At 27.5% G+C, this 72,089-nt stretch overlaps 1 protein-coding gene across 1 annotated transcript; it reads left to right on the top strand.

Annotated features, from left to right (window-relative positions):
* Positions 1-25,633: 25,633 nt before the first annotated feature.
* Positions 25,634-54,579, top strand: LOC129975943 (cytoplasmic dynein 1 light intermediate chain 1-like). Its single transcript, XM_056089242.1, has 2 exons — positions 25,634-25,738; positions 51,834-54,579. The coding sequence occupies exon 2, from the start codon at positions 51,848-51,850 to the stop codon at positions 53,882-53,884; it is 2,037 nt and encodes a 678-aa protein (XP_055945217.1). The 5' UTR covers positions 25,634-25,738; positions 51,834-51,847; the 3' UTR covers positions 53,885-54,579.
* Positions 54,580-72,089: the final 17,510 nt, after the last annotated feature.

Here is a 72,089-nt window from a genome sequence, read left to right as displayed (position 1 = left end):
ATCTGAAAATTGAAACAAATTTGAAATTATCCATATAAATTTCGTTCGATATGAAATGGTTTAGTACTCATTATGAATTCCAATTTGCCTATTGATAACTCTGACGCACTCTCTTATTTTATAGCATTATTATTAAATTAAATGTTTCTGTCTTTCAAAATAGATTATTCTAATTTTCTTTGTAATTATACATACTATTATGCTGTTTAGGGCTCGCCTGTGAAACTGGTGATTTTCAAGTTGAAAGACTATGTTCAAAAATGTTCTGTCATGCATATAATTTCGAAACAACAAAAATCTAACTTATAGCGCCAAACTTTCTTCCGCTGGTGTGGTGCAGAAATTTTACGCACAGATTCCGTCACCTGATCGGTCCAAAAAACAAGTTTCATCCCCAGATTGCCTATGTGTTGTTCGAGGGGAATTATTAAACAAATTTTATAAAATATATTTCATTTTATAAAATTTTACTTGCATATTTTATAAAAATGTACAAATTTAATAAAAAAATATTTTTTTGCTTCTATATAAAATTGACTGAAGAAACAGCAAAGATGCAATAACATATTACTTAAATGCCAAAAGTGTTTTGAAAATTAGATGAAATATAGTGGTTTTTTTTGGTGATAGAGATATCAATCAAAAAATTTTCCAATTTTAAAATCTGTTAAACGATTTGTTCAAAATTTTCCAGAGAACCTAATAAATATATTATGTAATTTCTGAATAATAAAATTTTATATTTTTATCTACTTTTTAAATACTGAACTTCGATACATAATATCATGGAATTTTAATTTTAATCATATCTTGTAGCAATAAAATGATTATAAAACCTCTTTAAAGGAACTTATCTTTTTTATAGTTTAGGAACGACAAAAGTACTGAGAAGTTATTATTCTAAATTTAGTCAAATAATATGAACTTGATCTTTTTATTTATAAAATGCTTCGATAGGAAAAATATTATTTAAAAATGTAAAATGGCAACACAAATTTATCATGAGAAATATAGAAATGAAATGGATTCTCCACAAGATGAACTTTTGACATAACCAATTACGCTAAACCTAAATGATATTTCAATAAATATGAGATAAACATGGTTTAAATATTCAGTAAAACTCCTTTTAATTTTTAAATATTATTTTTTAAAAAAATGATAATAAGGAATATGTTAAAAAATATTTTAATTTACACTTTGCAAACGAGTTAGACAAAGCGCTGAAGTTCGGTTTCCAGAAACAATCCTTTTAAATCAATTTCATTTCTTATAAAAAAAAATAATGCATGATAAATTTTCCCTTGCGTGGCTCTAAAATGAGCCGCTGCAGTGTCTCGGATGGAAAGTTCGGAGATATTAAATTATTCGGAAAAGCTTTTGCATGAAGAACTGAAGAATTCCGGATTCTGAATCCGAAAGAAGCTCCAAAAGTAGCCTCGAGCTAGACTTATTCTCACCGGTTGTATGTATGAACGAACTTATCATAAACAAAATTACTGATTGCCGGCTGACTCAGCCCAAAGGACGAGAAACATCAAAAATAAACTTTTCTACGCAAGCAAAACCATATTCACGAAATATAGCACATCATTTTTCTTTTGCTCATAATGCTATTTGTCCAATGTTATTCTAAGAACATCTCTTTTCTATGATTTCTTTAGGAATTCTCGATGGGCTTAAGTGGATGAAATCTTAACTCAGTCTGACTGTTGTTGCATGGTGTTTTGTTCTATTTTTCCGTAAAGCTGATATTTCACCTTTTATTTATACGAGATCAATAGACTAAAATAATTGTCACAATGCGATTTAAAAATAAGTTTTTCCTATTTAATCAATAAAGGATTTATCAAAATTTTAAAAAAATCTTGTTAATTTGTACCTACGTAAAACTATTCAAAGATTGTTGCTGTATAAAAATAGAAACAATTAAATTCCACCTACGAATACTTCTTCCAATGAAATTAGGCACTTTATATTTCTAAAAAAATATGAGATTAATTAATTTAAATTCTTTAATTAGAGGGCAGACGATAATTTTCTTCAGATGTGAAATTCTGAAAAACATTTTTTTTTGTAAATATTCAATAATTTATCATCATTTCTTATTTATTTGCATTTTTCATGTGTATAATCGGAACTCTGATCTTTTATATATTTTGTTGCTATATAAAATTGTTGCTGTATAAAAGAATATAAAGATTTTGATATATCAAAGAATCAAATTCCATCTACGAATATTTCTCTGAGTGAAATTAAGCCTTAAACTTTAAAAAAATATGAGATTAATTAATTTAAATTCTTTAATTAGAGGGCAGACGATAATTTTCTTCAGATGTGAAATTCTGAAAAACATTTTTTTTTTGTAAATATTCAATAATTTATCATCATTTCTTATTTATTTGCATTTTTCATGTGTATAATCGGAACTCTGATCTTTTATATATTTTGTTGCTATATAAAAGTGTTGCTGTATAAAAGAATATAAAGATTTTGATATATCAAAGAATCAAATTCCATCTACGAATATTTCTCTGAGTGAAATTAAGCCTTAAACTTTAAAAAAATATGAGATTAATTAATTTAAATTCTTTAATTAGAGGGCAGACGATAATTTTCTTCAGATGTGAAATTCTGAAAAACATTTTTTTTTGTAAATATTCAATAATTTATCATCATTTCTTATTTATTTGCATTTTTCATGTGTATAATCGGAACTCTGATCTTTTATATATTTTGTTGCTATATAAAATTGTTGCTGTATAAAAGAATATAAAGATTTTGATATATCAAAGAATCAAATTCCATCTACGAATATTTCTCTGAGTGAAATTAAGCCTTAAACTTTAAAAAAATATGAGATTAATTAATTTAAATTCTTTAATTAGAGGGCAGACGATAATTTTCTTCAGATGTGAAATTCTGAAAAACATTTTTTTTTTTTTTTGTAAATATTCAATAACTTTTCGTCACTTCTCATTAATTTGCATTTTCCATGTGTATAATCTGAACTCGGATCTTTTATATATTTTGTTGCTATATAAAAGAATATAAAGATTTTTGATCAATCAAAGAATTAAATTCCACCTACGAATATTCCTTCGAATAAAATTTAGTATTTGGTTTTTTTAAAAAGAAAGAATAATAAATTAAATTTTTTTTCACCAGATAGCAGACGACAATTTTCTTCAGTTGTGAAATTTGGAAAATGATTTCATTTGTAAATATTCAATTATTTATCTTCATTTCTTATTTACTCGCATTTTCCTTGTGTGTAATCGGAACTTTGATCTTTTATATATTTTGTTGCTATATAAAAGAATATAAAGATTTTTGATCAACAAAGAATTAAATTCCACCTACGGATATTCATTCAAATGAAATGTAGTACCTGTTTTGTTTTTTTAAAAATGAAAGAATAATAAATTAAATTATTTTTACTAGATGGCTTTCGATAATTTTCTTCAGTTGTGAAATTTGGAAAATGATTTCTTTTGTAAATATTCAATAGTATATCTTCATTTCTTATTTACTTGCCTTTTTCTTGTGTATAATCTGAACTCCGATATTTTATATATTTCGTTGCTATATAAAAGAATGTAAAGATTATTGATATATTAAAGAATTAAATTCCATCTACGTATATTTTCCCTCCGGAGTGAAATTAAATTATTAACTTTAAAAAAAATGGAAAATTAATAACTTCAAATTCTTTCACTAGATGACAGACGATAATTTCCTTCAGATATAAAATTCTGAATGTGATTTTTTTTTTGTAAATATTCAATAATTATCTTCATTTCTTATATATTTGCATTTTTCTTGTGTATAGTTATTTGATATTTCTTGTTTATGATCTTTTATATATTTTGTTGCTATTTAAATCGTTTTTATATAAAAGTATAGATTGTTAATATATTGAGGAATTAAATTCAACCTACGAATATTTCTTAGAGTGAAATTAAGTACTTCAGTTCTAAAAAAATGGAAGATTTATAAATTAAGATTCTTTAGCTAGATTACAGACGATAATTTTCTTCCGATGTGAAATCCTAAAAATGATTTTTTTTTTATAAATTATCAATAATGTAACTTCATTTCTTATTTATTTTCATTTTTCGTATGTGTACTCTGAATTCTGATCTTTTATAATTTTTTCTTTTTTTTAAGTTAAAATATCGTTTGATTTAACAACGAAAAATAAATGTTTAATTTTCTAGTGTATTTTTTAATACTATATTTGGTAATATTCATTAAGATATAGTTTTTATTCTTGAATGATTTATTTCTAACTAGCCGCCTTTGGCGACCAGCCGGTTCGCCAATCTTAATGTTCGTTAAAATTTTAATAATTAAATATTTTATGCAATTTCTACTTTAATAGCTTCTTCATCAAAATATTTTAAAACTTCAAATTTTGATTATCATATAATTCATTCATAATATTATAAAGGCCTTCAGTCATAACGTAATATGTATCTCTCTCATTTTCTGTTAGCACCCGTAGAATTTATGCTTTAAATTAAAGTGGAAAGAATTTATCTTCAATTAATATAATAATATTTTTTTACTGAAACAAAGCATTTTTTTATAATCTGATTACTGAAAATAGAGTCACTCAGCGTTTAAACTTTATGGGCACTAAAGAATATCTTTTTTAATTTATGTAATATCTCAAGAGTTGGTCAACAAAATTTTCTTAGATTCATTATGAGCAGATCAATTAATTAACAATATTTAAATTTAAATGCATCAAACACTAAGAAAATAAAACGAATCGTTTAAAATAAACGGTTGAAAACAGGTTTTAAAAAAACTACTTAAAAAACGATGTACTTAAAACTATAAGCATATACAAAAAATATATAACTAACATAAATACAATTTACTTACAAAAGCATGCAACTAACCCAAAAATAATTAAAATCATCCATTGATAACGTTGTCATGGCAACAATCAGAACAGAATGCGCATGCGTGAATTTTCTTCGCCGGTTACGTAACGCAAATACGTGACTTTTTCTACGCCAGTTGGGGTAACGCTATGCGGATTAGAAATTTTTAATTTCCTTTATTCTGTTTTATTTTAATTCAAAAGTACTTCAGAATGAATCTGAATGATTGATTCATTAACAATGTTTAATTTTAAATGCATCAAACATTAAGAAAATAAACAGAACCGATTGAAATAATCCGCCGAAAATTTTTAACCCTAGCCTCATTACTGTTGGGAGAAAAAAAAACTGAAGCCTTTCTCGTTTGGCGCTGGGGATAATGGAAGATTTTTTTGGCGGAAAAGTTGGCGGTGGGAAAAATGAAAGATTTTTTTGGCGGGAAAGTTAGTTTTTAATTAATAATTAAAATTCTAATTAAAAATTCGAAAAAAGAAACCCCAGGTGCACATTCCCTACCTCCAAGGTATACATGTACCAAATTTGGTAGCTGTATGTCAAACGGTCTGGCCTGTAGAGCGCCAACACACACACACACACACACACACACACACACACACACACACACACACACACACACACACACACACACACACACACACACACACACACACATTGAGCTTTATTATAAGTATAGATAACACTTGCATGATAGTGATGTTCTGACTTGTTTTGATTAAGATTAAATTCTTGCAATCTTATTCAAGAACTCTGCTTATTAACAATCTGTAACTATAAAATTCTAATTCTAAAGGAAAATTATTTTAGCAATGTTTCATTTCAATGTATATTTAAAGAATAAATCTAATGATTTACATTCTTTTAAATAGAATATTTTTAAATCAAAATGTGAAAGCCTTTTGGATTATGATTATATCTTTGAAAACAAGTGTTGGAATATAAATGATTGCATTCTTCATTTCTGTGAACTTAAATTTTGGTTTTCAAGATATTATTTCCGATTTCCAAATCGCTTCCATTTCGGAATAAATTCAATGCTAAGTATCATTGAAATTTTATTTCGTGAAAAACGCAAAAAATATTTCAATCTCAGTTTTAATCTCTATATTTAAATAGAATAATAGAATAATATTTTTAGACGATATGCTATGAATATATAATTCTGATAAATTTATTTTTTCTTAAAATAAATAAAAGCAAAATTTGTATAGAATTTTGTGCTAAAAATAGACATAGTGATTTGAAAGAATTTGTGAACTCATCTTTTATAGAAATGTATTTTCTGATTCGTAAAATGAATTGTAAAATATAAAAAGTTTCTATGATAAAATCTAAATTTGATGCATTTCCAAAATATTTTATTTGATTTATATTCTGCTTTTTTTACTCTATTTTACTCATTTTCTGATGTATTAAGCTTTGTGTTTTTGTAAAGTTGATATGTGTTGCAATGTAAATGCAATATCTTCATATTGTCAAAATAGAAATAATGTGAAGGTGAGTATAAAGTTTCCATTTTTATCTTGAGCAAATAAGTTGCTAAGATGCTATATATAGAAAAGTACTTATAATCTATTTTGACAGAAAACAATAAATAAATAAAATTGAAAAATAAGATTCGAACTTCGAATTTGAACCCATATAATTGCCTTGCCACGTAGGTTTGCAATAAAAGAATAAACAAACCAAAAAATATAAAAAAGAACAGCTACTCGAAATTATGTTTGCATTCTGATGCTTTTAAGCCTGATTTGATATATTTTTACGTCTGATTTGATTATATCATTCAATATTTTATGTGAGAAGTATTTTATATAAGACTATCTAAAATGCATAAATCTAAAGAAATATATTAATAAAAACTATAACGATAATTCTGCTTTCTAATTTATGGCCAGTTTTTATATCATAATGTAAAATAAATTAAGAAAGCTAATAAAATATTATATTAAACGTAATTACCATGGATTACGTTACAACAAGAAAATTCATGCTTATAATTAATGTTAAAAATATTTTTGAAAAAATCATTAACATTGAAGAAAAAATTATTCGGAAATAAAATTTGTGTCATAGAAAAAGCCAATTTGTAAATATTTTATATTGATACAAAAACAATTTTTGTGTCACACTGTGTTTCAAATTATAGATTAAAAAATCTAAATATAATATAGCAATAAGTTAAATGAACGAAATGGGGTTCAGAATTTATCATCTGTAGTATAGATTAGACTTAAACTTTAGATACCATCCTCCAAAGGAATGGCCGTTTTTCAGTTTGTTTATTCGTGTAATTATGACCATTATTATTCTATAAAAGAATGATCTAGATAATCAAAATTTGGTATGTAGCTTTTTGACCTAAGTTGTTTATATATCTAAAATTTTTTATGATGAATTGATCAAAAGAAAGCGCCTTAAATGCAAACTCACCCCCCCCCCCAATAAACTGAAAAATACGAAAAATACAATATTCGTTTGCTATACTCTGAAGTCGAAGAAAGAAGACTGAAAATATTTGTTCTTGCCATTTTTGCCAGTGATTTTCGGGGCATGGCTACATACCTCTCAACTCTTCTAATCTTATAGATGCATATTTAAAAAAAAATAATACCAAAAATTAAGGGAATTTGGTTCTAGTTTATTCATCAATATATAGTCATATAAAATTAATTGTTTGAAATTAGTTTATTAATAATTTTTTTGCCTTACAATACTTTTAAAAAATATCGTCAACTAATATGTTCGTAAGGCTGCATAAAAGAAAAAAAAAATGTAAAAGCAAGAACTGAAAAAAAAATTTTTTCATAATTTTAGTAAATTTAATTATTATAAATTTAATAATTTTAGTAAATTAAATTTAATTATTTTATGAAGGCGATAACTATAATTCAAGCCCTAATTCCGATAATCTTGATAATATCTTTACTTTCATTATTCTGCCTTGTTTTTATCATCAGTAGCAAAGAACTGTTAATGATTTTTACTTTTTACTATAAGAAGAATGCAAAGAGAACATATTGTATCAGAAAAGAAAATTCAACTTCCCAATTTCGAAATCTTGAAATTCTCAATCTTGAAAATTCCTAATCTTAAAAAAAAAATTATTTTTGTCTTCTGTTCTGCTCGTTTGTCTGGGAATATGGTAGCTCAAAAGCATTTTGACCTAAATAGATGAATTTTTATGGGTTTTGTACTAAATTTGTAAATATTGTCAAATTTTCAATGAAATCCACTAAAAAGAAATTTGTTGTTCGAATAAAAGACAACACATTAACCATAAAATGTTAAGAGCTAGATAAATAAAATTTGGCACACAATTTTTAGCCACATTTCAAATTTTGAATCAAATCCATTAAAAGGCTGACCATAAAAAAAGCGACCAAAATGAATAATTTTCTTTTTGCCCCCTTATTACGAAGAACTAAACGCTCATGTGCAAGTTTCTCAAAATAAAAATATGAGCACTTGTGACGTTCATAGCTTCACTCCACCCCATGCATTTTATGAAGGAAAAAAGAAAATAAAAGTTTTATTATAGAGTAAACAAGAAGCTTTCAGGAAAACCACAGCCACTAGTTTTACCACACATCTTTTAAATTACAAAAATATTAATTAAAAAACCCTTATGAAATTAAGATTTCCATCATGCTTTTTGCTTATTCTCATGATTTTATTTAATCATGTATTTTCATTTTCGTCATTTTATTTTATTTTTTTAAATCTTTTTTGTATGTTTCTTGGAATTAACCCGCACTTTCAATTATTACACCTAAACAGCTGCCCGGGCTCTTTCAAGTAATTGCCAACAGATCACAAATGGATGTCATGAGCTTTTTTTTTTGAAATGATAATCTGTAAATGATGTTTGGTTACCGATTGCATAATGTTATAATAAGTGGAACAATTGGATAATTTTCCTTGGTAGTCTAATTGGTCATTTAAATCAGAGTAATAAGATATTTATTACAAGTTATGATTAAGTTAGTAATAGGAGTTGATGTTTTTCCATTTAGTCTAATTGGTCATTTAAATCAGAGTAATAAGATATTTATTACAAGTTGTGATTAAGTTAGTAATAGGAGTTGATGTTTTTCCATAATAATATGAATTTATTATGAAGTTTGTTAGAGGTCAACGCAGCTTGTTAAAGTGTAATTCAATCAAATAAAATGAAAATAAAAATAAATATATTTCATAAAGACGGTTATCTTCTGGAAGTCATATTTCTTTGAACATTAGAAAAAGAAATAGGAGTGATTTGTTATCTGTTATTTGATGGCAAAGATTTCGAAACTTTGGAGAAGTGATTAAACTTTTGATATCTGAGTATGCCTCACAAATTTCAAAATTTATACAATTATATATTTCATGAAATAAACCCATTACCATTGCACAATGTATATTTGATTACTAATGATCACTTAATATTAAATTTCTTATTTGAAACCAACCCCTCTTATTCGAATCTTTCATAATGAGAATTATGGTTCATGAACCTCAACAACGGAGAACACTTTTAACATTTATCATTATTTCGATCAAAAGTTTTATTAATGATGAAAGTGATGGAACTGTCCGCGATATATTTTGATTAAGACGCTCTCCAATGGAAACGTAATTTGGTAAAGGTTCCAGACCTCCACAGAATGCTCCAATATTCCGAAGCTACGGTTGACTTTTCCGTAACTTGATGAAAAATCTATTGTATTTATCATCCCTTGTTCCTAAAAACATTTTCGCTTCTGCCTAGCGTAGTCATATTTCTCCCAATTCAATTAGACTCAAAGTCTTAAAGAAATTAGAACATACATTTATTGATTATTCACTCAATTTGTATTTTTGATTAATTGCTTCAGTGTGAAGTTCATGATTATTGTTTTTTTTAAAAAAAATAAGAGATTAGCATTGTTATTAGTTTGTAACTATTTTCTTCAAATTGAATTAAATTCAAAGTCGTAAAGAAATTAATAGAAACCTTTACAGATTATTCAAAAAATTTGTATTTTTGATGAATTGCTTCAGCCAAAAGCTGAAGATTATTGTATTTTTCTTAAATAAGTGATTAGCCTTGTTATTAATTTGGCAGTTATTTTCTGCCAATTCATTTAACTCGAAATCTTAAAGAAATTAGAAGAAACCTTCATTGATTATTCACCCAATTTGTATTTTTGATTAATAGCTTCAGCGTGAAGTTCATGATTATTGTTTTTCTTAAATAAGTGATAAGCCTTGTTATTAATTTGGCAGTTATTTTCTTCCAATTCAATTAAATTCAAAGTCTTAAAGAAATTAGAAGAAACCTTTATTGATTATTCACCCAATTTGTATTTTTGATTAATTGCTTCAGCGTGAAATTCCTGATTATTGGTTTTTTAAAAATAAGTGATTAGCATTGTTATTAGTTTGGTAGTTATTTTCTTCCAATTCAATAAAATTCAAAGTCTTATAGAAATTAGAAGAAACCTTTATTCATTCTTCGCCAGAGTTTTATTTTTGATCAATTGCTCCAATTTAAAGTTCATGATTAGTGTTTTTTAAAATTAAGTGATTTTCCCTGTTATTATGTTTGTAGTTATTTTCTTCGAATTCAATTAAATTCAAAATCTTAAAGAAATTAGTAGAAACCTTTATTGATTATTCACCAAATTTATATGTTTGATTAATTGCTTCAGCGTGAAGTTCATGATTATTGCTTTTTTTATAAATAAGTGATTAGATCTGTTATTGTTTCGGGGTTCATATTAATCATTTTGTTATTTGATTAGAAAATTTATATAAATCTAAAACTAAAAAAAAAACGCAGGAAAGTTCATCCTTAGCTCTGAATTAAGGTATTAAATAATATAAGTATAAAAAATATGGAAATCGGAAAGTTGCAAGTTATGAGGGGAGAACATTATTTTCATCGCTTCATTTCAAGTCATTGTTTGTTTTAATTAATTTAAATCCTTAATTAGCTTAAACCAATTTGAAACAATGACGTAACTATCAGATTACGCATGCGTCGATATTTAGAAAAACAATGGGTTTTTTTAGTCTCAAAATTGGTTGAGCTCCTGAACGTTTTCTCGAAGCAAGATTTTTTTTTTCTTTTCCTTTTTTTATGTGCGAAAATCCGGTTTAAACTGGTTTGGAATAATCACGTGACTATTTTATTATCGTCAACTTTTAGAAAAGCGACGGTTCTTTTTCATCTCGTAAACTTCTCTAGCGCTTGAACACTAGCTAGAAAAATGGAAATGTAAGTTTTAAAAAAATGAAATTATTATTATCATTATAACACACACACACGCACACACACACACACACACACACACACACACACACACTAGAATCTAATTTCATTAATTTCCCATTTTTAGCTTAATTTAGCCCAAACGAACTTCATACTAAAATGATCTCTTATTTCCTAATCAAATTCAACCTTTTTTTATTTAATGAATGCAGTGGAAGCTCTGTAAAATTGATCACCTCGACATTTCCAACACTCAGGGTGAGGGGATAAAAATTATCGAGTTAAAACATTCGTTTATAAGATCCCTTCCAAAATCGAACATGTAAAGAAATCCTTATGAAAATCTCACAGTATATAATCACTGGGATAAATCTTTCATTAACTTTTCCTCATTTCCACTCCTGTGTGTTCTATGTTGATGTGCTCGTCTCTTCTGCTTATATATAAATGATGCCTCCCGGGATGGAATAAAACGAAGTTAAAAATTCAAAATGTCTTCTCTGTATTCGGCCACAAAATTGCCTTCAAAAAATTATGCTTAGATTTAAGAATCGACAGGATTGAAGTTTTTTGAAAACTGAGTATTGACCGCTGTATATGGCAAATGTGTAGACCGACTCTGCTTTTAAAAAAGTATGTTTATATATATTTCTAACTAATTTCAACTAATTTTTTTCGGTTTTAACACGATTAAATACTATTGATAAGTTTTGAAAATTAATGAAATTAAACAAATACAGGAATGTAAAATTCGGCCTTAAAATGATGTTTAAAACTGAATTTCAAAACTAAGAAACAGCGCAGGAACATTATAATCAAACAAAGATCCAAATCAAATCTAATAATTTCAGAAATTCCTTATTTTAACTTTTAGTGGCTCTTTCAGCTTTACATGGGAAGCTTCATGTCATTGTATTGAACAGACGGTGTTTTATCTACTCTGAAAGGAGTGAGTATGCTTTCTTACTAAAATATTTACCACTCAATGTACCATTTGCTGCTGCTTCGTGACATAAAACTGGGCCGTTATATCTGTTACTGCCATAAACAAAGGTTTATGGCTTCATAATGTTGCTTTAGTGAGAAAAATAATCGGTTTATCAACTAATATCGTGTATCAAAAACTTAAAATCCAATAGTAGGATACTACATATATACTAGTGGTTGGTTTCACTATGCTAAAACATGAAAAATGAATAAAATTTCCGTATGAATGCTCCCAGTAGCACACTTATATTGTACATTATTGTACAACATTCTGTGTTACCTGGGGCATGTGGAAAATATGTGTGCATATGTTACATCATTTTTAGATCATAAAGCAACATCTTTCCTTTATACAGTTATGTAATGACCAAGAATATGAAAGTTGTTTCATCTTTCATTAATTCAACACCGAAAACAGTAAATATACAATATTGGATAAATTAAAATTCCACGGTATGCTCACTACTTAGAGTGAAATATATATTTTCTGACTTTTTTTGTCATGATCTTAATGAATATAAACTTTTGAAAATGTTTAATAGCATAAGTTTCCAAACATGAAAATAATTAACATCTTAGATTGCAAAACTGAGCAAATATCAATGTTTCGAATAATAATCCGAATTTCTTGGAAAAACAAGGGTGTGTGAACGTCTCAACAAAACATTTTCGCATACTCTTTAATAAAGATATTTCGCACCTGTCCTCACAGTTCAGTTTTTTTCATCCATTTTAATTTCGGAATTTTTTCGGAAGCAGTTGCTAATACTTGAATAAAATGATATATCCATTCATTATATACTCGAATACTTATAAAATTGAACAATATAGTGATCATGAAAATGAATATAAAGAATATGAGTAAAATATATGAATGAAAAGAATATGCTTGGCTGCATTTAAATATGTTTTTCGGGACTAGAGAATTTTTAATAATATAAATGTATGATAACATCAATTAATATCCCATTAAACTGTGTCAACTATGCTCTTAAATGGTTTGAAAATCTCTAATAAATATATTTCATTAAAGAACAATGTTTTTTAGAGCATTTTTCTGAACATAAATTTTATTTGAAAACAAATTTTCACTTAAAATATCAAGAAATAATACGACAACGAAGAAGAATATGTATGTAGACATGTTTACTGGGGTTTTATTGATCAAACTGCGTGACATATAGCTGCTAAATTTGGCACATATATATTTTAGAAGGCAGAAAATCGCACTTTAAAGAATATAAAGATTATAAAGTAATTGAATATAGCAAGATTATAAAGTAAGTAATTATAATTAAATTATAAAGTAATTGTAATACAATAAAATATAAATAGTATTTAAATTATAATTAGAATACAGTATATTCTAATTATAGTTTGATTCTAATTAAACCATGATTAAATATAAAAGTAATTAAATATTAAATCACTTTTTGGTATGATAACTTTAATAGCAGGTTAACAATTTCATGAAAAAATCTGAAAATGATTTTGCATTCATGAAGTTTTTTCAGAGATGCGATTAAGGTATTTCGTTTTTTATCAGCACATTTAAATGAAATATATTAAAATACAGTTAATATTTTATTATTACGAAAGAAAATATATTTTAACCCTTTCTAAGGCCGCGGGAAGTATGCTTCCCCCCAAATTTATCAATCTTTGTATGAATTTATGTAGGTTGTCATAAGTTCTGACAAATATTTTTAGAAAGACAGAAACTTAGATGCTTCAGTTCTTTATCTCACACAAAATGATGCGTCTTGATTTGTTATTTAATTATTACTTAACCAAATTAATTAATTAAGCGCCGGCGTCCTGGCATAGGGGTAGCGCTGTGATCTGGGCGTCCTGGGTTCGAGTCCCGGTTCGGGCATGGTTGTTCTTCCTCTGTTGTATCTGTGAGATGTGTGAATGTGCCCCCCTGTAAAAAGGGGCTGTGCAAGCGAATGTGATGCGTGAGTAGCTAAGACGTACTCTTGGCCCTAGTTGGCGCTACTTAAAAATAAGAGACGCACCCCTTCGTCAGCGAGCTTGTCCATGGCAAGTGCTATTAGAAACAACAACAAAAATTAATTAAACAAATTAAATTTATCTAATAAGCTAAATGAATTCCTTTTCTTATTCTAATTTTAAGTCTAAAAATATTTTAACATAATATGACTAGAAAAAAATGGCCCTTTAAAGGGTTAAAATGATAGATGAGCAATACATTTAGGTTTTTAACACACTATGACGTCTTTGGACTCAATCATATTACGAATGTTCATTTTCACTATAAACAGAAAAAATGTAAGACTAATAAGCATCTCAAGATTAAATTTTTGAAACTACTTTATTAAGAGAATAATAAGTGAGAAAAAGATCATGCATAAAATATTTATTTGGAATTAAGGACAAATAATACTCTCAGAAAACCCGTAGGTCGCCTAAGGTGACTAGCAACTAATTAAGAAATATAGTTTAGATATTATTATTTAAATATTGTATAATTTAAAATGATGTAAAGTTGCTTTCTTTGCATAAAAGAATTTTTCAATTTACATTACTCTCACTGTGATAATAAAACCCACAAATTAAACATAAAATGTGAATTTATAAATTTTTAAAAATTGTTTAAACTTTTATTGAAGCGAACTAATGTTAAAAAAAGTTAATGTTTATATTAAAAAAATAATAGATTTAAATTTTATAAAGGTAATTACTGAAACATTCCTCAGTTTTGTTATGCATAGAATAAAATGGTATAATAAGATTCCGTTGATAAATCAGTATGTAATAAAAATTTAATAGTTTATTACAAGTTTTTTTAAAAATTTTATTATCATGTGAGAACATGATGTTGTTTTGGTTAGGAGGTTTTGAAGCTCGAAATCGCGTAAGCTATGAATAAAGCATAAATGGCAATTTTCATCGTTATCTTTTAATTTCATATATTTTTTTCACCTACTTTTACCAATATTATTATGTATGTTTCTTTGAAAGCACAAGCGTTTTTTAAAAGGTTGACCTGCTTTTACCAGTATTGCTTTATTACTACGTATGCTTCTTTGTCAAAAGATGCGTTTTTAAAAGGTTGACTCAGAACATCATAGCTGTTATTTCCTCTCATAATCGGTCGAGCTCCAAAACTTTGTTTGCCATCTAGAAAAATTGAAAATGAAAGTTTAAAAAAATTATATATATATATATAGAGAGAGGGGGGGGGATAGAGACAGATAGAGAAGTCTCGTGATTATTTTAAACCGGTTTAAACTGGTTAATGACTTAAATTAATTAAGACAGATAATGACTTAAAAATAATAATGTTCTCACATGATAATTTCAAATTTGCGATCGTAGATTTCATTTTAATTTTTATAATTTTCATTTATTTAAATTTATATTTTCTAATTGGCATATTTTAGATTTTTAGGCCTGTATTTTCTCCAGGATTGAAACCATCTCAGGGATTAAAATTAAGAAAATCATTGTATACAATAATTTTTTTTAAAAATTTTTGTTTGCAATGCAAAAAAACTCACAAGTGTGGAATAGAGAGCTTTAAAACTATTTATTTATTATTCCAAAATGTTTCATTGTTATTGTATGAGTGTGCGCGGTTACAGGATTGAATAAGCAGTTTGAATAACAGTTAGTCCAACATACTTTTTCTATCTGATGAAAAAAATAATAATAATCGTTTGCATATTTAAATTTTAAAAATGTATGATTTCTTCATAAAAAAGATATCGTGCTGCCATCTGTCTTATTAATCTGAAAATAAAGTAAATTCAAATTGCGAAATCGTCAAATATAGAGGAAAAACAAATAAATAATGTTTTACTATTAGTACCAGACATATGAGAAGCAGGAATGTCTCGCATAAATTAAAATCAGCAATTTCTGTACCAAAAATTAAATGAAATCTGAATGTAAAAACTAAAAAGCTTCTATTCTCCTCTAATATTATTTTGTAGATTTGTTTTATGCTTATTAAAAATTTTCAATTTATAAACATTTTTTCTTTATAAATTTTCAATTTATAAAGCAAAAAAACAATTTTTAATTTATAAAACATAATTTTATTTAATGCATAGATATGAGAGATATAAGATTCTTTTCTTTGAAAATGAAGAAACAGATTTAAGACACTACATAGCGACAAATTAATATGAAATCGAATCAGATAATGAAGAATAGAGTTTAGTAAAAGTAAGTAATACTAATAATAACTCTACACTTACACAGAGATGTATAAAAAATAAATACAGAAAGTAATAAAAAAAATATGTAATCGGAAAAATATATATTGATATCAAGTGTTAAATATCGTAAAAGTTTCACAATCTGATGTCTCAAATTGATAGAAATGTCACAAAATAAACATGTTTTAATTCTACTTCGTCTAGGAAACGCGACAATGTTCACAGATTTAAAAATGTATGAGGCAGAAATTTGACTTAATTCCAATTGATGAAAATTTTTCGGCCATTTCGGTATTAAAAGAATTAACATTTTTTTTTTCGTTTTTTTTTTTTTTTTTTCTAACAAGAAATATTTCGAAATATTTTCTTCAAATAAATTTTATTTTTATTTTTTTAAGCATGAGTTATTGAATTTAATTATTCTGAAAGTGCCTTTCAATAAATGCTTCCTTATTTTATTTAATTATAATATCTGCTACATAAAGATTCAAATCAATGTAATGTAACCAATGTTATTTTTTTCTGGTTAAGGAAGGTGACGTGGAACTTTGAAATTTCCAATGGCAAAGTGTGGATATAGGCCTCAATTGAACCTTGACTATATCAAATAAATGTCACTAAATGTAGGAATATAGCTAGTTTTAAGCTAATACAATCTCACAATTCTTTTATTATAAAGTACAATTATAAAATCCTAACTATGTCTGAAGGAATAATATACGTATATCATTAAATAGCGCATCAAATTTAAAAAAAGAAATAATTGTATTCCGTTTAATAAACAACAAACATGAAATAGTGTACAGGGTGTCTCAAAACCCTTGACCGCGGCTTTTATTCCTTAAATAGTGATTACAGACATGTAACTGTAAATTACAAAATTGCATAAAAAAAAGTGCAAAGTATGAAATAGATTAAAATTTTCAGGGATTAAATTTCAAAAAATACAAAATTTAAATTTTTATACTTACCCCAAACAAAAAAAAATTCTCAGTGAGTAAAATATGCCCCATCCTCTAATAAGATCATGCACAAAATTTCACAATTTATCACTAAAAGTCTCAAAGATATAAGGCTACATAAATGCTGACTTAAACCACTTTTCGATGCCTGAATATGACTTCCCAAAAAGGAAAAATCATGTCGGGTGTTCGTGTTTCAGGGATCGTACACAATTTTACAAAGAAAGTAATGACTGAATAAATAAATAATAATTTTGCTACTTATTGGTTCAAAAGTATTAAAAATTTGTAGAAATAATAACTTAAAGGAAATATTACATAACTTAAAGGAAAGATTACATAAAGGGAAGATTTCATAAGGAAAGATTACATAAGTTTTTTTACAAAGTCATCGACTGTGCTATTTTAAGTTATATTCTGCAATTCATTATATAAAATTTTAAAGTATTTTTCAGGAAGCATATATTTTAAAATTTGTATTTAAAACTATAGATATGGAGCATATTTTATTTCTTTATCATGCATTCCTGCTTCGCGTCATCTGCACTGAAACGATAAAGATTTGCATTTTAATTTTTGATTGAACCTTCATCAATTTTTTTTTAATTTATCTTTGAGAGTTTTCATGATAAAATTCTGAAATTTCGTACATGACCTTATTAGAGGATGGGGCACATTTTACTCACTGGGAATTTTTTTTGTACGGGCTTTGTAAATAATTTTAAATATTGTATTTTTTAAAGTTTAATTCCTGAAAATTTTAATCGTTTTCGTAACATTTTGCACTTTTTTTTACAGAACTTTGTAATTTACAATATATGTCTATGATCAATATTCAAGGAATAAAAGCCTCAGTCAAGGTGAAGGTTTTTGATACACCCTGTTATATATATATATATATATATATATATATATATATATATATATATATATATATATATATATATATATATATATATATATATATATATATATATATATATATATATATATATATATATATATATATATATATATATATATATATATGAGCATAATTTCAGGGGATTTGAATCATTATTAGACAATGTCTGTATTTCCTCACAGAAAAAATGCCTTTCTTTGAATCCCTGCCTGAGGGTGACCCTTGAAAAAGTCTTCAGGCCGGATTCTTTTTTTATATTTTTTATAATTTTTTTGGTTTAATTTTTATTTGATTTTTTTTTCCTATTAACTTGATTCTAATACTTTTGTATATATATATATATATATATATATATATAGAAAAAGACAGACATATATTTCAAAACTATTTAGTATTAAATACTAAATTATATAATTATATGAATTTCAATATTTTATTTAGAAATGGATTTACGTCGATATGAAAGCAAACGATAAATTATACTTTTTAAATTTCGATAATTTAATCATGCTTCTGTTTCCTGTTCTAAGTTCAAACTTCCTGTATTTGAAAAGACGATAAGGGTTGAAACAATTAAATCAACGAAGCGCAAAACTAATATGGAATAAAAGCCACGACCAAGGTTTTTGAGACAACCTGTATAATGGATTAAATAAATAGTTTTCTTATTCTTGTATTTTTTTATCATCGTATTAGAACTTGATTTGCTATTTTCAACATAAATAAGAATAAATTATTTTGTACTGCACTTTCCTAATCATGATACAGGTGGTTATCAAAATAATGGAAACACCTGTGAATAAAAGTGTCATTTCAGAATGCGCTTCGTAAGCATTAAAATATAATAACAGCCACCAGTTTTTTTTATAAATAGCAATGTATATATTCTGGTAGTATGTGTTAGCTTTTTTAAGTTCTGTCATTCTTGGATTTGTCTCAAACGCGTAAAATGTCAGATCCCTCACATTTTCAAAGAGGCCAAATTGTAGGAGCTTGTATAACTGGAGCAAGTGTGACCGAAACATCCCAATTTTTAGGCGTTTCTAGAGGTACGGTGTCTAAAGTCATGACAGGATACACACGGCGCGGCAAGACAAGATTGGCAAAGCAAAATAGTTTGTAGAAAGAGAAGCTCAGTGGAAGAGACCGACGAGTATTGAAGCGGATTGTAATGTATAAAAAGCGAACAACTGCAGCAAAAGTGACTTTAGAATTCAATACCCATCTGGATCCCCCAGTGTCAGTGATTACAGTTAGAAGGCACCTTCATAAACAGAACATTTATGGCAGAGCAGCAATTCACAAGCCACTTGTCACAGATGTTCATGGTAAACGTCGTGTACAGTGGTGCCACACTCACAAAACCTGGACGATTGACAAGGGGAAGAAAATAATATGGTCTGACGAATCGTGTTTCACATTTTCCCCTGCAACGGGACAGTGCACGTTTGGAGAACATCTGCACAAGTGTATGATCGTGATTGTCTCCTTCCAACTGTCAAACATGGAGGTGGATCTATCATGATATGGGCAGCCATGTCGTGGTTTTCTGCTGGACCAATCGTAACCCCGAAAAGAAGGATCACTGGGGAGAAGTATAAAGAAATTTTAGCTGATTAGGTCCATCCTATGATGCAAACTTTGTTTCCGGCAAAAGATGAAATTTTCCAGGATAATAATGCACCTATCCATGCAACGAGAATTGTCCAATCATGGTTTGATGAACACGAGGATGAAGTGAAACATCTGCCTTGTCTCGAACAAGTCAGACGACCTCAGTATAATCAAACCGTTATGGTCTATTTTAGAGCGTTCAATACGGAATCGATATCCTCCACCAGTAGCTCTTCCAGAACTTTCACAATATCTCTAAGAAGAATGGTACAATATTCCTCTAAACACTGTTCAACACTTGTATGAATCGATTCCTAGGCGAATACAAGCTGCAGTACATGCCAAAGACTGCCCTACACCATACTAATAAAGGATTCTTTATAAACCTAAAGCGTTTTCATTTTTTGATAATCACTTGAAGATTACGTGCACTTGCAATGATTTCAACAAATGAAACTATTTTTCAAAATTAATACGAAGAGCTGGATAAAATGTAGTGACTTTTTTGAAAAAAAAAAAAAAATGGTAGATAAAAAAACATTTAAACTCCTAAGTGCGCATATTTTTCTTTATTTTTCAGCCGGAATTTATTCAGAAATATAGGATTAATTATTAAAAATAAATATACTAAAGATAAAAGAATGTATAAATATGTTCTTGTGAAGGCATTTTAGCATTCTATAGGACATACAGTTTGATCTAGAATTATCAAACTTTTTACAGATAAATTTAAAAGGGTTGAAGAATGCACTTGTGCCTTCTTTTTACTGCTTGTGACTTTTTCAAAATTTTCTATAAAAATTTAATTAAAAAGTGAACCAAATTTTGTGGTTTATCCATCTTAAGATCGAAAATTATTATTACACATAACTAATTTTTACATTAAAGTATTTAATTTTCTTAATTTAATATTTTTTGCACTTTTTTTCTTGAATTTTGGTCATTTTTATGATTTTTGATTTATTTTTTTATAATATATTCCATTTTTGTGATGAAATTCTTGCTATTTTTCTTGCCTCTTCGTGTACCTAATGGCTTGATCATCATCCATTGTTGAAACTTTTGAAACACAGCATATTTATTATCTGTTCAGTTCACGCGAAGAATATAAAAATGAAATTTATTGACATTTTTATAAAAGATAATAAACATTTTGAAAATGATTACCAAGATGCCAACCTTTATTGGCACAATGATGGTATGGGATTGGATTTCATTAAGAATATTCGTGTGCACGATCAATAGGAAAGACGTACATTGTTTATTACAATTTCATGCTTGCAATTATTCCTTTACTGCGGGGGGTCGTGCCTTCGGTGCTTCTTTCTTTCGCCACAGAATATCCCCGAACTTGGAATCTCTAGGATTCCCTGTCGTTTGAAAGGATATACGTGGAAGTATTTATTAAGATAAAAAAAATACACAAAAAAAGATAAAATATCAATATACACATAAAAAGACATAAAATATCATCAATACACATAAAAAGACATAAAATATCATCAATAACCTTAAAAAGTAACTATATACAATATTATAATGATGAAGGAGATGTTCGGTGGGGGGTATGAAGAGATGAAATCTATTGAAGTTAATATATTCCGGAGAAGAGCTTGGTTGAGAAATGAAGCGAAAATTTATACTGGGCTTGGGTCTGGAGAAATCAATTCCTCGTTTTCTTGTAGGAACCGCACAAGATTTCTAATTTTAACCTTGGACATCTTGTTTCTTATAACGTTGGTCCACCAGATATTTTATAGGTAGTGGGTGGGTTTTTGGAGATAAAAAGATGCCTTCGTTACTGGAGGGCTTCAGGTTCGAGACCCGATTCCACCGAAGAACCGTCGTGTAAGCAAGTCTGTGCACGTTAAATTCGTCGGAACCAAACGTCCTCCCACTGCTGCGATGTGGAAGCTCGGAGAGGAGAGGATGCCAGTTCACGTGCCATCCTCGTCATCTGAACACTGCTCAAAATGGCGAAGTCCGTCCCAAAATAGCTCTAGTGTTGCTTTAAAATGGGACGTTAATATAACTAAATTAAACCTATATTGCGGAGGAAGTATAAATCGAGTTATGAATAGAAGAAAAAACACAACGAATCCTCTCGGTACACCAATTAGTCACCAAAGACGGCAAGTAAATAAAATAAAAATTACAGCAGCAGGATTGATCTCAAATTTTTCTCGCTTATTGTCTAATAAAGGTGTTAGCTTTCCCCCATTGCATAATATTCTTGTGCAAGGCCAAGATTATCTTGTATGGCATTGATGAAAAATAATTATGAAATATTGATCTTTGGATGAACGTAAAAGTTTTACTGGGTTTATTGTGTTATTTTGGGCGATTATCTTTTGGAGATTAATCTCTGACATGCATTTAATGTGGAATCGAATTTGCATTTTGCATAAGTTCCTCGGGTCGATTTAAACTAAATTTTAGCACAAAACTACAATTTTAATCCTAGTTGACGTGCCAAACTTTATTCATTTAAATCATTGCAATTTTCAGTTATTGCGTTTACATGTATTCGAAAGTGCATGCGGACAGACAGACGGTCAACTCCTTCGCAGACTTGACTCAAAATTTGTTTTGAGAAGCTATTTTTAGATGTCAGACGCGGGAACAAAATTTTATTAAGTTAGCTTTTTATGCTTAGCACTTATTATACCTACTTATTCTAGGACAACCAGACAGACAGACTTCAGAATCTATTTCGTTCGAAATATTGCAGAAATCTACAACTCCGATTTAAAGTCTACATATAAATTTCCATATGTCTAGCTCAAACAGTTTTTGTGTTATTATGCCAAAGATAGACATACGGATTGTGATTTTCGGAATCAGTGAAGTTTGAAATATGGATATTCTTCAAAATCTAGATTCCGAAGATTTTGATAATTACATTACTTTTTCATTTTAAACTTCGTATATGTAGAAATGCATAAAAAAAGAACATTAATAATAGGTTCAAGCCTTAGTTTTGATTAATATTAATTAGTTAAAATGCTTATCTATTTTATGTCAAAATTGTATTACATAAATTATTTCGTTAACTATTCAATTATTCAATTAATTTATGAAATATCAATGTTGCAAGTGGCTTAAATTACATTCACAGAGCAATATGTATTTAAAAACAAAATCATATTCATCACTTCAATTGCGGCTGTCTGAGATACATAATGCAATGAATTTTTACAGACAATTAAATTCTTAGAAACTGTTAACTTCTTGAGAAGTTTGTAGACTCATTGATAAAGTTTAGAGAAGGAATTTCTAAAGTTCATTGAAACTATTTACTCAAACGAAATAATTTCCATAAATGGAACATGAAGAATTGATGATTCATAGATGTTAATTGGATCTTTCAACATCCTTTATTTCAAAATGATTCAATTATGAGCAAATATACAAGAACTTCTGACTTAATTTAATTTCATTATATAGCATTACTTCATTTCAGTTTAATTATAAATTATTGCAAACGATTTCCGTGTCATTTTAAGTTAATTCTTTTTTTAAAGTTATAAAGAGGTGCTATAAAATGTTTTTGGTTTAATTATATATCATTTTAATAAGAGAAGAAAAATCAGTGTTCTTGTTGTTATAATTTTCTTTTTATTTTCGTTTTAATTTCTATTTTGGGGGAAAATGATTTCAGATTTTAATTTGAAAAGATTACATTTAAAATCGCTGTGGCGCTTTACATTTTATTTTATGATAAATATTTTTCCATTTCCACTTTTGTTCCATTCCTTTCAAATATTATGCTTCAAAAATTATAATTTTAATTATATGGCGTTAATCTAATAAGGCATTAAAGCAATATTAATTTATTACACTTAAACCACTTCTGTTCATTGTATAAATGAATTTGCCTAATGGAGATATATTTTGTGACACCACAGAGTCGTTTTAAGCTTCTGGTTAATTTATCTTTTAACTGTATATATATATTTTTTCATATTCCTCGTGTACACTGAGTAGATAAAAATTTTCTCCTTACGTTTTTAACTATAGAAGAAAATTATGTAACTAATATTTGATGAAGAAATGAAAACGATATTAATTTTATCATAATAATGAGATTCATTGTTAAAAATAAGGAAGGAAGCATTTTTAAAATTTTTTTGAAAATTCCGAAACATAACACGGTAATAAAACTGGTATAGTTAAAAAGTTTAAATTTATAATTTCGAGATGGTATAGACATCCTATTTGAGGGTTAATATGTTCGCGAATTACCATGAAAAAAAGCTGAAACCCAGCTGAATTTTACTTAATTAAAATTTTATAATAATCATTTCAAGCTAAGTACTCCTTCATGCTTTTTAAAAATTTGTACCATATTTGGTAACTTTATTTCAAAACCCTCTTCCTTATAGAGTGTAAAAAAAGTTTATATACACATACACACTTTCATTTCTTATTTATACATAGAGCACTGCACATGAGACATGCGAGGATGAGAAATTGCTGCATAAATAAGCAAGTTCTCACTGCCATAGTAAGTATAGAAATGATGTGGGATCGAGTTATCTCCATTCTAATGGTGAGCCATACTTCTTAAACGAGAGGCGGATATATCCACCTATGCATGTAATAGGGACTAGTTTGCCTTCATTACAATGCTTGCATTAATTGTGATGGTCATCTAATCATTCAGATAAAGCATTTAGCCAGTGGAGAAGCGTGCTGTCTTCAGATTATTTTTAATAGTAATAAACATAAACCAACCATAACAGCACACACATACATATATACTCTCTCTCTCTCTCTCTCACACACACACACAGTTCTGTAGATATATTTCGGTTCTGGTTTAAGCTTATTTATTGTAATTTTCATTTATTTTTTTCACATTTTTATTTCATTTAACTCATTTAAGGTATGCAAAATTGGAATGTTGTGATCGTTTTTCTCTCATTTTCTGATGAGCTAACATTTTTCACAATTTTGTAATTTTTATTTTAATATTTCTGTACCTTAATTGAACTTTAATCAAATTTTGAAGATTAATTTTGAGTAGCACCCACTTTTTAGAATTTTGAAAAATATGTTTTGTTTTCAAGATTTTATAATATTTATAGTAATGAATTACAAGGTAAAAACCAAACATCAGAAAGTGTTTAAAATAAAAAATTCTATTTTTTAGCATTTTTATATAAGTATTTTTTTAGATATCGTTTTAAAAGTCTATTTCGATCAATTTTTACCATTTTTTTTTAAAGTTCAATTTCATTTAAAAATACATTATTATTATTTGGTTAACTTCATTATTTATAAAATATGAAAAATAAAACGATTAAAAATATATTCAATTTGTATTGTTCTATAACATTTTATTTATCCGATCTATGTAATAGCAAACACATAGTAACAAATTAAATAACTAATCAAAATTGCAGTTGAATTGCAATTAAATTAAATTAATTGCACTTAAGCAATTAGTAACAATTACAACTAAATTGTTTTTAATTAAAATTAATATATCAATTTAATAATTTTATGAAATAATTATTTCGTACAATCTTGCAGAGAAATATTTAAAGATATACAAGACAAAATATCGTTTTTATTTTAGAATATAGCAAGAATTCAGAACAATATTTTTGTTATTTAAAAAAGAATTCATATTGTCTATTTTTCTTTCCTGTATGTTTTTAATATTTATTTAATATCAAATATCAAAACGTTCTTTAAAATAGAAAAGTGTACTGATATGTGGTGCCATCTATTGTCTATATGAAGAAAGAAATACCATTCAATGTCTTATCGTTATTTCTGTGTAGTTGCGCCATCTATCGACCTCCATAACCATTAGTGAAGCTTATAATTTATTAAATGGATTCTGGCAGGTTTTGCTTCTCTTTACTAGATAAGCCGGAAGTTTCATCTTCCTGAATATAAAAGAATGGGAGAAGATCATTCCTGTAAGTAGACTATTATCGTATTTTATTCTATACCGGATATTTTAATCACCATAGTTGTCTATAAATTTCCAATATGGCGACAGACAGAAAGTATTTTTCGATCAATATGATAAACGAAATGAATCAAAACATATGATGCATTTATTTAACTAATATATGTTCATTTTTGCTTATTTTCAAATATCTTTCATCATATAAAGTGTATTATTTGATCTCGGAAGGATCAATAGCTCTAAAATACTGATGTTTGTCTTTCTTTTTGCAATTATCGATCCAACATATAGGTGTAGTCGGTAAACATTAATAATTCTTCGCATCTTTCTAAAATGTGTGAGGATTCTTTCTAATTCATGTTTTCTCTACATGGATGATTCTTGCTGTACATCTACAAATCTTTGTTTTAAAGACTGTGATTAATATTTAAGGTACCATAATGAACATATCATTCTTGTAGGTGTGAAAAGGGGATGCATATGGCAGTGAAAAATTCATAAAAAAAGAATCATTGCAATGTTTTATTTTATAAACAATGAATATTGAACAAAAATTAAATGAAATATGAATCTGCTGATTTAATTTAATATCAGCTGAGTTTACTTTGAATCCTTAATAAAATAACTAAATAAATAAAGGAAGTATCAGTGATAAATATCACAGTGAAACATATTTGTTAATTAATAATTTATTAAAAATTTATTAACAAATAAACTTGCTTTATTATCAACTGAGATAATTTTAAATTTGTGAATTAATTATATATATTTAATGACAAAGAAAATATCATTGATAAATTTTACAGTGAAAATAACCTTTTTTCCAATTTATTTTAAAACAAAGATATTTTGCATTACTTTCACAATGTTATTCGATTGTATAAAAACTGTACATTATCAGAAAGATAATCATGACAAAATTGTACATCATTTTATTCTATTATATTTGTAGTTAGTTTTTCAATCAATATCCCAATTTTTTAATCAAATTAATAATTTTACATTAGTGAAATAATATAAAATACTTGTTTATGAAAAAAAGAAATTAAAGATCAAAGGAATTCAAAATATAGATTAAAGAAATTCTTATTATATTTATATATGCTCAAAACAAAGACAGTCATTTTTATGTGAAGTGTACTGTAATGTAAATAAATAGAGATGCAAATTTATTGGCACAGATTTCTTCCTGAATGCCATTAGCATTTTCATATTTATAGAATGAAAAAAGTTTCAAAAACTACAAATTAACTTTGTGTATTCATTCTATTCTATAAATTAATCAGTTAAAATTAATCCTAAGTGGTAAATGGTCATTTAAATGTTTAATATATGTTGTAAATTTAAAAATTAATATGTGCCACTTCATGTACTTCTTAAATTAAAGCATTCATCATCTTATTTTAGATACGATTATAGATAAAATTCAAATTTCCAAAAGCATTTAATAATTGCCAATCAGAAATATGATTTCTATGCTTCTAAGTCAGATGCCTTTTTTTTCTAATTCGCAAAAAGAAAATTATTTAAATATTATATATTAATAGTATTTAAGTATTATCTAAGTATTTAAAATATTATGTAGCATTTTAAGCACAAAAGATATCATAAGAATATATGCATATATATATATATATATATATATATATATATATATATATATATATACATTATTTCTGATAATGTGGTTTTTAAGAAGTTTTTACATTAAGGGAAATAATGTGTTTAAAAATTTTGACTTAGCTAATTATAATTTCGTTTATAAATTTTTAACCTCTCTAAAAAGTGGTGGACAGCAAAATGAAAATTATTTTAATAAATAAATATTTTCTATTTTTAATATGACTTAAATTGTTGTTTTGTCAAAATTACTCTGTTTAGAAATGACATTGATTGTAACATATGAATGAATGAAGTTAGCTTAAAATATATCACATATAGTGGGTTTTTTTAATGCAAGCATACCAAATTGCAACTAATTGTAATAAATTGTTTTACAAACATAGTGCTTAACGTAGATTGATTTTAGTGAAAATTTTATTTTTCGAAAGACATGTTTAAATAATAAACTTGTATAATATTAGTTAATATAAACATTCAAGATACTACTTAAAATGATCCTTTTATTTTTTTGTTGCTGGATTGAATAACGATTCTTTTATCAAATAAATTTTCCAGAATCAGTGACTGTGTCGTTTAATATTGATTGTGCGCCTTTGGAGACCAGTTGTTTAGTCTGGAATATTAATTTTATTTACTTTTAATTAAACATTTAATACATGGCGTTATAGTTATGATTATACAAGAGAATATTTTTAAAATTTAAATTCTAACAGATACAGACGAATTAATTTAATAGCCTTACATTTGTTTAGTTCATTCTAAATAATTTAAGTTCCTTGACATCAGATAGTTCTTGAAAAGATAATTGTCCAGTTCATTTATATTCGAAACTTTCGAGATATTTAGCTTTTATTTTCTTATTCCCATACAGATAGGAAACATAATCTTTCTTCTACAATTTTAATATCTCTACATTTAAAAAAAAATTGTTGGTTCACCATAAATAGGCTTGACTATTGTGCCATTAAATCCGTAACAAACATTTCTGTTTCCAAATTTAAAATAAAGTCTTGTGATTAGATATTTGATTAAAAAATATAAGCGATTTCAATTTTAATACAACCATCAAATCTCACTTTGAAAGTTATTCAAAAGCTCGCTTTAAAACATACCAAAATTGCACAAATATAAGAGGTGCAATTTTAAAATAGATTTTTAAGGATGCACACACTAAGGATTATTTTAGGATACCCCTAACCCCACACACATTATTTTTTAATTAAAAAATCCGGAGTAAAAAAATACAGAAAGGAAAAGAAAAATTCAGATTAATATTTAGAGAAAGTATTATTCTTAAAAATATATATAAATTGAATTTTTCACGTATATAAAATTTAAATCCCAAATCCTTATTTAATTTTTTAAACTAAAATTTAATTTCAATATGAGAAATTTGTTGATAGATAAAATTTGTGTTAATTGAAAACACTTATTTTCAAAGATATGCATATATATTTTTTTGAATGATAAGGCAAAATCTTAATTACTATTTTGATGGCTTGTTAGCAACTCATGTATAAAACATTCCAGGATTCAACTGAACTCCAGATGCTTTTTAGTTTTTAGCACAAATTATCATGTATGCATATCTCTTTATTTCTTAAACATGTTTTGCATTACTAACACGGGAGAACTAAACCATTTTTGATATGCGTGTTAATAAAACATGAACATGCATCTTTTAAACATTATAACCAAATATATATCATTATTTATTGATAATAAAGCCATTTTATCTTATTATTTTATATAAATGTACAACTAATTTAATTAATTTATGCTGATAAATAAAATAGTTATAACTTAGTTGCTGTAACCACATATCTGGAAAATGTATTTTTTATAATTTACACACTTTTTATATAAAGCATTTTACACAAAGCTTTTTTATATAAAAGAAATTAAAGAGATTTTGTTGTTAAATAAATGAATGAAATTCGAATTTTTAACTATTATCTTTTACATTCAGCGACTAATAAAGCAAAAAAAGAAAAGAAAAAAATATATATTTAACAATACTAAATTATAAATTACAAAGCACTATTGGCAAAAATGAATAATATATTTTATATTGGCTATTCCTGCTAATATAATCAAAACTTATTTTTGTTTTTGGAAATTCTTTCTATTCCAGCAGAACCACAATTTATAATACTCCATTTTTTTCCTTTCTTACAAATTATTTAAAAAAACACATTATTAATTATGATCATCTATATATTTATAATGATTAAGGAAAGTAAAAAAAGAGATTTAATTCAATTTTAAATGACGAATTGTAAAGAATTATGGGAAAAAATAATAAATAATATATTTTATATCGGTTATACCTTCCAATATATTGAATACGAAATTTTGTTTGTTAGAAATTACATCATTTTTTGCTGAATTGCATTCTATCATGTCTCATTTTATCTCTATGATTTTTAAAATATTAAGAATTATGATGTATGATTTCAAAAAAAAAGAAAAAAGGACGTAAAGTGTTTAAAAAAATTGTTTTACAAATTCATAGTTAAATTAATATACCAGATTCCTATAATTTTAATGTTCTTAAATTGCGCTATAATTAAAACAAGTAAGAATCGATTATTTTTTATTAATATCTCCAAACAAATTCATAATTCCTTTTTGATATAGTTAAAATATAGAAAGTTTTAAAAAAGTTTCAGAAGAACTGTTTGAATGAAATAGGATTTAAATGTTAGTAAAAACAGACATTCAAAATGTAATTAAATTTATTAAATTAAACGATTCTTTCTAATTCCATTTGTGATGATCTGAAGGATTTATAAAAATAATGATAATATATTAATTCCGAGTAATGGAAAACATTTAAATTAATTGCATTAGGTTTTTTTCACTCTATTACAGACAGAAAATAATCTTCTTTGATCGTAAATTAAAAACTTTATGCATAAAAAAACTCAAAAATATGGAAATTAAAGCATTTGAAGAACAGTGTTTTTAAGATGTATTAAAACTTCAAAATATGTTCTTTTCAAAATATAGTTAATTCTCGTTAAAATAAATATTTAAACTGATTAATGATTTCCGCTTCTTCTTAATTCAAAACTGCATTCAAGATATTGATTTTGGAATTCTCTCACAGAAATGTTTCAAATACATAAAAAAATACATATACATAAATCTTAAATCTGATACTTTAAAAAAAATTAAGATTGTAAATTAATTATCGAAAATAACAATCTTTACAAAAATAATAAGCGAGAATAAGATATAGCTTAAATATTTTTTTATATTCGATATAAATTTAAAGAAATAAATTATTTTTAAAAGAATTTCATATTAAATGTGATTCATATTAATTGATTTTAAGTTTAATACAATTTCATATTAAAGGAAAAATGATAATGGAAAAATTACATTAACGATTTTTAATGTCATTTTAAAAAGCAACGTCGCTTATCATTTAAAAAACAAGTCGCTTCCACATGAAGGTAACACTTTTTTTTAATGATCAAATTTTAAAATAGGGGAACATAACATCTTGTATGAATATGGGACTTAACATGATATAAAGATACGAAAGAAATATTCTACATTCATATTTGATTGTAAAATCTTAAATTCTAGCGTAATTTTAAAAACTGATAAAAGATATTAAGTTTTAACAAGCGTGCGTGATCTCTTCAAAGTTTTTTATAAAGGTGATATCTTCTGAGAAAACGCCTTGCATGGTATTGGCATACAATAGTCAAAAAATATCAATCTGTGGCGTGAATGTAGAATTTTTATTGGATCTATCCTGGAATCCTTGGCGAGTTTTTTGGCGATTAATCCCTGGCTTGCTGTTAATATCCCAAAATCGAATTTGGGTCTTAAAATCGTTTTCTCTAACCAATTGAAGGAAAAATTAGACACAAAACTACTTCAATTATAGGAAAAAATTCCCATACCAAATTTGCTATATTCAAATCATTGCATTTTTGAGTTTGTGTTTACATTTTTCTGAGGGTACATACCAACAGAGAGTCAATCCCTCCTTGGGTTTAGCTCAAAATTTGATGTGTCTACAATATATATGATAAATCTGTGTACTGAATTTTTTCTATTTAAATCTCTTCCTTTTCTCGTTATCATATTATATTCGAACAGTGGGATAGACAGACTTTCTCTGAACAGATTTTACTCAAAATTTAATAGAAATCTGAACATTTTATGTATACCAAATTTCATCTATCTAGCTCAAAATATTTTGGAGTTATCTTTGTCACAGATAGACTGAGAACATTTTTGAAATATCAGCTTTTTAATTCGGGATTTATAAAACTTGGATATTATCGAGATCGAATTTTTTGGCGATTATAATAGTTTCTCTGTACTAGGTATAAAAGAAAGTAAAATGGTTGATAGATTTTTAAAAAGTTTGATTGACAAAAATATTTCAATTTCAAATAATTCCTTTTCAATTTTTTTCCAAAGAAAACCAATTTTTTTTTCACTTACTATTTAGCCTCTATGCTATTATTAGAGTTTTCGAAAAAAGAAAAATGACATTCTCACATTTAAATGTGTTTATACTTTTAGCAAAGAGTAAACTTTTACGCATTAACATGCTTATAAAATATGTTTTTAAAGTAAACTAGAAGCCCCAAAGTTTTTTTTCCACAATTACGATGAAATTTATTTTCTTTTATTATAGTTGGATAAGATGTGCAGAAGATTTGTTTTGTTTTTACAAAATATTTTTCCTGACCAGAAATTTAAAATTTAATTGATTTTTTTTTCATGGAAAGATATATAGATCCTGAGCAAGCATAGCCTTAAATACAAAATCCAAAGAAATATATATTCAGTTTAATATATATATAATTCAGTTTCAGAAATATATATATAATTCAGTTTAAAGGGAAACAAAAAAGTGTTTCTCTTTAAACTGAATAAGATGCAATTGTCCTAGACAAAACAATAAGAAATTGCTTACATATTAATTTTGATATATAAGAAATTTAAAGAAAAATCTTTAATTTCTAAGTAATATAGACTGACTTGAAGCTACAGTGCATGACTTTTTATTTCTTTTTGATATAATAATGATAAAAGAATAATTGTATATAATAAAATAAATTATTTTAAAAATTTTAAATTGTTTTTCGTGAATTAAAAAAATAATATGTAAAAAATGGTTCATATTAATTTACATGAAACATTTTTTTTACATTATAAATTAAATAATATCCAAGTGACACAAATTACATTATAACGATTCTGCAATAAAAATAAAAGTCATTTTTTTACTAATGTATTTTTTACGAAACAAAAAATGTAATTTGATTGTATTTTAACGGTAGAATTATTCATATAAAATCGTCTTGGTATTTTTTCAAGTTTCTAGTTTAAATCTAATTTTAGTAACTCTTTTGCCATATATCGGTATTTTTTACGAATGTTTATCAAAAAGCAATTATAAAAGAATTTCCAAATACTAATTGTTATCCTTTTTGAAACAATCATGTGAAATTTATAAATGGAAATAAAAATATGTAACCAAACGGTTACACGATGCACTGAAAGGGTAAATTGAAATATTGAGTGGAAATAGTCAATGTTTAGATATAATTTAAAACATATGGCATTTTTAGATGAAAAAATAATTTAGATTGACTAGATTTATTTAATATAATGTGATGACCTAAATAAGAAAACACACACACACACACACACACACACACACACACACACACACACACACACACACACACACACACACACTTTCACCAAATGCTAATCTTTCATTGGTTCATCTATTTGTGGCAACCGAAATCGCTGTTGTTGTTATTATTTATGTCACTTTACAAGCCCGATGATAGATCTTGCTGCGATTTAAGTCGAGTGAGCGTCTCTTGTTTTTTCAGTAGCTACTTCATGCGTCACATTCGCTTGCACAACCCCTTTTTACAAGGAAGCACATTCACACACTTCATAGATAGAACACAGAAAAAGAATAACCATGCCCGAACCGGGGCTCGAACCCGGGACACGGAGATGACACGCTACCCCTATCCCAGGTCGCCGGCATCGAAACGGTTTTGCCAGAAACAAAAAGAATTCAGACTTATATCGGGATGTGCTTATATATAGTTTACTGATTTCATCAAACCTATGCATTTGCTCATTTCGTATTCTAAAAAACTCTGGATGGGGGTGAATAGGTTAATAATTCTTCAATGAGCATCTCCGAGTAGTTGGCAGCATCAGACAATTTTTGGGGATTCTAACTCAAAATTCGAGCACAGAAATGAAGACGACGACGCAGAAAAAATTCTAAAAACTGCATTCAAAAAATGTTTGGAATATCTTTGACCTGGCACTTTCAAAGCTTTATTGAATGCTATGATCCGATGATTATTACAAGAAATCGAAACAAGTGTGAGGTATACTCTAGAAATTTCCTTGCATATTCTAAATGGAGGTGTTGTCTTTCTCCGCCATCTTAACATTTAGCACCTTGGGTTACTTGGTGGGCTTTGAACGCCACGAAAAATTCGATTTTTATTTTCTCATATGAGAGTTGTGGGCTTAGAAGTATAGTAAAGAGAGCAAACATATGTATGTAGTATGTGTGGCGGACTGTTATGTGCGAGGATAGAACCTGGGACCTTGTGGTTCGCAGCCGAGTAACAAGACCACAACACAAAAACAATTGCTCGTGTTTCGTAGCTGTTAGATAGCTTATAAGCTCTTCACCACAGTACTCTCCCTCCAGTGAGTCGAACGATATGGCTGTTGAGTGGTCATGTATTTAGCTGTTGAGTCTAATGCGCCCGTACCCATTTGAGCAGCGCCAAGCGTTATGGCGAGCGTGTGTAGATGAGTGGTTGCTGTTGCTGTTGCGTCAAGTGAGTATGACGCCTTTTGTGTTGCTGCGTCAAGTGAATTTGACGACTTTGGGTTGTTGTGGGTAGATGGCGCCACAGCAGCTGTACGAAGGGTAAAGGTTCATCGCCCGAGGTCACCAATGTGGCGATATGAGATGCGCGAGGATGGAACCTGGGACATTGTGGTTTGCAGCCGAGTAACAAGACCACAAGACAAAAACAATTGCTCTTGTTTCGTAGCTGTTAGCTGGCTTATAAGCTCTTCACCACATATGTATAACTAATTATGGATGCAGAATGTATGTAATTATTTTTTTGCCTGTGATATGCAGTTTGAGTAATTGCATATCACTGGCGAACAATCATTTTTAATATCAATATTTCGTGTGAATATATCTTTTTTACTGAATCTAGAGGCAATTTTTGGCGATTTATCAGTGACAGGGAGTTAATACACAAATATCAGAATATCTACAATATATTTTGGTTTTTCTGCAAGTGCTTTCACCAAGCTTTGACATACAACTACAACTGTAGTCCAATATCACATACCAAATTTCATTACATACAGCCTTTTTCGTAATTTCCTTTACATGAATACTGAAGTACAAACTGGCAGTTTGTCATCATTCGACTGAATTAGTTCAAAATTACGTACGAATTTACATTGTAAATATTAAATCTTTTTACAAAATTTAATCTATCTAGCGTTCTACGTTTTATTATTATTGTATTTATTTATACTAAAACATTCGGTCAGAAAATATTTCCCTGAATAGATTTAGTTCAAAATGGGTCAGAAGTTCTATAAATTTGGTGTTACATTTCATCCATCTAGCTGAAAACATTTCTGAGTTATCGTTTTCACTAACAGATAGACAGACAGACAGAAAAATTCCAAAAAATGTTTTTTTCGGATTTACAGAAGTCTGAAACGTGGAAATGCGTCGAGATCTCGAGAGTTTCTTTTTATGATGACAATATATATATATATATATATATATATATTGAATATTTGGAATACGAGATATTAAAAATATTTTCCCAAATCATTTATAATAAATATTGTCCTTCGATGCAATTTTCCAACTTCATTTGTGTTGAGAATTTTCCTATCTATTATAATATATATATATATATATATATATATATATATATATATATATATATATATATATATATATATATATATATATATATATATATATAATATTGTAAAATTCAAATGTACTTTTGCTGTGATTCCATTATATAAAAAGTACATTTTCATTTCAAAAATATATCAGAGATATTTCTAGTTGTTTGTGAGCTATTTTTACGACATTTTACTTCCATTTTCTCTACAATAGTGGTAAACTGAGGTTTAAAAATTTTATTTGCAACAAATTTTATAAATGCCATTTAACAGACTTCCTTTTAATGGAGAAGAAAAAAAAGCTGCAACATTTAAAAGATAACGTCATTACATTCGTTGACAAAGCGATTCTGAGAATAATTATAATGAATACGAAATTTATAATCTCTTATAATCTTCTAAGGAATAATAAATCAAAATTATCTTCTTATGAGATTACAGAAATGTTTTTGATAAAAAAAAAATCAAGAGTTTAAAACCTTCAGATTTCTTACGGTAAACAATTTTTAGATGTCTTTTTTGCTATAAAATGATTTTATTTTATATTTGCCTTAAGTGATTAAAAAAATAAATATAATGCTTTTTTATGGCTGTTTTTACTATCTAAGGTTTTTAAAGCCGATGTCATTTATTAAATTTAAATTATTCAGTGCTTATTGTAACGCAATTATGGAAATGTTTTCATATCTATTTTTTCAATGTCTATTATTATCGTCTGCAAGTTTAGTTTTGAAAGAAATGAGAATACTCTTTTATGCCAAAAGATTTTCAAATTCTGTGGAAATGTTTCTCTTTTGTTAATAATGATATTTGAAGAAAGTTAGAATATTTAATTTAAAATAGAAATTTTCACTTCGAATCAAATAAATAGCGCGGGTTTTTTTTTTTTTAAATAATTCTTTCATTCAGTTTGAATGACAATACTGATACTCAAATAAATTTCTGGATTTTAATAGATTTTGAATGAAGAATGGATTTTAATTAATATAAAAAGCATTACTTAATTGATTGTCATGAAATTATATATATAACTTATTCTTTATATTTGATAGTATATATGATTGGGATATGACATTTGAAAAGTTACGCAATTTAATTAAATAAAGAATGTCGCATTTCGAAAGCAAATAAATATAGCATTTTTTTAAAAATAATTCTTTGATTCAATTTGAGTGACAATATTGAGGATAAAATAATCTTCTGGTTTCTTTATGGGATTTTGAATGATAAATAACTTTTAATCAATATAAAAATTATTCTTAATTGATTGTCGTGAAATTATCTATTATATCTTTCTTATATTTGAATTTATATGTGATTGCAATTCTGAAGGGACAAATTTTGTATAACTTGGATTTGCATGGATTGCAAATTATTTTTGAATACCAATTTTTCATGTGGAGAAAAGAAAAAGCTTGAACGATGGGTCAGTATTTTGGGAATTTATTTGTGAATTTTGAAGAAATGTGAACTATTTTGTAAATTTTCCATAAGGTCTCAGCTGAGGGATTGCAATAATTATATTCTAATTTTTTAGAAATTCTGATAAAATTGATTGTCTTGGCAAAAAATGTTTATTGCTCAGAATTTTTCATTAATTTTCAGCTGGAATGAGCTCCCTACATACTTTTTATTCATTTCCAATATTAAAAATGGTTTTGGTTTCATAGTGCAGTATACTGTGAAAATGGTTTCGGTTTCATCTGACCTAGCCAATAAGATATAATTTTTTAGATTTAACATTATGGCATCCTGACCACATAGAAATATTTATTTATCTTGCTTATTGTATCTTCAAGAATTCTTGTTTTTATACATGCGGACCGACAACTGAACAGACATTCCACCTAAGATTATGAAAGTTTCAAAAATTATAACTCTATGAATTCAATATAAAGATTACGCAAAAGAAACTGGAAGATATGTCCTTGTAGACGGGGTATTATTCTGTTAATTACATCTCGGATCTGTTTCTCACATAATGACTAATGAAAACAATAATAGAAAATTTCTCAAAGTTTTCTTTAACTCAGTATCTTGGAACACACTAGATGTAATCTTTGAAACCGCCCATACTCCTTTGCTTTCGTACTTCAAACCATTTCATATTAAAGGATCTCACTGTGGCTGCAGTGGGCGATCCACTTCATTATGCCTCAAGTTACCCTCTCACCACATTTTTTCATCTTAAAAGCCCATCTCTGACCTCGAACGAATCTGGTGGATCAGAGTTATAGGAAACAAGATGTCCAAAATCAAAACGAGAAATTTTCTGCCAGATAATGACGATTTGATCTTCCCAGAATCAAGTCCTGGATAAATTTTTATCTCCTTCGTCAGTCAAGCCCTTTTCAAAGAAATATTATCTTCATGAAAATTCTTGACCGACCTCGAACGAATCTGGTGGATCAAAGTTATAGGAAACAAGATGTCCAAAATCAAAACGAGAAATCTTCTGCGAGGTAATGAAGATTTGATCTCTCCAGAATCAAGTCCTGGATAAATTTTTATCTCCTTCGTCAGTCAAGCCCTTTTCCAAGAAATATTATCTTCATGAAAATTCTTGACCGACCTCGAACGAATCTGGTGGATCAAAGTTATAGGAAACAAGATGTCCAAAATCAAAACGAGAAATCTTCTGCGAGGTAATGAAGATTTGATCTCTCCAGAATCAAGTCCTGGATAAATTTTTATCTCCTTCGTCAGTCAAGCCCTTTTCCAAGAAATATTATCTTCATGAAAATTCTTGACCGACCTCGAACGAATCTGGTGGATCAAAGTTATAGGAAACAAGATGTCCAAAATCAAAACGAGAAATCTTCTGCGAGATAATGAAGATTTGATCTCTCCAGAATCAAGTCCTGGATAAATTTTTATCTCCTTCGTCAGTCAAGCCCTTTTCCAAGAAATATTATCTTCATGAAAATTCTTGACCGACCTCGAACGAATCTGGTGGATCAAAGTTATAGGAAACAAGATGTCCAAAATCAAAACGAGAAATCTTCTGCGAGGTAATGAAGATTTGATCTCTCCAGAATCAAGTCCTGGGTAAATTTTTATTTCCTTTGTCAGTCAAGCCCTTCTCCGAGAAATATTAACTTCATGAAATTCTTGAACTCATACTCCCCACCAAGCCCTCCCTTTTTTATTATTGTATTGTGTATAGTTGTTATTTTGTGCACGGTATGTAAACTTTAACATTTTTTTCTTCTTAGTAAATCTTCCCACGTATATGCATTCAACCGATAGAGAATCCTAGAAATTCCAAGTTCAGGAATTTCTAGGATTTAAGCTAAAGTGCTGTACATTTAAAATGTACTTAAACAAATCAATATTTGCAGTACATTCTAAATGTAAATATATAATAACATCAAAAGTTTTGCTTTCACACAATGGAGTATTCTCTATTATCTCATTTGACGGTATATTTAAATCTATCGAAATCAGAACTAATCACTAAAATCTGTTTGAAACAATAAATGTTATATTAACAGAAATAAATGCGATTCCAAATGTAAAATCAAAATGATACTGAATCAAAAATAATAGAAAATGCAGATCTCAGATCATTAACTTCTGCTACATGAATAATAGATTCCTCTAGCGTCAATAAAATGAACCATATCTTCTTCAGATGATGATAAATGAAAAAAAAAGTCAATGATCATGACAGCAATGTTGACAAAATGTATTTCATCTAAACGTAGTAATTTATAAAAATGATGTTGCAGAACATAAAACTTTGAGCTATTAAAAGTTCCTTATATATATAACTAGCCGCCTTTGGAGACCAGCCGGTTCGCCAATCTTAATGTTCATTTAAATTTTAATAATTAAATAGGTTGAACCGGAGTTTAACCCCCTTCTTCGCCAAGTTGCGATAACGCGCCAAAGCTGGCAATCTTTATTATGCACGATAATTGAACATCTGCTCCTTTGCTTTTGAACATTTCGCAAAGCCGTTGTTGGCGATTTTTAAAAATTGCGCCAAGCAGAGGGTTAAAATCCGGTCGTACCATTAAATATTTTACGCAATTCCAACTTTAATAGATTCTTCAGCAAAATATTTTAAAACTTCAAATTTTAATAGTCATATAATTCACTCATAATATTATAAAGGCCTTCAGTCATAACGTGATATGTATCTCACTAATTTTCTGTTACCCCTCGTAGAATTTATGGTTTAAATTAAAGAGTAAATGATTAATCTGCAATTAATATAATAATATTTTTTACTGAAACAAAGCATTTTTTTTAATAATATGATTACTGATAATAGAGTCACTGAGCGTTTAAACTTTATGGTCACTAAAGAATATCTTTCTTAATTTATGTAATATCTCAAGAATTTGTCAACAAAATTTTCTCAGATTCATCATGAACAGATCGATTCATTAACAATGTTTCATTTTAAATGCATCAAACACTAAGAAAATAAAATGAATCGTTTAAAATAATCGGTCGGAAACAGGTTTAAAAAAACTACTTAAAAAACGATGGACTTAAAACTATAAGCATATACAAAAAAATATATAACTAACATAAATAAAATTTAATTACAAAAACATGCAACTAACCTAAAAATAATTTAAATAATTGAAAACAGGTTAAAAGAAACTACTTAAAAAACGGTGTACTTAAAACTATAAGCATATACAAAAAATATATAACTAACATAAATACAACTTACTTACAAAAGCATGCAACTAACCTAAAAATAATTTAAATCATCCGTTGATAATGGTTGTCATGGCAACAATCAGAACACAATGCGCATGCGTGAATTTTCTTCGCCAGTTACAGTAACGCTAATGCGTGAATTTTTCTACGCCAGTTGGGGTAACGCTATGCCGATTATACATTTTTAATTTCCTTTATTCTGTGTAATTTTAATTCGAAAGTACTTCAGAATGAATCTGAAACATGGATTAATTAACAATGTTTAATTTTAAATGCATAAAACATTAAGAAAATAAACAGAATCGTTTGAAATAATTCGCCGAAAAATGTTAACCCTAGCTTCATTACTGTTGGGAGAAAAAACAACAACTGAAGCCTTACTCATTTGGCGGTGGGGAAATGGAAGATTTTTTTGGCGAAAAAGTTGGCGGTGGTGAAAATGGAAGATTTTTTTGGCGGAAAAGAAGTATTTTTAAATATATTATTCTGTCAAAATTTCGCATGAAAACATACTATGGATTGAAAGATATATGTTTTGTTTTCCAAAGATAAATACGCCTATTTCATAATTATAAAGGGTTGTGAAATGCATGATAATAAAATTTCTTCCGGCAAAATAGGTAACATTATTTATCAGAAAGCTTAAAATCGTCGATTTTTGCTTTTGCATGGAAAGAAGATTCGAAATGAATACCTGAAACAAATACGTACTGATTATTCTATAGCAAGAGAAAAACCATTAACACAGAAATCAGTTGTAAAATCTTAAACACATCTGTAGAAATGTAAACTTATATGAAGCTCAATGTGTGTGCGTGCGTGCGTGCGCGTGTGTGTGTGTTGGCGCTCTACAGGCCAGACCGTTCGACCTACAGCTACCAAATTTTTCACATGCATACCTTGGAGGTCGGAAATGTGCACTTGGGGTCTCTTTTTTGAATTTTTAATTATTAATTAAAAACTAACTTCCCGACCAAAAAATCTTCATTTCCCCACCGCCAAATGAGTAAGGCTTCAGTTTTTTTTCCAACGCCAAAGAGGATAAGCTTAAGAAATTTTCGGCAGATTATTTCAAAGGATTCTGTTTATTTCCTTCATGTTTGATGCATTTAAAATGAAACATTGTTAATGAATCGATTTTTCAGATTCATTCTGAAGTACTTTTGAATTAAAATAAAACAGAATAAAGGAAATTAAAAACTTCTAATCTGCATAACGTTACCCCAACTGGAGTAGAAAATTCACGCATTTGCGGTACCATAATTGGTGTTGAAAATTCACGCATGCGCATTGTGTTCGATTGTTGACAACTATTTTCAACGGATACGGACTTGATTTTGAAGGCTTAATATATTTTCGACAGATTATTTCAAACGATTCTGTTTATTTTTTTTTAGTGGTTGATGCATTTAAAACTAAAGACTGTTAATGAATCGATTTGTTCATGATGAATCTGAGAAAATTTTGTTGAAAACTTCTTCAGATATTATATAAATTAAGAAAATATTCTTTATTGCCCATAAGGTTTAAATACTCAGTGACTCTGTTTTCAGTACTCATATTTAAAAAAAAAAATTATAAAAATCCTATCTATGATGGAAATAATTTATAGTTTAGAAAAAAAAGATTATATAAATGTCAATAAGTTTTAAATCAAACATTTAAAAAACAATCTTAATTAGTAATTAAATAGCATTTAATCGTTCTAAAATTTGTGAACGCTTTATGTAATGCAAGTAAAAAACTAAATTGAACTAACTCATTTCCAGCACAAATAATTTAATGCTTGTAATGCTACAGATTATCATCCTCAAATACTATTAACATTGGTTCAGGGAAATGAATACATTTTTATAAAAATTAAATTTAGTTTTTCTTCCCCCCCCCCTTTTATTATGGTAAATAATTCCTGCATTAATGAAGATGTAGTCTCATATTACAAATTACTTATTGATACTTTGAATAATTCATGCTGAATAAGTTGATAAATTGATACAAATTCGCCAAATTATAATATTTATAGATATATGTGAAACATTTTTGTGACAGCTTTAAAACCGGAAATATTTACTTGCAAACGATTTTCTATTCATTGTTTTAATGTACTTCATATTTATATAAAAAAGTAACAAAATATGTCATAGCCTCGAATTTTTTCATCTGTTTTTAAATGTTTTATTTCAATAAAAAAACTGAATTGTTTTTTTTGTAGGAATTGATAAGCATTATTTTATTAATATGCATTTTAAGCGAAATTTTTGTAGAATTACAAAAATAAATGTTGACGGAAATATCCCACAAAGGTACAAAATTCTTCAAAAAAATAAGTAAAAAACACACTCAAACACACAAAAATCTCCAAATTACTTTACATTTCTTTTTGGTGATAACCGTTACGGATCAAATATTGTTAAAGCTTTATTAATTGACTTACTTATGCTATGTTTATTTCTTGAATGAACGTTTCAAATGGGAATCATAGCAATTCAAATTCTAAAAATGTAAATGTGCTGTCACTTCTCTGATAAATTCCATAGTATTGTAACTCCACTTTTTTCCGTCTCGTAAATTGGAAAAATGTTAAATAAAATCCTTCCCTTTTAAATCCCTATTGAAGAAAATCCCACCATCGAATAGTTGATTCAAAAATGAAAATGATTTGAACTTCAGGGAAATAATGTAATCCATTTTTAAAAGTTGGGTCGAAAATATTTATTAATTTTTTTTTAATTTAGCAAAAGTTTACACTACAATTAAATTGGTATCATTAAAAAGACAATTTAAATTTTTTTGAAATGGTGTGAATATTTCTGTGCGATTATAATTTTGGAAGTTATGGCGGAAAAATGTTAAAATCAGGTAAAAGTTTTGATTTATTCGAATTCTAGTTGAAGTTTCAAAGAATAATTGTTCCTAAGTGTGTATTTGTATCTTCCAAGATAGCTGTAATCAAATTATAGCCTGAATGCCAATGCCACACACATACACATGCGAGCTCACAAATTCATTTTATGGTTAATAGAGTTATAAATTGAGCAATTATTGCTTTTTTATAATTTTGAAATGTAATAAGATTAGTTTTTCAGAGATGGCGATTTGAATTACATACAATTTTCTATTTCCTATACATTAAAAATATTTCTATTATATTCTACAATAATTCAATTTATTATTTATATTAATGCTACTATTGCGGCTATATTAAATGCATATTTTTGTGTGCATATTACCATTATTATATTATGAAGAGCTAATTTTAAAAATAAAAAAAATCATAAGCAAATCAAATCTAAAACCTTATTACATTACGATCTGAATCTACATTATGGTTTTGTAAATATATACCAATTCAAGTCGCATCACAGTAAATTGTGCATGTTTTAAGAATTTTCCGTAGTTGCAGTTTAAGGAACTAGATTTGTATATGTATCGTTCAGGTGTGAAATATTGCTATAAAGATTTTATCTGTTACAGATTTTTAATTGTAGAATTTTTGTGCATTCTTTCCTTTATATTGATTTCGTTTACAGACACATATGCAAAATTGATTTAATTTCGTCATATTTGCTTCCCTTGACAACTTATATGCTTAGTTTTAAATCACCCTGTATTTGTGCTCAATCTGTTTTTAGGGTCAGCATTATTATCTGTGTAGCTCTTACATTTAGTAAAAAAGATTTAAGAAGCATTAAGTTAAATTCGTAATATTTGAAAAGTCATTTGTGCTTATAAGAAAACATATAATATATTTTCTTTCTAAATTAAATTAAAGTAATTTCTTAATAAGTTCAAAATAAATTCTGAAGAATGAAACAGAACAGAACGAATTAATTCTACTAAAATGAAAAAAAAGCAAAAACAGAGAATTAAATTGGCAATTAGTAAATCATGTAAATTGATTCGTATATTTTCATAAATTAGTTGTAGAAAATAAAATAAGATTAGATTAATAAAATATTTAATCTAATCAATAAGAATTAATCTAATCTTAATAATTAATCTAATAATTAATCCTCTAGATTAATAAAATAAATATTACTAATAATACAACTTGAGACTTAAAGCATCTTATAAATAATGGAATTTGACGATCACGGCGTAATTTAAAAATCGCCAAGTAAACTCAGGTTAGAAAATCGCCAAGTAAACTCAGGTTAGAAAATCGCTAAGTAAATTCATGCTAGAAAATCGCCAAGCATCCATAAATATAAATAAATACTCACTAGTTCACCACGTCCGATAAATACAAATATACAGATGTTAAGCAAAATGCCCATTTTCATTAATATAAGTTAAATTCTTAGTTTTGTTAATTTTTATGCACATTTATTCGATAATTCGTTGAAAACTTGATTTGCTATTATCATCAAAATCTCGCTTATAATTAATATGTAAGTTCAAAAGACTTCCTCTATCTTTCTTTTTAATAAAGTTTATATAAATTATTCAGTCAATCTGATTATGAGGATTATGAAGGAAAATGAGATGTCTGCAGATTGCAAACTTCTAATTAACTGGAGTTGAGGGTCGCAGAATTTAATCTGGCATTCTGAATTTTCAAGTGGAATGGGAGAGTTATTTTATTTGCCTTCTTAACGAAGTGTGTAACTGAAATTATTTGAAAACGCAGCATCCAGATAGGGAATGAGATTTCGTCGAATTTCAGTGCCTAAATGGGAAACCCTATCCTCTGCTTATCCAATATAATAAAGTGATTACTAACTGTAAAGTGATTTTAGATAGCTGTATAAATTTTCTCAATTTATACAGATGGGAAATTAATTTGGGTATTGAGAAAACTATAATAGAAGTAAGGACGAAATTGTATTGTGAAATTTGTTAAAATTATATGCCAATTCTTAAACAGCAATTAAATTGGGGAACACATACAGTATAGCTCACGATATTGTACAATATTCTGCGATATTATTTTATACTATTCATTGTTCAACACTATTGTAACATATTATGTATAATATTAAATATAGTGCAATATTGTACAATATTCTGCTACATTATATTATTTTATTCATTGTACAACATTATTAGAACATATTATGTATAATATTTAATATAGAGCAATATTTTACAATATTCTGAGATATTATATTATTTTATTTATTGTACAGCATTATTAGAACATTTATGTATAATATTTAATATAGAGCAATATTGTACAATATTCTGCGACATTATATTATTTTATTCATTGTACAACATTATTAGAATATATTATGTATAATATTTAATATAGAGCAATATTGTACAATATTCTCCGACATTATATTATTTTATTCATTGTTCAACATTATTACAACAGATTATGTATAATATTTAATATAGAGCAATATTGTACAATATTCTGCGACATTATATTATTTATTCATTGTTCAACAAAATTATACCATATCATGTATAATATTTAATATACTGCAATATTGTACAATATTCTACGGCATTGAATTATATTACATTATTCTTCAATATTCGACATTATTATATCATATTGTGAATATGATTTGATATCGTTCAATATTGTACTATATTAACTATCTTAAATAAATGCCCATTCAATCATCCTCTAAATGTTAATAATCCTGCTAAGAATGGGACTGGAATTATGTTATGCGTATTGTCTGCCTCACAAAGATAAAATCATTGCCAAATTGTTTTTTCACACAGTCACCATGTCGCGTTTGGCGATTAACTTCGACAATACTAATATTATTACTAATTGCTATCCAAAAGATTTAATTCTAAAAGATACAAGTATAAATCAACTTGAGGCTACCTTTCTGGATTTAAAAATCGAAATTGCTAATGATAAAACAATAGTTGGTATATACGATAAAAGGGATGATTTCAACTTTAAAATAACAAAACTATGTAACTACCATTCCAATCTAAACTCTAAAATTTTCAAAAATCTAATTTTCTCACAAGTTAACAGGATAAAAAGGGTTTGCAATAATAAAAATTCTTATATTGAAGCATCAAATAACCTCCTTAAAAATTTAATTAAAAATGATTTTCCTAGAAATTACTGTAATGTCAATTTTTTAATTAAACAAGGTATGGTTTGGGATTAATCTTTTGGCTTAGATAAAAATAGAAATTTACTTGCATATTGGATCACTCAATAGATGGCGCTGGGTGCCTACCTCTGTTTACATAATTTACCGTTAACTTTCAAAAACAGGAAATCACAATCGATTGTTTAAAGTTTACTTCACTGTTGGATGGTATGTTCTGGCTTTTCGTTTTTAATTTTAATTTTAATTTTAATGCTGTTTTTGTTTTTATTGTTATTGTTTTTATTGTATTTTTACTTTGTGGTTTTTTTTCTAATTTGTTATTTGGTATTTCCTTTCTGTTAAAATGGTATATCTCTTGAGCATAATTTCGGGGGATTTTCGGGTCACGAGGAATCATTATTAGACTTAATGTCTGTATGTCCTCACAGAAAAAATCCCTTTATTTGAATCCCTGCCTGAGGGTGACCCTTGAAAAAGTCTTCAGGCCGGATTCTTTTTTAATATTTTTTAATAATTTTTTTGGTTTAATTTTTCTTTGATTTTTGTTTTTCCTATTAACTTGATTCTAATACTTTTGTATCAATTCATCTGTGTTTTAGAAGTAGCTGCAATTGCGCTCTCTAAATACTATGAAGTTCCTTTTTGGTTTTAGTTTAAATAGGTAATAAATTTTAGTTGCGATTTCGAAACTGTTTTGTTTCGTTTTCATTTTAGTTTCGTTTTCAAACTTTTTCTTACTTTAGATTGGTTATATATATATATATATATATATATATATATATATATATATATATATATATATATATATATATATATATATATATATATATATATATATATATATATATATATATATATATATATATATATATATATATATATATATATATATATATATATATATGCGTATTATAATTAGTTGGGCTCGATTTTACTACATACTATAAAAAATAACATAAAAAGAACAATAGTGATAATAATTAAAATTTACTAATTGGAACTTTCAGCAACAAAGACTGCCACCTTCCAATACCAAGAAGTCAGATTTAATTAATGTCTAGAAAATTCATTGATTTAAGAAAATTTTTTTAATTCGTTTAATGTTTGAAATTTGGTTGAAATCTACTTTCATGTGCCACTGGAGAAAGTCGCCAATTTGGTAACCCAAACAAGCAACTGAAATATTTTTCTAGTAACCTAATTTCCGATACGTTTACTCATTGTTTTCTTGTTGAGTTCAATTACCTGCCACTTTGTAGACTTGGCGATGTTGGTTCCCTTGTGATGTGAGAAGCCAAGAAAAAATTTCGCCAAATTATAAAAATATACTCAAGTGCATAAGTGTGTGTGTGTGTGTGTGTGCATAAATATAGATCGAATCACGTGCGAATCATGTGCTGCCTATTAAAATCACCAAATTGGCGAAATTTTTTCTTGGCGCTGTTTGGTCGCCATTCCTATCGACAAATACCTATAATAGAACGACTCATTTTAATGTCGGATTTACACTCGGTGGATATGCAGCGCATGCGCAGAAAGATACTCATTTATGTTTAACATTATTTCATAAGATAGATTCAAACATTCCATGCTTGGCCATAAATTGCCCTTTTGGCGTCCCTGAATTTTTCTTTTTACTGCGCAGTGTGTTAAAATGACGGATATTTACACAAAGAAACATGATAATAAATGCCAACGTACCTAAATTTGGAAAACTATAAAAAATAAATGTTAAATAAATTGAAAAATAAAAGGCAATCTCTCATCAGAAAGAACAAACAGCAAAAATGTCGGAATATATCTATGATAGGTGATAATTTTCTTCACGCCAAAAAATCCCCGCCAAATTCTACAAACGCGTATGCAGTAAGAAAAAAATTCAATAAGCGGCATGTCCCGTAGGGACAATTACTTGCCATGGACCAAAGAGCAATTTTCATCCTTTCTATGCATGCACTACCTACTGGCTGTCTTATTACTGGCCAAATGTATAAGCCCAGCATTAGGGCAATATGATATATATATTTTATTTTTAAAATATTCTACTATGTCTCAAATGAAAGTGATCCCGAGAAAGTGAAAGTGAAAGTGATTAATTAATTTCCAAGATTTTCTCTTAATTTAGTCCATAGTAAATTCATTTTAAAAATATTCTCTTATTTCGCGATCCAATTCCACTTTTGGTTTAATTAACTCCTCTGTAAAACTAATGCTTCATCAGTACTACGTCTTAAATGAAAGTGATCCCTTCGGTGCCCTTGAAAAGGTGTCAAAGGTCACCACGTGTATTCCATCGGCTCGTGGCTGAAATCCTATGTTATATAAGAGTAGTGATCATTTGTTTCACGCTTCTTTCATACTTCTTCTTTGTGCCATGCTGCGTCTGCTTGTAAATAAATTGCTTTCCCGAGATGGATATTAAAGAGAGAATAAAACGAAATTATAAATACAACGTCTCGTCTATGTCTTCAAACTTGTACTCTCCTTCACCAAAATAATATTACATATTATTTAATAGACAAAGATAGTGTCCTGTGAAAAATTTTCATTGAATCTACTTTACAATTGTATTCTAATTATTCTTTTAGCTTTGAAAGAGTATCAGGGTGTTGAAATGATTTTAAATTTTTGAATAGATGATCAAATGAGCAGATCTGGTAAAAGCAAAGTTGTTTGTTGAATTTGGATATTTGATTTAAAAATTTGTAAACTATTAAAATTGCATCATTATTTTCAATCTTTGCAAAATGGTGTGATGGCAAAATCTGTGAAACAGATATTCAGGCAAAAAATATTGAATGGGAAAATAATGTATACCTTTTCAATTTCTGTATAATTTCACACCAGATCCTTTTCGTAAGATTTTCTTTCTTTTTGGGTCTATTTTGTATGTGTCTATTGTGTCTATTTTGTATTTACTAAGAAAGCTGGTAAAAAATAGTTTTTTTAATCCGTCTATATATAGTGAAACAAATATACTTGATATAGTTAATATCTTATAAAATGCTTGTGCGATATTAATTGTAATTATCTTGAAGATCATAGAAACTTTAATTTTGTATCGATGGGTAAATATGGGGAGACTAAAATAATTTCATCTCAAAACATGTTCTGCCATTAGTATTGCAAATCAGGAATCCAAATAATTTTCTTCCCCAAATATACATAAATGATTTTATTTTTATCGAATCTGATAAAAAATTATTTATAAAATGTATATCCCGTCGTAAGAGTAATGCTTGTTTGAGAGTTTAGTTTTTTTAGGCAATTTTCCAACAAATGTAATTATGATAAGTTATTAAGTGGTAAAAGTTTACAATTGGGTGCCCCTTAATTTTTTTGGCTATTTTTTGTCGCCAATATCGTCGCCAAGGGGATTTTCGGTCGGGAACCCAACAGTAACGTCAATGAAAACAAAACATTATCGAAACCAAAAGTAGTGCTTCATCACTGAAATTTGTCGCCAATCGAAGGGGCACCCAAATCTACGCTGGAACCTATTAAGCTCCTTTTTTAAATTTCAGTCCTAAAATTCATTTGTTACCATATCTTTTAGTCATCCACGATAACGAATTTTTGGCGAGATTTTGGGACGGATTAGAAACCAAATATTAATTTTAAATCTTGCCAAATGTTTAGATCTCAAGTAGCAACTTTGAAACTTTTTGTATTCATATATTAAAAAATTATTTTAGCGATTTTAAAGATTAAACATTAACAAAACCAATGAGAATGCTCTCGGGTGAATCGGAGTTTAACCCCCTTCTTCGCTAAGTTGCGATAACGCGCCAAATCTGACAACCTCCACACTGGTAAACCTATTACTTTCGACTTTATTATGCGACTTTATTATGATTGGACATCAGCTTCCTCTCTTTTGAACATTTCGCAAAAAGGGGCGCAAGATCGTTGTTGGCGAGTTGGCTATTTTTGAAAATTTCGCCTAGCAAGGCATTAAACTCCGGTCGTATCAGTGCTCTCCCCCCAACACTTTCTGGAATACATTCTAATAAACTCGTCGTCAAAGAAATTCTTTCCTGGCGATGGTGCATAGTAGTTGCGAAATATTAACTTTGAGCTTAAATTCTATAATTTTACTGAATATATTGTGTCATTAATGGCGAATTATTTGGCGATTAACCCCTGGGAGGCGTTATAGTGCGAGTTCGCAAATTGTACAGACTAAGTCTATGGCAAAGGATACCGATGTCCTCTGATTGGTTTAGGCCTTGGCATCTTTTGCACTCATAATAGTGTAGTTTTCGCTTATTTGGCTCAAACCTTGTACCTTTCATTAGTTTTATGGAAGATACTAGTGAATATCAACACGATCTAATTTTTATTAATATAATTGTTTTCTCTAAATATTACTAGTAATACTACTAATACTAATAAATAATAATAATAAAAAATATTACTAATAATTCTAGTCATGCAAGTAACTAATGTTGTTTATGCACAGAAGTATAAAAAATATATGAAAGTAATTACTTAACATATGATGCAGCAATTAAATAATTCTTATTTTTCTGTGATTTTCGTGTCTTTACTAGATAATTTATGCAGTCATTGAAAGTTGTTGCTGAACGTTTGTGACTTTCCCATCAACTACATATGGGGAGATGATTACTTAATGCCCAAAACGTATAAATATGCAAGCTTTAACGGAATATGTGATTCCGTAGCTAATGTTTTTAGTTATATCAAAATAATATTAAGAAGAAACACACACAAAAAATATTTTTAATAAATTGTAATTTTTATATTTCCTGAATTTAGGTTTCAGGATTTGATTTTTTCTGCTGCATATGTATTCCAGATTAATATTAAATGTAAAACGTAAAAAATAAGAGGGGAGATAAAATCACAAATTTTATTTATTTTTATAAAAATATATTTCGGTATGGCATCTTTTTGGAAAAACATTGCCAAAAAGATGCCAAGGCTTAAACCAATCAGAGCACGTCGGTATCCTTTGCCCTATACTTAGTCTGTACAATTTGCGAACTCGCGTTAATAGCATCCAAAAGTCGAATTTGTGCTTCAGATGCGTTATTCTGAACCAACTGGTACAAAGATTTGACAGAGAAATACATTGTAGTCACAGAATACCATACCAAATTTGACATATTAAATTCACTGCGATTTTTAATTAGCTCGTTTACATGATTCTGAAAGTACAGACCGAAAGACAGTCAACTCGGTGTTGGATGTGATTCGAAATTTGCTAGGTGTCTATACGACAGATGTTAAATCCACGGATCGAATTTTATCTGTCTAATTATATTCGTTTTGTAACTATCGTGTTAACTTATATTCGAACAGATGACTTCGTCTGAACAGATTTTACTCAAAATTTGATAGAAATTTGCAAATTGTAAAGTCCATATACCAAACTTCAACAGTCTAGCTCACAACGTTTTTGACTTTTCTTTGCCACAGACAGACGGCGATTATTCAAAAATGTAGTTGCGCGTGTTAAACAAATGTGTAAAATGTTTGAGAAGTGAAGATTCATCAAAATCTCGAATTCGAATTTTTTGACAAGTTCTATACTTTCCCTATACTATATGTACGAGATAGTAAAGAAAACAAAAATTTCCACCTTTTATTTTCTGGAACTTATCAAAGAAATGTTTAAAGCCAATCATTTTTTTTTGTATCAATCAATTTCTCAACAAAATAATTTTAAGAAAATTTTCTTATATTCCACTCTATGTCTGGCTTAAATAATTTAAGAAGTATATTTTCTCTGCAATATTTTTAAAACAATTTTTTCTTTTACAGGATGATCTTCTAAAATGAGTTTCTTGAAAGAGAGAAGCGGAGTTCCCCCCAAAAAAGAAAACTCAGTCGACATGGAGGGGAACGATAGCTTCTGGTTACAGATAATGGCTGAATGTGAAGCCAACTCGCCAAATAAGCTTCCCTCTTCCAAATCTCTGCTGTTCCTTGGCGACAACAACGCACAGAAATCACAGTTAGTTGCTAGACTTCAAGGAACTAGCGAAAAATATTGCAAGGGAAACGGCCTTGAATACTATTTCCTAAATGTGAGAGATGAGTATGGCGAAAACCAAACCAAGCTGGACGTATGGGTGTTGGACGATGACCCTTCTTTTCAGAGACTCCTAAAGTATGTTCTGAATGAAAATACCATATCAGATACCACTGTAGTTCTTACGGCAACTATGACGAAACCTTGGGATATGTTTCGCTGCATTTGCACCTGGGTCGAGATTTTGCAAAAACATATAGCGAAATTGCAGATTCCCGCAACTGCCTTAGAAGAGCAGAAGTCAAAAGTTCTACGTCGTTTCCAAGAATACGTCGAACCAACAATGAGCATCTACGGAAACTTGGAGGAGCAGAATAGCTCGGCGGAAATAGAAAATAATTTAGGGTTGGAAATAATTGTAGTGATTACTCAAACAGAATACATGTCGGTGCTACAGTCTGAATTTGGCTACATTGATGAACATTTCGATTTCATACAGTTTTCACTCAGGAAATTTTGTTTAACCTATGGGGCAGCTCTTCTCTACCTATCAGTGAAAGAGGACAGGAACTGTGATATATTGCTAAAGTATATTTTACATAAGATATACGCTTTTCCCTTCAGAATACCAGCCATGTTTTTGGAAAAAGACTCGATATTCGTCCCAGCGGGCTGGGACAGTGAAAACAAGATCCAGGCCCTTGCCGAATCCTTGGCGACCATCGCGTTCTCATCACCTTTTGAAGATGTCATAGTAAAACCTGGTCGTCTTTCAGACACTAACAGAATATTATTAGAAGTAGAGGCCCAGAACGATCAAGAATTCCTCGCATCTATACAAGCACAACTGCTTAGACAGCCAGTAGAGAATGTTTCCGAATTCAGTAGGGATAGCACTGCTTCTTCGACAGTCACGCCAAGAAATCCGCCAAGGCGAGTACAAAGATCCCCTCAAAAGAAGCAACTGGAATCGAAGTTGTCAACTGGTGAAGGGGACACCGTTTTGCAGTCTTTCTTTAAAAGCTTGTTGAAAAGGCAAACCAGTGCTCCTGCTGAAAGACCGGCTGGATTTTCATCAAGCAGGAGTCAAGCTTCCACTGCATCTGGTTCTTCCTCTAATTTCGACAGAAGCACATCCCTTGAAAACACTTCTAGTACTTACAATAAAGGTAGTTTAGGATCAAAGAGTCTAGGTTCATCTGTTGATTCGTCTTACCAAACTAGACGAAACAGTGAAGGCGAGAGCTTAGAAGCAGTGGACGAGCTTAATCCGGCAGACAGTTGCACCAGTAAAATTCCAAACGAAACGAACAAAGCTACTTCAGAAGGAAGCTCAGACCCTTTCTCTGATTTTATGAAGAAGTACAAAGCTCAGGCTGGAGTTGCACAACAAAGCGCCAATCCTGATATCGATGAAGAACTGCAAGACGTTCATCAACTTCCGGAATATTTTATGAGCAGTCAAAGTTCTAGTCAATGTCCTGCTGACTGCTGTTTCCAGACTAATGGCACAACAGCAAATGGTAATGTTGACTCGGATATGGATAACTGCATAGACAGGGTAAAAAGCAAATATAACCCACCTCTCAGACTTTTATTGGAATCAAACCATGAACCACTTAAAACGAAAACTAGTTCTACGAAGCCTACCAACGGTGAATCCAAGAAAGAAATGTCGCCTTCTCTAGAAAAAAGAAATCAGGTTGCCTTACAAAATTCTGACTCTTTGATCAAAGGTAACGTTGAGGAATTTAAGAATCCTTTGTCCTCGTTGCATGGTAGTTCAATGGCAGCCGGTGATGTCCTCAAAGAGACATCAAAGGACAGCAAGAGTGGATAATCGGGATATTTTTGTGCTTCCTGAAAACCAATCCTATAGTATTTATTGTTTATCTTCCTCTAAAATCTTTGATGTGATATAAAGCATGGATGTTCTTTTATGTATGTATTTCATTATGTCTTGCTGTTGAATGTTTATTTATTATATCGATGTCGAATTATAAGATTTGTTGAATGAAAAGGGGATTAACAGTTTAAGAGAAAAAAAACAATGTTAGGTTATGTTTGTATGTAAGATGTTTTGTGTTCCTACTGAAAATCAAATGATTTCAGATTATATGAAAAGTAAAAAAAATGCCGAACTATTGTGTCTACATTAAATATCTAAATGTTTTGTGGTCCTACTGAAAATAAAATGCTTATAATTTGTATTGTGAGCACATTTATGAATGACATGAAATTTGGATCTTAAATTTAATTTTCTCTAACGATGTTATATGATTGCTTGTTTATAATATTTGCCTAGCATAACACCCCAAGTGCTTCCTTCACCATTTGATGGCTTCTTACAAATAAGTGAAGCATATCTCTCTAGCTAGCAAAAATAAATATTTTATGTGAGTTAAAAAGAAAGCTGCCTTCAAACATGTATCATTTTAGTAGTTATTAGAAGAATGCTTGTCATTTTATAAAATTTATTGTATTCAAGTGACTTGTATCAAAAAGTAGAATTTTTTGTGTGAAATACATCGTGAATATTGGCTCAAAAAATTTTGCTTGAAAAGATAAATTTATTAAAAATAATGTATAATAAAATGTCTGAAAAGCAAATTGTGAAGTATTGTTTTTCATTTTTGACACGCATAGAAATCATTTTTGGAAATTAATGGAAAAAGTGTCAGTTTTGTCGACCAGCCTGTTCTTACAGATTATTATTTTTTTAGATTTTTAAATTATCAATAAAGAATGTAGTTTTTTAAATTCAATTTTATTAATTGAGAATAAAATAGGAATTTAATTGAATCATATTGCCAAATGTTACTGTAAGGGTAAAATAAAAAATGGAAGTGAAGATTCTAGCTCCAAATCAATGTCTAAACTAAGAAATTTTGATAAAATTTTAATTTTAGCATTAGAAAAAAATAAGAGATTGAATGTTTTGAGGGATGACTTTGAATTTCATAAAAACATTTATAACATTGTTACATATTGCGTATTATTTAAAAAAATACTAAAAATAAAGAAAAAAAATAGTACATACTTAAATTGAAATAATTTAAAAGAAAATTTTCTGAGTTTTAAGATAAAGAAAAAAAATTTTTTGTGAGATAGATGTTTTGAAAAATGTAGTCATCAATTTTCATATTAAGTTACAGCAATTTTCCATTTGATGACGGTTACGCCTATTTTCACGCTCTATAAAACTTCTTGTTTTGACACCTATTTCTCGATTTCTTATTTATTGTTTTTCCTGTAACTAAATAGAGTTTTGGAGACACGGCAAGTCTTCTCCAGAGCCTTTCCAATAATATTTTGCGAATTCTGTTAATTTGTGAGAAGAGTTGAATCAATTACGGTTGTACAAAGATTCAGTGAAGCAATCTGAAACTTTCATTCACAGATTTTCTTACATTTTACTGTAGACATTCAACAATAAATAATCATACAAAGGACGTTCGGAAAGTAGTAATTATACAATAATTATGATTTGGCATTATACATACATATATAAATTTTTTTATTGTTATGTAATTAAGAATATTAATTTCTATTACGATAAAAAAGAAATAGTGGAAAGAAAAGGATATAGAGGAAATCTGTTCTAATTTTGTGTTAGTTGATGCGCATTTCTCGAATAAGGCTTAAGAACGTGGCTACATTTCTTTCAACTTGATACGGCATATATTTCTTCTCATTTATTAAGCAATTTTACTTAATTTTCTCCGTCTTTATAAAAATCCTTTCACACTTATAAAATATAGCCTTGTAACTAATTTTTTTATTTAAACAGTGTTATTTTAAAATTTTCTCCATTTGTGTACTCTTGGTGAAAATATAATAATTTAATACTTTGAGACTTTAAATTTTTTGAATCAATTAATATATTATATCTCCAGTGTATATGAAAATACAATTAATAATTAGAATGTTTTCCCTTATTTATCAGTGATATGAAGTTAAATAAACACTGCAAAAACAGGGAATGAGTTTTATAATAAACGCTTCACAGTATAGATTGAAATTGATTTTCTTTTTTGATTTCATTGTTTCCTTGTACATAGTTACCTATGTATTCATTTTCAAAATGATACATTCAAGCTTTAATGCAATTATCATATATGTTCAACTTGGGGTCTTTTTATTATATTGCGAAAGCAATGTTTGACAAGATATTCTTATCAACCCTTCTTCAACATATCTCTCCAATCAGCATAAGGTATTTTTTCTCTATCTCTATGATCCACTGCCTCGCAATATTGTTAGAAAAATATTAAGGGATATAACATGATAATAGAATCCATTTATGACACAAACTTTTAAATTAAAGACAAAGGCTGAAATGATGCTAACAGAGAACTATTTTCTTGGTCACTGTGGTATCCAAACTGGACGCTGATTATTTTTGTAGGAGATTGCAGAAGATAAGTATGTATATCTTCATCTCGATGACGTTGCATGATGTCATGCCTTATATGGCTGCTATTTTTTGTAAAACTTAAAATAGCTTATGCTTTTTAAGACTACAAAATTTATATACCAAAAGAAGAGCACATTGCTTTTATTGAATAACTGGTTCAAAAATCGACGGGGCGAACTAGTACTATGAGTAATAAATTGAGATAGACTCTCGAACCCCAACCATGCTATTCATCAATGAATAGCTCAAATATAAAACAACAACTAAAATTTAATTGTGACAAAGTTATATTTTGTGTAATTTTCTTCTTCATTTTTTATAAATTTAAAATTGATGTCTTACAATAATCAATCAAAATGAACCAGCTCTCCAAAATCACAGTAAAAAGAATATCAAAACCTTTAGAATATAAACTTTATTACGTTACGCCATTTCATTTTAATTTAAAGTTGTTAACTGTTTTGTTATTTTTGAATATATACTTTGTTTCCATTTTTCTCAATATTCTTTGAATTTCAGGCGAACCCCTACCATATACATTCCCTTGAATGCAAAAATATTGAACTTGGAAGTCAAGACAAATAACTTTGTGCAATTTGTCACAAAATGTAAAAATTTTGTAGTAAAAATTTCGTAGAATAACTTAGAAAACTCAAATTAAAATATAATATGCTATATTTCCAAAAGGAGAAATTAAACATATTATTAATTTGAAACTTTCACTTTATTGTGCATGAATAATAATAATAATAATAAAGGAAAATTTGTTGACTATCATTTGGGTCGATTTCACGATTAATCACTATGAACAAGTTATTGAGATCGTGGCATATTGAAATTGGAAGTCACGACAAATACCTTTGTATTCCTACAAACAAAATCGCGTGTTACGAAATGTTCAGTAAAAATTTCGTAGGATAACTTAGGAAACTCAAAATAAAATATAATATGCTGTATTGCCAAAATGAGAAATTATACATATTGTTAATTTGAAATCTTCAGTTTATTATACATGAATAATATTGATAATAATAAAAGAAAATTTGTTGACAATCATTTGTACCAATTTCACGATTAATCACAGTGAACAAGATATCGAGAACGTGACATACTGTATCTTTGTGCTCCAACAAACAAAACTGCGTGTTACAAAATATTTAATAAAAATTTCGTAGGATAATTTAGAAAACTCAAAATAAAATATAATTTGCTATATTACCAATGTGAGAAATTATACATTTTGTTAATTTGAAATTTTCAATTTATTATACATGAATAAATAAAGGAAAATTCATTGACAAATATTGGCGTTGATTTCACGATCAAAAACTCTGAACAACACATCCCCAAAAATAGAAAAGATTGCAATAGAAAGGAGGTACCATGAATCAAGAAGAAACAATTCATTTCACTATTATTATTTTTCTTTCATATTATTTTGTTGTTTTTCAATTAAATCTAAGTCTGCAAAAAAGAAATGGAAATTTTTTTGTGTACATAATAAATTTAGAATGTATTTTTTATTTGGTCTATCCTGACATTTGAGTTTGACAAGACTCCCCCGCCCCCTAGAATGCACGCTTAAGTCCCAGAAAAAATTTATGATTCTGTTAAACTTCAATATATATATATATATATATATATATATATATATATATATATATATATATATATATATATATATATATATATATATATATATATTCAGAAATAAATGCTTTAAATTGAAGTTAACATCATTTATTTCAGAATCTATTGCAGCGTAACTAGCAGAAAAAATGTTTTTTGTTCATGAAATATAATTCACAGAGGAATAAAAAAAAAAAGAATTTTACTTCCCAAATAATTTTTCTTCCTCATTTTAAATAGGATCTTTTTATTGAAAAATGTAGAGACATTTAAAATGTCTCGATTGATTTTTTAAATCTGATTTGAGATACGAGAGAAATGATAGCATATTAAAGATATTTCAATCTAAATTTGATTATCTCTGTAATTTTCAAGGGAATATCAAGCATCAAAGGATTTAACTGAGGAAAATTTGAAGCGAAATTGAATTCTTCTTGTTATCTTTTCGCTGTCGAAATGGAATTAAATAATAACTGATTATAGAAATGTATCCATGATTTGGCGATAAAAATTTGTTTTATAGAGACAAATAAAATCGTCTGCTTTTAAATATGGCAGCCATTGAATCGTATAATGTTTTTCACTCTAAATTATTCTATAAACTGTTTAAACTATTTATTATTATTATTAAACATATATATATATATATATATATATATATATATATATATATATATATATATATATATATATATATATATATATATATATATATATATATATATAATTTTTTATTAGTATTTATTTTAAAACTGTTAGATTCTGTAAAGACATTAATAGTTGATGGCAATATATAAAAATTTCAAAAAAATTCTTGAACCTAAAATTTTTTGTCTCCAAATATGTGAAATTTGACAGCCAAATCAATTTTTTTCACTTTTACAATAAAAGAAACGAGTTATAATGCGCAATTTTTATAAAATGAGAACATCTGATTTGCAAATAAAAGCAGAAACAGGTAAAAATTATGCAATTTTTTGCAATAAAACATCTTGAGTTTTAGCAACACGATCAATGATTATAAAAATATAAATTATGAGGTTACCAAAAAATCTGCATTAGTATGTATATAATACTAACTATATATAAACAGAGACTTCAAAAAAACATAATTAATTAGTTTGAATTTAAATTTTAAATCAATACCTTATATAGAACATATTAGAAAAATATTTTAATTTTTCTAATATGTTTTGAAGGAATATAACAGCTATCGTTTGGCTTGAAATAATTTTAGTTTTTCAATAATTAATTACTATGAATCAAATAATTATCGAGTATTGAAAAGTTAATTGATGACAAATTGGGGTTTTCAGAAAATAAAAAAAGAATAAAAGGCTGTTATTTCTTTTCTGTTTTTCATTTGAAACAATTATATTTTCTCTGTCAAAAATAGTGCGAAAACTTTGGAATCGATATATTTATATATAATAAAAATTATTGTTATTAATAAAAGATCAATACTTACAAATTTAATTTTATCTAAAACAATAGGGCAATACATTAGATCGCATAATATTAAAGTACGTATTCAACGTAATTAAATTTCCTAGTTTCAGATAAATAAAATAGTGGGTATTTGAATTTTAAGAAAGTAATATGAAGTTCATAATTTTTTTTAAGAGAGATGTGCCCTAAAATTCAGTTGGAAAAAGAATTCTGTGTAAAATGTATTTATATATTAGTAAAAGAAAAATGGTCTAGCATTAAGTGAAGTACTGATATATATTTTGATAAAAACAAAAACATATATATTTCAGAAAAAAGCGAGATGTATTTGCCAAAACTTTCTTGTAAACTCTCTACAAAGGGTGTCATCCCAGTGAACGTCTTGCTAGGTATTGGCATACAATAGTTTCAAAATATTAACCTGTGCCGTGAATTTAGCATTATTATTGAATCTATCGTGTCATTCTTTGAGAGTTATTTGGATTTACCTCGTGGCATCCGTTTAATAGTAACCAAAAATAAAATTTGTGTTTTAGACCCACTATTCCTAACCGATTAAAACAAAAATCTGACATAAAAGTATAGTTAAAGTAAAAAAAAAATAATGAACCAAATTTATATGACAAAATGCATTTAAGTCATTGCGTGTTTCAGTTATGGCGTTTACATACTTCTAAAAAACGAGACCGACTGACGGTCAACACTTTGTTGTATTGATTTCAAAATTTGGTATTCGTCTATACTGAAGATTTTAAATCTGCATCGAATTTTTTAGCTATATTTACAGCCGGGTAGACATACTCCCTCAGAGTCGATTTTGTTCAAAATTGAAAAGCTACAAATTTTGTTTTAGGCTTTTATACCAATACTTATATTCCTTTTCTAGCTGCAAGTGATTTCAGTTATTTTTGTCACATTCCGACTGATGGACATTTTCCATAAATGAGTCCTTCGAATTCGTGGAAATCTAAAATGTGGAGATTCGTCAAAATTTCGAATTCAAATTTTTTGGCAATTACTATAATTTCTATATAATTTGTAAACGAGAAAGTAAAAATTTTGCCTCCAGATTGTCCTACTAGAAAATTGATTGCCGGAAATTGAAATCATTTCCTAATATTATCATAGATCGATTCTATTAGAAAATAGATCTATCTTGCTTCCGGCTTTGTATTCCAGAAAATTGATTTTCAAAGTTGTTCATCTATTATTTCATTGATTCAAAATAAAAAGATTACTGTGATTTAAAATTTCAATTTTTTTTTTAAATTTTTGCCAATTTGTTTGGTAAGAGTGAGAAATTTGAATTTAATGGAATCTGTCAGCTACAAATTCCCGCGCATGGAAATTGAAACATGTATATGTTTCAAAATGAAAATTCTACACTGGAGTTAATATCCTATGAAGAAATTAAAAAAAAAAATCTTAATACTAACATCAACAGAATCCCGTAATTAAACAATGGAATTAGTGTGAATTTCATCATAAATATAAAAACTGTATTATAGATTGTGTATCAAATTAAATGTAAAATATTTTTAATTAGTAAAAATATTTTACAAGAATAAAATTTGTATCATTAAAAAGTTATTTTATTGAGTTTTGAAATAGTGCAAAAACATTTGTGTGACATATCAATTTCGGAAGATACGAATGAGAAAATCCCAAAACCTATTTAATTTTACTTAATTTAATTAACTAATAGCAATATTCACTTTTGGAATTTAAGAGCTGTATTTTCTCTTAGCTTGAGGATTAAATTCTATTCTTATATAGTTTCATCTGCATATATATGTATACAGGGTGTCTCAAAAACTTGACAGCTACTTTTATTCCTTAAATATTGATCATAAACATATACTGTTAATTACAAAGTTGAGTAAAAAAAGGTGCAAAATATTGTGACATCGATTAAAATTTCAGGGGATTAAACTTCAAAAAATACAAAATTTGAATTTTTATATGGATCCCATACAAAATATTTTTCAATGAGTAAAATGTGCCCCATCCTCTAATAAAATCATGTACAAAATTTCAGCAATTTATCACAAAAAGTCTCAAAGATATGAAACTATATAATTGCTGACTTAAACCACTTTTCGATGCCTGGATTCGCAAAGAGGAAAAAATATGTCCGATGTTCGTATTTTAGGGATCGTACGCAAAGTAACAAAGTAAGTAATATCGAATAAATGAATAATAATTTTGCTATTAATTGGTTCAAAAGTATTATAAATTTGTAGAAATAATAACTCAAAGAAAAAATTACGTAACTTAAAGGAAAGATTACATAAAGGAAAGATTACATAAGGAAAGATTACTTAAAGGAAAGATCACATAAGTTTTTATATAAGTTCATTGACTGTGCTATTTTTAACTTATATTCTGTCATTCATGATATAAAATTTAAAAGTATTTTTCAGGAAGCATAGATGTTAAAATTTATATTTAAAACTGAAGATATAAAGCATATTTTATTTCCTTATGATGCATTTCTGCGTCGCGTCATCCGCACTGAAGCTGTAAACATTTGCATTTTAATTTGTGATTGACCCTCCACCAACTTTGTTTTAACATATCTTTGAGAATTTTCATGATAAAATTCTGAAATTTTGTACATGACCTTATTAGAGGATGGGGCGCATTTTACTTATTGGGGGAATTTTTTTTGTAGGGGGTCCATATAAAATTTTAAATTTTGTATTTTTTAAAGTTTTATCTACTGTAAATTTTAATCGATTTCATAACATTTTGTACATTTTTTTATGCAACTTTGTAATTTACAGTATTTGTCTGTAGAATATTTAAGGAATATATTTAAGGAATATATATTTAAGGAATTATATATTTAAGGAATAAAATCCGCGGTCAAGGCTTTGAGACACCCTGTATATAAAAAGTACTAAGAGAAAATAAGATATAAGCAGTCGTTGGAAAAAGTGACATTTTAGGCTTATACTTGTTTTTTTTTAAATTAAATTTTCCTTTACGAAATTAACAATATCAGGAGGAAGAAACCTAAAGGTTCCGTTCTCTGAATTGTTAATACCATAAAACATTTCAATACTTGATGTAGAGCAACTTAGCCAACACTTGATTCTTGCGCCAATTAGAATCCATCCAATCCAACAATGTAACAATAAATGATAAATTTCTTAGTATTAACAACTACTAAAAACAGAATTCCATAATTACAAATTCAGATAAATTCCAAGTAAATAGTTTTCATGGGTAAAAAACAACACTCTTTTTAAAGAATGACAAAGTTCATAGATGTAAACAAAGATTTTAAATATTTGCAATTTGTAATAGTTTTATTATGGACAAAAATATATTCTAAATAAAATTTAGAATGTATTTTTGGTTGCTTTTATTTATTTTTTAGGGAGAATTATTTTGCCTTGGTGCTGCTTTTATGGATTTTATGGAATTTTATGGATTTTAATGCACTTTTAATGGTTAAGAACACTAACACAATGGCTTAGTGTTTTTATCTCTTGTATTTCAGGAGCCTTGGTGTTGTATAATTTTTATATATTCAACCTGATAATATAAATTTTCAGTCAGATTATGTAGCAACATTAGTTAAATGGAACAAAACTGGTGTCTGGATTTTAGATATTATAAAGATAAAGGAAAGCCAAGAATTCTATGTTTAAAAAATAAAAAAATAAATAAAAGTAAATGTACGTTAAAGTATTTTAAATAGATTGACAATGAGCCTGGTGAGATGAAATATATAAAACTGACGAAATTATTAAGTGAGTCTATGATGTCAAGCTGAAATAAAAAGACTTCTGACATGCCAAATAAGGCATAAAAATTTTAAAAGTACTATAATTTGGAAAAAAAAATAAATAAACACTGGAAAAATTACAATAATTTTAAAATACCGAGCTTAATCTAAATTACTGTATGCACATATTAAAAAATTTGCTTTTATTCTAGATGATAAAAGTAAAAAGGAAATATCTGAAGAAATCAATTAAATACTGTTAAATCAGCTTAAAAATATTCATTAAAAGTCAACGGAAAGGCGCCTGGTAATGAAAATAATATTACTGAAAAGCTATTTTTTTTTGACATTTTAAGAAATAATTGTTTAAAGATTATTTTTTATATAATGATATGTGTCGAAGTTGTAGCAAAAAAAAAAAAAAAAAAAAAATCTTTTTACCTTCATATTATTCTTTTTAAACCGAGTGTGGGATTTTTTAAAAAGTTCAGTCAGTCATTCCAGGAACTAAGAAATATATGCTTGAAATTTCGTTCGAAAATGTCCAGGGGTGTGGGATTGAAAAGATTAAAGCAAACAAACATACTGACTTTCAATTTTGTTTATATAAATAAAAAAAAACTTTAAGGGTGAAATACTATTTTTCTATCGCCATTACCATTAAGAAATTAAATTAAATCATGAGAAATCAAGTAAAAATTAATTTTAATTTCCAATAAAATTTCTTGAAAAATGATTCATAAAACCATTACCAATCCAATGTCTTTTTTTTTACATTCCTTCTAATTTATGAATAACCAAATTCATTGCTTTTTGCATCTTTGAAGTAGTAAATAGAGTATTAAACAATCGTATACATTAAATTACAAATAAACTATAAAAGTTGGAAGAGATGGAGAAATGGGGTAACGCATTTATGTTAATCTAACCCTAAAAAACTTTTTTATCGTTAAAATCAAGATTCCGAACCCCCAGAGATAAAGCAAAGAATCTAAAATGCCTTATTTGTAAACACATTATATTTTCAAAACTATACAAAATATTTGTGAACAACTTTGTATTTATATATTCTTAAATAAACTATCTTTCATCCGCTTTCAGATTATATGGTGTCTTTAGAAAAGTACTGTAAACTATAAACAATTTTATTTATGGTTACAAAATATATTCAGACCTACTAATGTATTCAAAAGACTAGTAAACAGCGCCGACTATTGTAAGCTAGCTTTTCTATGCATTTCAGTGGTAGAAGTATTCCCTGGACCGAACTAAATTCCTTTTCTGCTTTAGAATCTCAGCAGATATTGTTCCAGACTATTTTTAACCAATAATTGGAGACTTCGTTGATACAGTGCATCAATTTGGAGATGTTCCGTTTTCTATGAAATACCATCATACTGTGCTCCATTGGGATTGAAATATATTTCGATACCAACATTTTTTTTTTTCATTTAATATATGCGGGAGTCGTGGAGTATAAAGCAAATAATATAGCTTCTAAAAGGGTGTCCCAAAATTAACACAAGATTTTAATTAAGCCACCATTCGTGCAATAAAGTGTTGACAACCCTATAAAAAATACTATTTGACAGCTTATAGTTTAGGGTTAATAAAAATGGAGTATTACACGATCGGACAACGTGTCAACGGAAGATTTTAATTAAATAAAAAACCATTTTTTTCCTTTTCAATTGTTATATTTTTATTGAATCTTAAAGTACACATGATAGGGTTATGTATGGAATAGCACATAGGGCAAATGGCTTGCATGGCTTTTCTGGCACATGCGCACTCTTTTGCCGAAATTACACATGACCATTTTGAATAAAGGTGGCTGAATTTCTTTGATGCAGCGTTGAATTTCCTCCTTCAATATTACGTCATATTTTTCCTATTCCCCAAATTCGATCTTTTAGACATGTATTTAATTTATCATTTTACACTCTGAAGGCTGACAAAATGTATTTTATCCATTTATAAACTTCAACTTAAAAACTTTTCACTGTTTTTAAAATTTTAACTCCTTTTATCCTTTATTATCATATGTTTTATACCGTGAACATGTTTATCTACTAAAAGCTTGACGCAGCATAGCCAAACATGACTCTTGCGCCAGAAAAACCCAAACAACCAACCAACCAGCCTTCAATGCACGTGTGCTTGTGGGATTGTTGGCATAGACCAAATAATTCCATAAAATGAAATCCATTGGTGCTAAATCATGCGATTAAAGAGCCAATGCTCACATTTTCGAACTGTGGCAGTCAGGCATTCATTATTTTTGAAATATTGTTGAATATTGAAAACACGTTGTTCTATCGAATAATGCTCCATTTTACTAACCATAAACTATCATCTGTCAAATGTTTTTTTAAAGAGTTGCCAACACTTTACTGCTTAAATTGTGATAAATTCAAATCTTATGTTAATTTTGGGACAGCCTTTACTATTATGATTTATACAATCGACTGGTGAGAAAAATCTATTATTCAAACGTTATATACATTTAAACATAAAAATTTAATATTAAAAATACACTCAACAACAAAAAAAAAGCAATTTCAAACAAAATTAAAAAATTTGAGACATTTTTGTGATGAAATCAGAGACAAACTGAAGGATGAACTAAAGCTCTCTGAATCTCAATTCATGGTGCTTTAGAATTCTAGAATGAAATCTGAGTTATTCTTGAGGAAAATCTATTTGTTGTGCATAAATTTTTCATCAGAATTGATTTTTTCGATCTGGGCTGACTCATGAGGAAAACTCTGAATAACCGAATGCTACAACATTGGCGAGAACTAAGGTTGAGGCATAACAACTATCACCTGTCACGGTACAAACACTTACATCCCGTTATCAGCAGGAGGTGATCAACTCTACAAAAATTCTGCACCTTCAAGGACAGTGAGAACCAACTACCATTTGAAAAGTTTCTTTTCTCCTTATTTAAAGTGCCCCCATGTCATTGTGTCAAATATGAAACCCAACAAGCTCTATAAGAGGTAATGATGCTTTATTTTACAGGGAAACACGAAAAAAAGGTAACAAAATGGAGACGAAACGCACACAAGCAGCAAATCATTATTGAAAACAACTACAGCACAAAGCACTCAAAGAGAACTGTAGAATATAGTAGGATAGCTGGATATCAACAATCTTCAATTATTCCTTTCTCAACTACATCCTCTTTAGTCCACCCTTTCTTTTTATAATTCCCGTGAGTGAGCATCGAATGTTATTGTACAAACATTTGACTTGAGCACTAAAAGGCTTATCTCCAAGATTTTCGTATATTCGAAAATACTCAGAGTTGTGCCCAAATTCGCCAAATCCTTTGCTAAATTGCCAAACTGTCGCCAAATCTGCCACCAAGGACGGTTATCATTGACTCGGCATCTGTTCATCATCCGTTATATGTAAAATGTTTTTCTTTTCCATAAAACATTATTTTATATTCTCAAGCAAGAAACATTACATAGTAACAATATTACAATTTAGAACTATAACAAGCAATATTTAGATAATCGAAACACTGTAACGTCACATGGTTTTAATATTAATTTTCCTGTCCTATTTTAGTCTGGCTTCTTCATAACACCATATTTTGAATTTTGTGCATAGTGATTTCTTCATCATGTGGTTTGCCAACATGCTAATAAAAACAACAGAACATTTATTAACTAACATGTAATGAACATTCTAATAAAAACGGAATTGGAAATTCTGTTTTTGCTTTAATATAGAAACCAGCAGGAATGTTCTCTCATATGCTCTCTAATAAAGGATCCTCTTTCATACAAAATTATAGACCTTTCATAAGGCTGTGAACTCCACGAAACGTGTAAAAGTTTTTTCAGAATTCCACACATGATAGTTGTGTGCTTCTTACTACAAAGAAAATAAATAATACTGGCAAGGTGAACAATAATTACAGAATTTCGATATTTGGCCTGGATCTGGCGTTATTATTGAATATAGCTTGCAATGTCTGGAGTTTTTCTTTTAAAAAAATTGTTTTAATTTAATTTTTTTATTTTTGTTGATCAGTAATTATCATGCGGAAAATATACAAACACCAAAAATTCGAGTAAGAATTTTCAGTGCTTATTTCCAACTGATTAGAATCGAACTTTAACTTAGATCTGCAATTGAAACATTGCATACCAAATTTCATCTATGCAATTCATTGCGTTTAGACGCATTCGAAAATAAGGTCATACAGATGGTCAATCCTTGATAGATTTGGTTCAAAATTTGATAGACACGTTGACTTCAAATGGTAAAACTATGAACCAAATGTGATGTATTTAGTTATTTTTGTAGAGTAATAATCATATTGAAGACAACTGTTTATAAAAGTAGGCGGACAGATAGATGTCTGATTTCTTTTTTTCAAAATTCGATTGAGATCTATAAATTTAGTTTTATGTCCATTTATCTAATTTCATCCTTCTGGTTGAAAGGGTTTTAAAGTTTTTATAGAACACAGACAGACAGACATAGTTCCAAAAATGGGTTGTCTGTCTCAGATGTTTGTTTAGTTGTCAAACAGAAACATCTGAAATGAGTTTTTTGGGTTGACAAAATCTAGGTTTCGAATTTTCTTGACTATTGCAATATTTTCTCTTTATATATTTCTAAGAGGAGAAAGTTTTAATTAAGTAAGTTATATAAAAAATTTGATGAAATGAGAGAATTATTTTGATTTCATTATAATAGTAAAACTGGTAATTTTAAAGTATGTTTAGAATTAACTTTGAAATATTATTAAAGTTTAAGAAAAAAAATATTGAAATAGCTTTTATAAAATTTTAATGTGGTGCAAAATTGATTATTATGCAGTAATATTCTTCGAAATTATTAGCAATAAATAATAATTTAACTCTGAATCACTCCGACTATCTTTAATTAATTCAAATCTTAAATGAAATATTGTGAAACATGTATTGTTTCTTAAAGTTTATATTACAGCAGATTTATACATATTAATGAAGAATCTATCATTTGTAATTTAGATATTTCTGAATTAACTAGAATTATATCTTGATGAATTATCGATGGAGTGTTTGGAACAAATTTTATGTCACGTGTCACTCGAGTTACTAAAAAAAATCTATAAGTTATTTAATGTGTAAAAAATATTTAAATATTTTATAACTTTTAGAGTATCAAGTAGAATCTTTAAAAGGAATGATTCATTATAATGACAATAAAATTTACATGAAATCAAAAATAGAATTACATATAATTTGATTTTAAGATTAGAATTTAGGATTATTTTTTTTCTGTTTGTATTGGTGTTCTGACATTCGTTAATGCTTTATTATTAGATAGTTTTTACTATAATTAATAGTAAATGGCTTGGATAAATACAATTAAAACTTTTAAGTTAGTTGAAAATTATTTAACCTAAAAAGATACTGTGGCGAAAGAAAGAGTACATAAGCGTATATTTTGGTAGAGAAAAAAAATAATTTATGCCTGAAAATCTAGGGACTTTTTTCTTAGATTTACATATTTTTGATAAAAAGCATTTCATGATTTTTAATATGGTAATGAAAACTTTCTTTTCCAAATTATTCTATTATTATTTTTTACACTTATGTATATAAGTACTGTTGAAAAATAAAAATCGTATAAATTAGGTTTCATAAATGAAAAATCAATAGCTAGCAATTATAAGCTTGGAAGTTAATAATTAATATTTTTGGTTAATATAAAAGACACTAATCATTATGTTTTACATTTGTTGCTTTTTTATTTATTTAAATATTGTTGAAGCATTTTGTGATAATCTATGTTTCATAACTGAAAAAAATGCCAATAAATGTCGTAAAATATATATATAAATGTCAATATAAATCTATAAATTAGGTTTTATAAACGAAGAATCAATAATTAAAGGCATTTATAAGATTATAATGTAATGAATAATATTATTCGCTGATATAAACAGACATTAATCATTATGTTTTACATTCGTTGCTTTTTTATTCATTCAAATTTTGTTAAATATTGTTAAAATATTATCAGGCAATCTGCTTTATAACTGAAAAAATGTCAATAAATGTCTTAAAAAATATATAAAATGTCAATATAAATCGTATAAATCAGTTTTCATAAACGAAGAATGAATAATTAAAGGCATTTATAAGATTGGAATGTAATGACTAATATTATTCGCTGATATAACAGACATTAATCATTATGTTTTACATTCGTTGCTTTTTTTATTCATTTAAATTTACTTAAATATTATTGAAATATTATCAGGTAATCTAAGTTTCATAAGTGAAAAAATGTCAATAAATGTCTTACAAAATATATAAAATGTCAATATAAATCGTATAAATCAGGTTTCATAAACGAAGAATGAATAATTAAAGGCATTTATAAGATTGGAATGTAATGACTAATATTATTCGCTGATATAACAGACATTAATCATTATGTTTTACATTCGTTGCTTTTTTTATTCATTTAAATTTACTTAAATATTGTTGAAATATTATCAGGCAATCTGCTTTATAACTGAAAAATGTCAATAAATGTCTTAAAAAATATATAAAATGTCAATAAAAATCGTATAAATCAGGTTTCATAAACGAAGAATGAATAATTAAAGGCATTTATAAGATTGGAATGTAATGACTAATATTATTCGCTGATATAACAGACATTAATCATTATGTTTTAAATTCGTTGCTTTTTTTATTCATTTAAATTTACTTAAATATTATTGAAATATTATCAGGTAATCTAAGTTTCATAAGTGAAAAAATGTCAATAAATGTCTCAAAAAATATATAAAATGTCAATATAAATCGCATAAATTAGGTTTCATAAACGAAGAATCAATAATTAAAGGCATTTATAAGATTGGAATGTAATGACTAATATTATTCGCTGATATAACAGACATTAATCATTATGTTTTACATTCGTTGCTTTTTTTATTCATTTAAATTTACTTAAATATTATTGAAATATTATCATGTAATCTGCTTTATAACTGAAAAATGTCAATAAATGTCTCAAAAAATATATAAAATGTCAATATAAATCGTATAAATTAGGTTTCATAAACGAAGAATGAATAATTAAAGGCATTTATAAGATTGGAATTTAATAATTAATATTATTCGCTAATATAACAGATACTAATCATTATGTTTTACATTCATTGCTTTTTTATTTATTTAAATTTACTTAAATATTGGTGAAATATTATCAGGTAATCTAAGTTTCATAACTGAAAAAATGTCAATAAATGTCTTAAAAATATATAAAATGCCAATATAAATCGTATAAATTAGGTTTCATAAACCAAGATTGAATAATTAAAGGCATTTATAAGATTGCAATGTAATGACTAATATTATTCGCTGATATAACAGACATTAATCATTATGTTTTACATTCGTTGCTTTTTTTATTCATTTAAATTTACTTAAATATTATTGAAATATTATCAGGTAATCTAAGTTTCATAACTGAAAAAAATGTCAATAAATGTCTGAAAAAATATATAAAATGTCAATATAAATCGTATACATTAGGTTTTATATAAGAAGAATCAATAATTAAAGGCATTTATAAGATTGGAATGTAATGACTAATATTATTCGTTGATATAACAGACATTAATAATTATGTTTTACATTCGTTGCTTTTTTTATTCATTTAAATTTACTTAAATATTATTGAAATATTATCAGGTAATCTAAGTTTCATAACTGAAAAAAATGTCAATAAATGTCTTAAAAAATATATAAAATGTCAATATAAATCGTATACATTAGGTTTTATAAAAGAAGAATCAATAATTAAAGGCATTTATAAGATTGGAATGTAATGACTAATATTATTCGTTGATATAACAGACATTAATAATTATGTTTTACATTCGGTGCTTTTTTTATTCATTTAAATTTACTTAAATATTATTGAAATATTATCAGGTAATCTAAGTTTCATAAGTGAAAAAATGTCAATAAATGTCGTTAAAATTATATATAAAATGTCAATATAAATCGTATAAATTAAGTTTCATAAGCGAAGAAAAGGCATTTATAAGATTGGAATGTAATAATTAATAATATTCGCTGATAGAAGAGACATTAAATTTGTTGCTTTTTTATTTATTTAAATTTACTTAAATATTGTTGAAACATTTTCTGGTAATCTAAGTTTCATAACAGGAAAAAAGTCAATAAATGTATTTAAAAATTTGAATTTAGTAAAAAAATACATTGAAAAATTTGAATTAAATAAATATTTAGAGTAATTATGTGGAATAGCAGTCAATACTTATTATCATTTTATATAGATCTATAAACAAATATCTGAGCATAAATTAAATAAAAAAAAAAGAATTCAACAATTTTCATAGTATTCTATTAATTTTTTAATAGGATAATTCTCATTACTTATTAGTTTTATATTCCTTTCACTTTATTTATAATTATATTATATTAATATAATATTAAAATAAAATATAATACTTATTTTCTAAGTGAAATTCAGCCAATAAATTAATTTTAAAAATTATAATTCACTAATTAGTTATAATATTTAGTTATTTATTCAGTAAGATAATAATCATTATTGCAATTTTATGAAATCATTTTATTAATAACACACTACTTTGAGTAGGATTTATTCTATCTTTCTGGCATTATAATTTTGCTTTATTACTTCCTTCTCAGAAACTAATAAATCCCTTTTTCCTAAATAGGGCAAGCGCCTCAGACAAGAAATGAAATTTACAAAGCAGACTTTACATATGAATTTCCACGGCACAACGAAATA

Source organism: Argiope bruennichi, chromosome 7 (genome assembly GCF_947563725.1).
Source record: "Argiope bruennichi chromosome 7, qqArgBrue1.1, whole genome shotgun sequence".
Lineage (NCBI taxonomy): Eukaryota > Metazoa > Arthropoda > Arachnida > Araneae > Araneidae > Argiope > Argiope bruennichi.
Note: the sequence above shows the minus strand (reverse complement) of the source record. Positions and strands in the feature narration are given on the sequence as shown.

Coding starts and splice junctions, on each gene's coding strand:
- LOC129975943 (XM_056089242.1), top strand. CDS start 51,848: ATGAGTTTCTTGAAAGAGAGAAGCGGAGTTCCCCCCAAAAAAGAAAAC.